The following is a 72,089-nucleotide window of genomic DNA, read 5'->3' as shown; positions in this document are numbered from 1 at the left end:
CGTCAGTTTGTCTGCTATGCTCCTAGTTACTGGCAGATCACTTGAAGTTCTGAAGTGTAAGACATCATCCACAAGATGTCTGTGGGCAATTACTAGGTATTTCTGCACTTGTAGATCTCTACTGCTAAGTGCTTCTGTTTGGAAATTGGAGATTTCTCCGATCTGTTAAGTAGAAGTAACATTTATCGTACTTAAACTAGCATGTAATCATTGCTTCTCATTGACTACTATGACTATGTTAAGCACTACCAAGAAGCATTTGAACAGTACACTTTCCTGATAGAATGCATTATGAAGCACCTGTCTGGTGAGGGCTGAGACTTAGGAGAAAAACTGCACAACAGAACCAAATAAAAAAACCCCTACAACTGAAGGGCTGAAGTATAGTTTTTTATTCTGAAAGAAATATTGGAATAATTATTCTTATCATATAAAAGACTTTTTCATCTCCTGACTTCATATATTTCATATTAAAGGTTCCCTTAATCATCCTGGTTAAAAAAGGAATGTCCAGCATATTTTACGTGATATTTTCTGGAAGTGTTTTACTTTCTTGTGTTTCTTTACAGGCAGTGCTGGAAAACATTTGAGGAAACTAAGATCAGAATACCATGAAGTTGTCTTCTAATTGTGTAATGTCTGTTTTGACAGTAAGTACCATCCATTCTGATGAGAGATACGGTGTCCAGTCTGTCGACAATCTTGGTTTTGTTTGGAGGTTTGTTTGTTGGTTTGTTTAGGGTTTTTTTAAATAACCATTTAATTTTCATGATTGCAATTCTTTGTTTTCAAATAATTATTCCTTTTATATAGATATGTAGCTACACAAGATAATCTAATTCAAGGGTTTATTTCAAAGCTATTGAAGAAAGGATGGCATAAAATGGTGTTTTCAGACATGCAGGCAATTGCTGAATACCAAGCCTAATCTGCAAGCCAAGTTCTTACCTTCAGGGTTGCACAGGTGCAGCCAATCATGTGGTTCCCTGGCTTAACCAGATACCACATAGGGGTGATGTATTTTCATAGAAGCAGGCAATAAGATTTCATATTAGTTGAGCAGGAACTGGAACAGGCTTTCAGGTTTTTGGTTTTTTGTTGTTGAGTTCACTGGATGTTGGATTTCTTTAGATTTGATTGCCTTTTTCAAGCTTACAGGCTGTCATAGCAAAATGCTGAAAAAATCTAGTAACAAGGTAACAAGAACGCTCGTTAGAAAATAGACATCATATTACCTGAAGTTATAATTACATCCAACTATTTTTAATACAACTAAGCTTAAATATTTAATAAAATAATATATATCTGTTTAAAGACAAACTAGATCAAATAATAAATTAGTAAATATTAAATACTAATAATAGTTATTAATTGATCAGAATTAGTATAAATTATGCTGGAGAAAGGATTCTTATGTAAATTATAATAAAAACAAAAAAATAGAAATGAAATGTATATGGCATATTAAATATATCGCTAATACATATACTACATATACAAATATATATACTAAAATCCTAAAAATCCTAAAAAACCTAAAAATATTGTTATTTGAAATAATGTTCTGATCTTACAAAAACTCTCACTGTTAATGAATTCACTTTCTGATGGTTCTCTAGGAATGAACTGAACAATAGTACCACCGTCAACAAAAAACAATTACTTGAAAGCAGCTTTCTCAGTCAGCAAGCTTTTTAAAAGTTACCATAATTTAGACTGATCCAGAGGTTTATGTGGTCAGTCTTAGGCTATTACAACCTCAATTCTTACCAGGTATCGTATATTTAGTATAGAAAATAGAGACTAAAATCTCTCCCTATCAGGTGTGGATCTCCAGAAGCACAAAGCGTATCATGTGGCTATCTCTTCTTGGAGTTAGACTACAAAATTAAACATGAGATCTATTAATTGCATGTCTTCAGTATTTTCTGTTACAAATTAAAAGATGTTAATTCACCATATAACTCCAAGAAGTGAAATAGTTAAGAAAATTGCTGTTTGCTTCTAGGAGATGGAGAAGAACTGTGAACTGTAGATACATAAGCAAATGCTATGCCTAATCCGAAGTTTTTCTGAACCTGAAATCTGTAGCAATTTGGAAAAGTTAATGTTCAGGCAAATCCTACTATAATTCTATATAAGAAATTGTATTAGTTAAGGATTTAAAAATAGCTTAAAATACACATAAATTCTGGCATAAAGAAATGAACCTTCGATCATTTTGAAATAAAACATCCAGTCCTTCAGTAAACATAAAATTATAAAAAAAAAAAATTAAAGTATGCAAATAGGAAGTAGAGTATTTATCTTGAGAAGGGTAAAGTTTTAAAATATAATCAAGCTGAAATATTGTAAAATGAGATTTACTGCAACAATAATTTAAGGTAATAGCAAAGATGTCATTTAAGCAATTTGCAAATCGTGTATTTCCCTGCTGTGTTTGCAAGATTACCTTATGAAACATCAGGAACTATAACTCAAAAAGCTTTTCATTTACATTTTCCTGAGACCTAAAGGCAAGAAAGGACACTGTAGATAAAATGAATAACTTGATGATCTACTGGCTTCAATAAAGAAAATGCCGCCTTTTCCCTACTGGCTCAAGCTAGCACCTGATACATTCTTGCAACCTATTATATAGATATACTGCATGATAAAAGACTGTGCCTGGTTCAGTTGGTAAGAAGTTTTAGTGAGGTTTCTACATTATATTTATGAGTAAACAGATAATCATGGGTCTGAGAGTGCAGGAAAGGAAACTTACAAAAGCTCTGGGGAATAAACAAGGTATTAAAACGATTTTAACAATAAAGTTGTGCTTTACACAATTGCTTTGCCTTACATTTCTGCTATACCACAGGTTTATTTCTGTGGGAGCCCCACATTTCTGCCTCATTCCATTCTGGTTCAGCTCTGTCTACAATTACTGAAACATCTGAGTGCCTTCTTGTAGCATATTCAGTAGTGAGGTTAACATCTGTTCTGTATTTATTTGTTGCATTGTTTTCATTCCCAAAGAGAGAAAAATGAAAAGTGGAGGTTTATTTATTTTCTGTTTTACTATTTTAAAAGGGTTTTTTGTGTCTTTGTGGAGACTTCCAGAATATGGTACTATGGATTTATGTTAGAAGTCAGGATCAGGAAAGGAATGGAACAGATGATAGTGAGGATCTCGTTTGTCCTCAGTTCCCAGGGGAAAAATCTCTATCTGAATAAAACAGGATTTAATCTCAGACAACAAACATACACTGTCCTAAACTAACAGAAATGCTGACATCAGCTTTCACTGTAGGGTAAAAGACTATTTTTTCAGTAAGTTGGATACAGTCCACTGAGTATCATGAAGACAAGGAAAGCCTCTATAAATTTGTCTATCTTCCGTAAGGCAACAATGTAAAAAGGGAAAGCCGCGCTTTCAAATAATCTATGTTGTAGGGAAATCTGATATTATATGTGTACATAAGGTCTGAAAATTTTTTTCAGTTCATGTCACTTTCTTGCACATGTCATAGGAGAAAAGAAGTTTCTTCTAAAAAATAGTGCAAAGTTATTTTATATAAAACCCTGTACATATGAATACAAGCTGTATGAAATGCTTATGCTAGCAAATGTGAATCAACAGTCTTCTGAAAAGAGGATTCTTACTGAGGTTTACAATACTTTTTACCTCTACTTGGACTGGAAATAATACAATGAATCTTGCAACATCTTTGAATTATGTATTCTACCATGTCTGGCTGGTTAGGGCACACATACTTTGATGGCACAGAATGTTTGTACAATCCCTTCTCATTTTCCTACAATTCATTTTTCTCATTTTTAAATTCCCTACAATTCCTACTCCTGCTTGGGTAGGAAACCACAGTTACAACATAAATATAGCTTATGCTTCACTGAAATCTAGCAGTCTCTGATGCTCAGCTAAATCCGGTATGAATCTCATCTGCAGTCTACAAGGGCTTGATATTATTTTCATATGATCTAGTGCTCCTGCAGTAATTGGGTATGACAACAAATCTCTCCACTTTCATATGAAACTCAAAATTCCCTTTCTTGACCCTGCTTCTTGAAACAGTAAAACATTTAAAATTCATGTTATTCTTATAACTGTCAGTCACAGAAGGGAATAATGCAGAAAAAATTCACTTGACAAATGATAGTAATCTTATACAATTTTAAACTTGAAAGCTGCAGAGATATTGCAGCGATGGATTTGGTGCAGGAGCCTTCATGCTCACGTTGGAATGTAAATGGAAACAATTATGAGATACCTACACTTGGAAAGCCTTCTTTCAACCCTTTCCTATTTTTAGATGTCCAGCATCCACTTCCCATAAAGCAAAAGATTTTCTACGCCTGTCCACATAGGAAAGGAAAACCAAGAGATGGATCCCTCCATTTAAATTTAATTAATGTGCTGCAAGATATTTTAATCACCAGAGGACTCCAGTACAGTGATTTTGTACTAAACTGTGCTGTTAAGAGTTTTCTAGTCCTGGCAATAATAGAAAATCTATATCCCTGAACCGAAACCTCGCCAGGAGTTGACTTCCCTGAGTTTAGCTGAATGATACTGAAATAGGCTACATGAAGGGATGAAACCTCCCTTTTTAACTGAGTTTCCTCTTCTTCTTTCTTCATTTTATGAAGGTATTTCAAGCAGGGCATCACAGGCCAATGTCTGAACAGTATCTCGCAAACCTTGAGTCTGCTGAGTGAAGCACAAACCAACAGCAAACATTGTGAATTACTTAGTCTGCTAAAAAAGATATTGACATTTTCCTGAAACACAGGCTTGATGGCACCTTGTAACTTAAGTCTTCATGTGAGATTCAGGAAGTAGGACAGTGAGTGTTCTTGGTAAATTAGTCCTCCACTAGCAACAGATAAAAACATAAACAAAAGCATTTCTAGTGTATTATGCTAATACTGATAGAATAGGGGAATAAACTCAAAGATATTCTGTTGTGATAAATGTTAATAATTTATTTCTCAAAGCTACTGGGCTCCAGTGACTGTAAGATGTTATCAGGTACTGTAGACGGTTTAGAAGCAAAGAGTAATGTTAATTTCGCTTCCTTTCCAAACAATGACTTTAATAAACATGATTGTGCAAGATATTAAAAAGGAAGAAAATTGCCAGGGGAAAAAAGGATTTAAATTTGAGTTTTAAAAAGGTCATTATAATTAAGATTGTTTTTAAACTTTATGGTACATATATTGATCAACATAAATATTTTTGTAGTTACTCACTTTGTGCTTGTTTACTTTCCTTTTTAAAAGCAGCAGCTTAGGTAAAGAAACTACAATAGCTAACTTTCATATTAACTAATAAAGAATTTCACTTGATTTCACATTATTAATATATGTCCTACAAATTTCCAGTGAGGATGCTACTTTTAAAATAAATCCATATTGTAAAATCAACTGGAAATTTTTGCTATTATTCTGAAGATAGTTTATATGTTTTTGTATACAAGTAGAATTAATATCTAAATACTGCTTTGTAGAAGCAATTTACTATCTAACGAGTTAACTTTGACAAATAAAGCCCTCAGACGTTGCCATCATTATGAGGTATACATGAGTTTTAAAATTACAGACCCTATGTTATTGTTATTGGTTAATCAACTCCATATACAAAACCATAGGGAGCACCCCGATCAAGGAATAAAATCGATATTCTGGATTGGAACAGCCCCTCAACACTCTGGATGTAAGGTACAGATTTCTTAGGTTAGTGAGTCCTTTTCCAGAAAGCAATCATCAACATTAAGGGATTAAAAAAAGAATAAGAAGCTCATGTAACCAAATGAAAGAGTTAAACAGGTTTATCTGTTCCTCCATTTACATATTTCCTTTTTTTATGTAGCATAAGGAAAAAAAACCTCAAAGGAATGTCAGGAAAACTTTACTGGATTAGTTTCTAGCCAAAATACCTTTGGGAAATATACATGTATTATCAAGGTTATTTTTGTTTAAGATAAAAAAAAAAAAAAAAGCAGAGTGTCATATTCTTTTTGTTTGGTGGGAGGTAAGATTTCCAAGAAGGTTTAATAAGAACAAAAAGCCCTAATGACATTTTTCTTTTAGGTGAAAATCTCTCTTTCATCCACTTTTGAAAAAGATAAAGTACTGCTATAAAAATCTCCCTTTGCATAGGCAATCTAGCCCTCTTTTATGAAGATCACCTGGAGAGCTCCTATAGCAATACATTGCAAGAAATTCAGGAATTCCTGGACTCCTCAACAGATCATAAGGGCGAAAGTGGTCCGCTTCCCACAAAGAGCCCTTTTTCATGAAGTCAGGCTTCTGACTGGAGGTGGCAGGTAAACAGTACGTGTTTTTACCCTAGAAGTAATACAAAGATAATATTTTACTCTTTATGTCAATGTTTTAATACTGTTGTAACGCATCGGTATCAGAGGCCTATAAGTTTAGGCAATGTAGGTATGAAAGGGCATAGAATGTATCGAAGCTGACAGTAGTAGAAGAACAAACTTGAAATGACAGACTATGAACAACATTCTCATCCAGTAACTGTATGCGAGAAAGGTATTTTAATGAAAGCAAGATAAGAGATTTGTAGGGTCCTATCCACTACGACCCTTTTCTCTCCCAAGTGTTCAAAATATCATACTCATTTTACTGAACCTATTTGTCCTTCCTGTACTTTTCTGAATATTCTGTATTTAACACTTAACATAAGACTAATCTTTCTCTTAAAATTTTCAACTTGATTAAAATCTGTGCAGGACCATTGTTTTCACAGAATTTCCCCTGTGGAAAGGAGAGGTTGAAGGGTCATGACTAGACATTGCCAACTAATTTACATGAATAAAATTGCTGAAAAGGCCGGGAAATTTTTTCATTGAGCCACTGATATAACTGTACAGAATGCGACAAAATTTATCCGGCATTTCTAACCATGTCTGTAATGGTCATTGGTGCCAGTTTTACCCTTTTTGCTATATTTCTGTGGATATTCCAGACAAGATTTCTGTTCTGATAACCTCACTAGTTAGCATTATATATGAAATTTTGTGTGATATTCATCTCTGACAAGGCAGGGCTCTGAGAATCTCCACTGCATTACCAGTGAAATTGAAACAATTGATAGGATGAGGGGCAATATATCTCACAAGGTTTCAATACAAAGAAGTATTTTCATTTTTGGATCCAGAAAACAGTCACCTGTGGGAGAAGGTGTCCTGGGTTTGACCAGGACAGGGTTAATTTTCACTAAAAGCTGGGATGGGACACAACCAGACGGGTTGATCCAAAATGGCCAAACAAAACAGGGTATTTGATACCATGTGATGCCTTACCCAGTTCTGCGGGGGGGAAATGGGCGGGGGGGAGTTAATCGCAGCTCAGGAGCATGTAGGGCATCGGGCAGTGGGAGTTGCTCTGTGCATTTCACTGTTTGTTTTGCATATTCTTCTGATCAGTATTATTGTTATTACTGCTCACTTCATTTGCTGTTCTGTTAAATTGCCTTACCCCATTCTCATCCCCACCTCAGTGGGGGGAGGGGCGACCGAGTGACGGTGTGGCCCTTTATTGCCAGCCGTGGCCAAACCAAGAGAGGAGGAGAAGTTTTCCTCTTCCTCTTCCTCTTCCTCTTCCTCTTCCTCTTCCTCTTCCTCTTCCTCTTCCTCTTCCTCTTCCTCTTCCTCTTCCTCATCCTCTTCCTCCTCCACCTCCTCCTCCTCCTCCTCCTCCTCTTCCTCTTCTTTTCCTCCTCCTCTTCTTCCTTCTCCTTCTTCTTCATCTTCTTTATCTTTCCTTACCGCGTCATGGTTTTCTGGTTTAGAGCTGTGCGGAAGTGCTAATATGGTTCACTGATTGGCAGCTGCTCTGTGTGGGTTATAGTTAATACGATCTCTGTGTACTTTACCTCTCTGTTAGGAAGTCACAAAGCTTGACTAAATTAGGTTTACAAAGTATATGAGATATTGTTTGAGATCCTGGAGATGAAGGCACCCTAGATGTGCCAAAACCTGCATAATTATCACCTTTTGCTCTGGCTGAATTCTTGTGATGACCATGTCCATAAAAGAGAGCATTGGGAATGTATACCTCACTGTTTTGCTAACACTGGTATAATCCAAATTCGATGGCCTTATATTAATAATATTCCCTTGGATACAGGTGTCATGTCATTTAGTCTGGGTTTAGACAACATGTCAGCAAACTCCCAGTAGTCAGAGCAGCTTAGCAGTTTTGTCTGTTGTTGTTTATATCACATGTTATTAAAGGCAAGTTTTGCTGAATTGAACAGTGGCAGGAAACTGATGAAAATCTTATAACCTATGAATTAGATTCACCCACGGGCTATTTCTACTTGGATTATACAGATACTTTCAATCATCCCTGAATTCATCTCTCTTTAGATAATTTGTTTTTCCAAGACCTTTACAAAGGTCTGAGTAATCAGTTTTCAAATGTGCCTGCCCTTACTGGTCAGAAATCAGAAATTAAGATTGTCTTGCTTATATTTCAGTTATGCCCACCTTGTTACCTTGAAGGAGGACAATGCAGCTGAGACATGCTCTGGTGTTTTTTTATCTCATACAACTCTTCATTGGGCTGAAGTCCACTGTGAAAAATTAGCAACAACAACTCTTGAAACTGCTTTGGTGAGCACATATTCTAAGCTGGAAAGAAACAACGTAGTGCTACATTTCTCAAGCAGTGGGGTAAATTTCTCTCAGTAAAGTCAGAATAGATTTAAAATCATAGTTTTTCATGAATCAGCAAGCAGGACCGCTCTGCAGAGTCAGCAGAGCCAAGGGCAAGCCCAGTACAGGGCAGGGCAAGGCAGGCAGTGCCCCTCACAGATACAGTTCCCTCTCAATAGAGCAGGGCAAGCAGGCTGGGTCCCTGATGGTGACCAGGACCAGCCAGGATTCTCGTTGAGATGAAGAGGTCAAGCCAGGGAGTTGAGTCTCTGGGTCACCGTCTGGATCGACACAGTATGTCACCAGGTGCAGGCACAGCTGTCAGGGCTCCTGAACAAGGTGGGGGAGCAGGGGCATTATTCATAGCCTTTTCTCACAGTTGTTACCCAGGCCCAGGCAGCCTCATCATGTCAAAGCTGGCCTTGAGTGCAGGCACTGAAATGCTTATGGTCTTTATGCATGTGAGAGTGTGTGTGTGTACGTACTGAAAAGGGTACAGGGTCCTTACAATAACAGTTACCCTTAACCCTGTCATGAATTAATCACACCATTGTCGTCGTCACTGAGGAAGGTATAAAACCTCTTCTGAGTACAAGACTGACTTCCAAATTTTCTTGAGCATAAAACTGAGGATTTGGTAGTCCCCTGAGACTATACAGAATTTTGTGCTAAATCTACACAGAAAAGATCAATGCAACTCTTGTAGTCATGTTGAAAACTTTAGTCGATACTTCAAAGCAGCATTGAGGTTTTATGAGTGAAAAGTGCCTGCCTGTCCTTACACCATTGTTGTCCATATTTTCTCTCTTTATCCCTTCCTCTCCTGCAGTCCTCTCTGTCCCTGACTTCCTCAAAATTTGTTCCCTGAAGCTAGTCCTAAATTATAACCTTTAAAGGCGTTACTCGTAACACCTTTCTTCTTTCACCTTTGCAATAGTTAGTAGTACTGACATTGAAACATTATCATTGTAATAATATTTCAGGGAAAAGAACAGGAGTGGAGAGCTCACAGTCCTAAATCTGTCATTTGCCGATGGAGATGAACATGCTGGATTTGTTTCATACTTTGTTCACACTCAGAACTTTCTTTGTTGCTCTAAGGACAAAAAAACCCTGAACCCACATTTTTCTTGAACATCTAACCTAATCTTAAGCCCTGATGTCTTGGTTTATACTAGATACCAGATGCCACCAAAGAGCATATCAATTAAAATGTGATTAGCTAAGCTACAATTCAGTTTGGACTTAGGTCACATCTGCAGTACTAACAGTAATAGGTGAGTATACTCAGAACAATTTATACATATCACTACAATGTCAAGGCTACTAGCTCGCTAAATTTTCTTCCTCCACCCAATACTAAAATGAACACAGGGTTGGAGTCGATGGGTAAAAATAAAATGCATTGCCTCGGTCAAGGCAATGCTGTAAGTCTACACTCTTCATAGCAATGAACTTGTTTGCAGGTATGAAAGAATTGTTTGTTTTAAACTCCATTTTCTTTATAAAGCACTTATTTGTAAAGCTCTGCTTCTCTTTACTTCTCATCACAGTGATAAGTCTTGCCCCTAGTAACATAACTCACAATATAGTCACCATCTTATATCCATGCCATCCATTAGGTGAAATCCTGCTGGATAAAAGAAATAAACCTGTTCAAGGAATAGATTTACTGTACACCAGGGCAATGAATTAAGAAGTCTCCAAACTCTCCAGTGTGTTCTGTATTTCCTGGCCATTTAGCACATCTCTTAGAAAACAAGCAAGAAAGATCACTTTCCTCACCCCGACTTGTAAAGGCAAATTGAATCTAAACTAAAAATAGGATGCATACATTTTTTTAAAAATGCTGAAGTAACTTTTGTCTTTTGATTTTTTTCTCTTTTTTCACTGTCTCCTAGCAAGATAATGCATTCCCTGGGTGTAGTTTACGACGGTGTGCTTTCCCTGAATTTCTATTCATGCCAGAAGAAGTACTACGCTAAAGTTCCAGAGATGTAGGTTCAGTTCCAGGCACTTTAATGGTCTTCTTATGTGACTTTGCACAAAGTGACATGGTGATAGATTTGATATAGTAGTCAGAATTCATTACTAAAGTTAGATTATCTTAAGGTTTGGCTTACACTGTTGAGATGCAGAATAAGGAATGAGTCATTTTCCAGATCCTTGGGTGCTGAACTGCTCTGAAAAATAGGCCATACATTTCACAGACTAAGCCATTAAAGCCTGATATCTTGGAGTGTTACCAGTCACAGAGTCCGGGCTTTTGTGATAAGGAGCCACCTATCATCTTTGTGCATCAACTTGCCACTAACCAAATGAGCTTCCATTTCGCTTTCCATCCCCTTTTGTCTTTCTTTTGAAGACTGTGAGAATCTGTTTTTAGCTAAACTCATGGGCTATACCTAGTGCAATTCTTTCAGTTGTTGCTATTAGAAGATCCTTTGGTATCAATAACCAGACATATGGAATCTATGACTCTAAAAGAAATTGTATAGCATATATCAGTAGCTATCAAACACATAACTACACTGCTTTGGTGGATCTTCTTGCATATATGAGTATTTTAAGGCAACGCAAAATAAAAAGTAACACATAAGGCTTCTACAGAAAAGAAGAAGGAAACTATTCCTTTTAGAAATAGGAAATATATGTTGCATTCTTAAAGAAACCTTGAATTTCAAAATTTATTGACTTTTAAGCAGGGCTGGGTGAATTCAGATTTTTTTTTTTTAAGGACAAATTTGCATTTAATATTGTAACATCAAATAAGTATCTACCGCACTAATTTTCGTTAAGTACACTGCCCACAATTACTTCAGTAAGCGAATTGGCAAGGTTGTCCAAATCTTTTTTATGATTCATTTGATTTTACAAAATACTCATGGAAAGTGAATTTTAAAGTAAGAACCATAAGCATTCACATTATAAACCTTCCTTTAGAATCTACTTTTGAAATATTGGGATTTTCCGGAGAAGGAATTGGGTGAGAGACTAACTGCAGATAATCATCTTGCACCAGAACATGACACTGTAGCAGAGTCAGTAAAACCCATGCTCCATGATGACTCTGGTGTTAGATTTTAAAGCTTCTGAAGTCAAATATTTTGCAAAATTGCTTGATCCAGTTTGGTAAATCCCTAGAGTTTCATAATTCTTTTATACACAATATAATTTATTTCCTATTTTACATTGTTCAAATTATGTTTTTTTCAGACCAATATCTTGTGAAAGAAAATAAAGAGAAGACTGAGTCAATGTTCTGCAAGTAGATGTGGATGTATGTGTGGTCTTTTCTGCTAAATAGAAAGTCTTAGAGAAAATAAGTGCCAATTAACTTGCCTGAATTACTTATTTTCAACTTGGTGGGATATAAAAAGTAATTCTTGCTGTCTAAGAAAACACTTGGTTTTCGACAGCGTGTCTAGTGTTCAGAATCACGCAAGTGCAGAGACAGAGACTTGTGAAACTGGGGGAAGAAACAGGAGATTCAATTCCTTCCCCTGAGGAGATTTTAACTTCATCAAAGATCCCCAGTCATTACAGTATATGGGTCTCTGAGGTGGGGTGTTCTCAGTTACTTCTATTCACATTCTGTTTCAGTTTGCATGAATAATTAAACATTTGTGGATCAGGGAATAAAGTCTCACTATCCCAGCTCCCAGATGAGAGTCCAGACCTGAGGCTGGAGAATACTTCCTCCCTTTTCATGCCCACAAATATTCAATTATTTAAGTAAAGTGCGAAAGTGACATAAGGAGAAAGTGGATACATCCAGACTTTGGAATACTTTCCAGGGAGCTAGGGGAATTCTGAGACAGTAACTGGGCTTTTCTTTAGCCTTTCCAAGTTGATGAGATATACACTGAATTGTGATAAAATATCTGTCTCTATCGATCAAAGCCTCCAGTGGAGATTGTACACAATGATATCTTCTCCAGGTTTTGTGTCTTTTCACTGGTTGTTATAAATCATGTAGTAAATAAGAAGGGTTCACATAATAAAAAACTTATAAAATAGCTTGTTGAATGAGAAATTACTCTTCGTATACCATGATATCATTGTCATTGTGTTCCTTCATGAACTCTCTTGTTCTCTTTTGGGTCTGCATAGAGTTGTCTTTCAATTTGCTCAGGGCCCTTAATATTCATGAACCAATATCATTTAAGCTTTTCTTTCTAGTTGGCCTTCTGAGTGCATCTCAATGTCCTAGTCTTAGTAGATAAAGACTTCAATTTTCACTGAGCTGTCATTCATTCACTAATTTATTGACAGATGCATATTTAACATTACCAGTATCAGCAAAAAACAAATTAACCAATCAAAACCTCCTGTCTGCAGACATATTTTATGCCCTCTGATGAGGGGATAAATTTTTCATTTGTAAATGAAACCCAGCAAGGCAAGCTTGAGAAAGGGTATTGCAAACATGTCTGTTGCAGGATAATACAGCTACTTACTTTATGAGGTACCAGTGCTACAAAACAAGTATTTTATTAACAAATGTTATCTATTGATTTTTATTACCACTTTACCGCTAAACAAACATCATCTTCAATTTTGGCTAGAGAAAAACAGTTGTCAGGAAATAAGAAAGTAACTCTTGTATCATGCTATGGTGTCATACTTGTTGGTAAATAAGAAGTGCATACATATTAAACAACACAATGCAGTTTTTGCATTTTTTTTGTTGGGGTCTTCAGATATATCTTTCATGTGAAAGAAATCTATAATTCATAATAATTATTTCATTAGTTCTATGAAATTCAAGCTTGCAATGCATTGTGGGATGGAAAAGATTAGAGGGAGAGAATAGTAATCTTTCCAAAGAGCAAAATAACTACAAACAGCCTGCTCAGGCAGTGGGTCTTTTACCCTTGAAGAAAAGATAGAAATAAGCACCAAACCATGGGGAGTTTTAAATTTTATTCTTTATCTGTGTCAAAAAGATTGTTAACCAAATCATTTTCCAGGTGAATTCTGTGTTCTGTAAGAGAGACACTTCTTTCCACTCAGCTTTGTATTTTCAAAATCCCAGACTAATTCATTCCTTCCAAAGAAATATTCCTTTCAAATGACTGATGAATAGAGGCATCCATCAGCTTCTAAGTAATTGACAACTGGACATTTTAACAGAAGTAACATGTGAAGCACCATTATAGAGGAGCTGACCAATTCAGTAGTTTGTGCCACTAGTGATAATTAGATGTTACAGTTCAGTGATGTACCGCATTATTCAGCTCTAGAAGGTTTTTCACCAATACAATAATCCCAGATGCATAGCTCTCATGTGTCCAAATAATTGTCTGCACTTGACCCTCTAGGAAGGGGCAATGGTAGAAATGAAGTAAGGAAGAGCCAACAGAATAAACACAAGGATTAGGACTCATTTGCATTTCAGGTGAATTACCACAGAAACTACTTTTCTCTAAACCCTGTATTCTTGTCACTTGTAGTGCTCTACTCAAAAGTGTGGGCAGAGTGGTCTTATCTGTTCTTTCAGTAGAAATGCAGCAAGATTTGGCTTGAAATCAGGTATACACTAAAATATAAACTGACTGTACCACTATGCCTATTGGATGAAGTTTCTATGCAGCAGGTGAAGGAGGAATCATTTTGAGTGTGAGCTACCCAGTTATGTCTGTTCAAATACTAGGAGTGGAAATATATTTGGATTACTAGAGCTAACCATGCAGTCTCTATCTAACCGAGGACGAACATATCAGATTATTTCCTGTCAAGTAAGCAAATTAATCTATTGTTTTATTTCAATTTTTTTGACAGTAAGCACTTATGAGTGAAACTGTAATAATGGAAATATTGATTTCTTATAAATGTGATTTCTCTATTTCTCCTGGGAAATATTTTTATGCAGATTTAGACCAATCATTGAAATACTTTACATTGTCATAATCTGTGTGATTTCAGAGGGACTTAAAACACCAAAATCATTTATGTCACTTATAAGATTTGCAGCCAGCACCACATCACATTTGCATCTAAGGCAAGAAACACTAACTTCATAGTATAAAACGGTAATATAAGTTGCTAGGGACCTGGGTGATAACACAGATTTGGTTTTGGACTGAAGAGAAGATTTTGTAAGAAACTAATGAATTTTGTGAAGACTACTCATGGAAGTTACTTCATGATTTATTCTTTATTGTACAACATAAAAATTGGAAGTACAGTTTCTTATGGGGGGTGATACAAGAGTTCATTGTGAACAACAACTTAGCCTTCTATAGAGGTTTTTATTACTTTCTAGAATCATGCACTTTCATGGCCATGAATTTTGTCTCTGATTTGGTGAAGTTGTGCAATACTCATAGTTCAAGAGTCGTTGAATCATAGAATTATTTTGGTTGCAAGAGACCTTTAAAGATCACCTAGTTCAAATTCCCCTTGCCATGGACAGGGACATCTTTCACCAGATTAAGGTGGCTCTAAGCCTCATCCAACCTCACTTTGAACAATTCCTGTGATAGGATATCCACGCTTTCTCTGGGCAACCACTGCTACTGCAAAAAAATTCTTCCTCACATCTGATCTAAATCTACACTTTTCCAGTTTGAAATTATTGTCCTTAGTCCTATCAGTACAGGCCCTGGTAAAATGTTGTTACCCATCTTTCTTGTAAGCTCCCTTTGTATACTGAATGGCCTTATAACCTTCGTATATTGAGAGGTTGAACAACTGCAACTCTCTCAGCCTTTCTTCACAGGAGAGATGTTCTAGCCCTTGGACAGTTTTAGGTGCCCTCCTCTGGACCTTTTCTGACAGTCTCTTGTTTTTCTGGTGCTAAGGGCCCCACAGCTGGATGCAGTACTCCAGGTGCGGTGTCATGAGAGCAAAGCAGAGGGTGAGAATCACCTCCCTTGACCTGCTGGCCATGCTTCGTTTAATGTAGCACAGGATACAATTGGTTTTCTGGGCTGCAGATACAATTTGCTGGCTCTTGTCCAGTTTTTCATTCACCAATATCCCCAAGTTCTTCTCCGCAGGGTTACTCTCAACCCTTTCATCCACCAGCCTGTATTGATACTGGGGATTGTCCCAGTACAAGTGCAGTACCTTGCACTCAGCCTTGTTGAACTGTCGTGTGGTTAATCCAGTTCTCCAGCTTGTCCAGATTGCTCTGGGTGGCATGCCTTCCCTCTAGTGTATCAACTGCACATCATCTTGGTGTCATCCATAAAATGTTGAAGATGCATAATCTCACTGTCCATGTCAGTAATAAAGATATTAATAGTATTGATCCTAGTATGGACCCCTGAGGGACACCATTCATTACTGATCTCCATTTGGACTTTGAGCTGTTGACTACAACTCATTGGATGTGGCCATCCAGCCAAGTCCTTATCCATCTAACAGTCCATCCATCAAACCCATATGTCTCCAATTTAGTGACAAGAGTGTGTATGCAACCACGTCAAAGGCCTTACAGAAGTCCAGATAGATAACATCAGTAGCTCTTTCTTTATCCACCTAATTAGTCACTCCGTTACAGAAGGCCACCAAATTAGTCAGGCACCATTTGCCCTTAGAAACAGCCATGTTGGCTGTTTCTAATCACCCCCCTGTCTTCCACACACCTTGACATGCTTCCAGGAGATTACTGGGCATGTAGGTGAGGCTGACTGATCAGTAGTTCCCAAGGTCCTCCTTTGTACCCTTTCTAAAAATGAGTGCGAAGTTTCCTAATTTCCAGTCAATGGGAAATCACCTAATTGGCATGATTTTTCAAATACAATGGAAAGTTCCCCCTCAGATAAATTTTCTAAATTTCTGATACTCCTCTAGGATGTCAGTATTGAAAATCTAAGGGTACCTATGTGCTCGCCCTTTACAAGGAACCTGTAAGCGTAACTGGAATATACGGTATTCCTCATGGCCAACTTACTGCTATGGCAGTAGGTAGCTGTGTAGTGTTCTACATCTTAAGCCTGTTCTTAATTTCCCTGCAAGGCAGCTCAATACTTGTAAGAACAGGTGGGATGTACAGCTACTTATGCCATTTTTTGTTGAAGTGTGGGTAGACTTAGCCAACAGGACTAAGACAAGCAACTTGTTTAAAATAAGATTTCAATGATTCAGAAAAAGATGTACCCCATCTTTTTTGTTGCCTGAGGTAAGTAAGCAGCAATCTGAATCATGTCTGTTCTATTTTCTAACTTGGGTGACCCACTACCAAATAAATAGGCAAAGAACAGATTTGTTAGTGCGCACTCATCCCTATTTCCTTGCAAATATAAACTCAGCAATGCCAATAAAGGCTAGAAAAGTACGTTAAAAGAAGGTCAGACAAGTTTAAGTTTCTCAGAGTACAAAATATGTTGTGAATACTACTTTTCCATTTTTCAGCGTATTCTTGTCCTTAATAGGTCCCTTTGGAATAACTTAGATCTCCAGGTTAAAAGTTTCATGGAATTATATGACTTTAGTTTAATTTTTTCTAGAACTTCAGTTCAAAGTTCAGTTAGACTCTTGAGGGAAGACTGGCTATTTCATTTCATCCAGGTATGTTTGCTTTTGTGCCATGTTTTATGTTGCAAATAATTTCAGGTGGAACTTGAGAGTTATATGAAATTTTTAACAGAGAAGTTACTTGGAAATCTAGTTTCAAGAGAAATATCACCACTTTCTCCCAATAATTCTTCTATATTTTAAAAATATATGTCTTAAATTAAACAGCAACAAAATAATAAACCTCAAAATTATTTTCAGTTCTTTAATATTGCAATTTTGCATGTATTTGTTTGAATATTTATGTGCTCACGATTCGGAACTGACTCTTCCACACATCTTTATGTAGTGACTAGCTCAGCAGGGGTGAGCACAAGGTGATAGCATATTTCTTACAAATCTTTAAATTACCGTTAGTAATAGATAAGAAATGTGATTGGTGATAATGTTGCATGTCTTTCATTTTTTATTAAACAATATAGGTGTCAGTCTTCTGGCTTTTCAAACCAAGATATTTGCAAAGGATAATTGGGAAGATGGCAGGTGCTTAGAAGCTAAGGGAACTCTCCTCACCTCTGAAATGAAGTTTATGCTTCCAGTCAGGATATTTCTCTTGGATGATTTCCTTAATTTCTGATGTGAGTTACAAAGCAGTAAAATAGTCCTAAACATTTCTTTAGGTGAAATATCCAGAGATGGAACTAAAGGACTGTGTACTTAGTAAACTAATAACTGATTCAGGCTATACCAAATTAATGTGGAAGGCTTTACCACAGATTAAAGAGCAAGTCTGGATCTCAACTTATTATTAAGAACCTAGCTACCAGTTAGATTCTGATGTAGCAAGGAAAAGATCAAGCTAGCCCAGACTACCTTTGTTCAATAACTTTCCTTTACGGTTAAATAGGTAAACTTCTATTGCATGAAATCTGATCAACGTAGCTCACACCATTCCAGGTTCATACTAGCACACAGTGGTTTTACTCTTCTAAAGTGATTAATCTCTAACATTCTGCTACCTGGACAGTTTCTCCAGAACCTGTTACTGGGACAAGGCCTGTGCTAGATCTTTTTGTCTGTATCAGCATATATCTGGCAATGAAGCACAAAATTTGCAAGTGATATCCTTATTTTGAATACACAATTCTAAACTGCACTCAGTTTTTATCATCTTTCTTCCGCCCCCCAAGTGTATTCCACTTATTATGACTGCTCTGGCTAACAAAAAAAGGAGGGTAACTGTCATAGGTGATTCCCTTCTGAGGGGAACAGAGGGCCCGATATGCCAACCAGACCCTCCCACAGGGAATTCTGCTACCTCCTTGAGGTTCGGGTTAGGGATATTGCTAGGAAACTCCCTGGTCTGGTGCAGCCCTCTGATTATTACCCCCTCTTGGTAATGCAGGTTGGTGGTGATGAGATCATGGAGAGAAGTCCCAAGGCCATCAAAATGGATTTCAGGACACTGGGATGATTGGTTGAAGGATCAGCGGCACAGGTGCTGTTTTCCTCAATCCCATCAGGGGCAGGGAAAAGCACTAAAAGGAACAGGTAAACTCAGCTGATTAACAGGTGGCACAGAGACTGGTGCCGTCAGTGGAATTTTGGTTTCTTTGATCATGGAGAGGTTTACATGGCACTGGGACTGCTGGCGACAGATGGAGTCCGACTGTCTCAAAGGGGAAAAAGGATTCTTGCCCATGAGCTGGTGAGGCTCATTGAGAGGGTTTTAAACTAGGTTTGAAGAGGGAAGTGGACATTGCCCAGTTCACTAGAGATGAGCCCAGGCATGGCATGCCAGTGTAGGGGCTGAGGTCGACAAGCGCATCTACACCAATGCATGTAGCTTGGGCAATAAACAGGAGGAGCTGGAAGCCATCGTACAGCAGGACAGCTATGACTTGGTCACCATCACAGAAACGTGGAGGAATGACCTTCGTAAATGGAGTGCTGTGATGGATGGCTATAAACTCTTCAAAAAGGTTAGGTAAGGAAAGAGAGATGGTGGGGTGGCTCTGTGTGTTAGGGACTGCTTCGATTGTATAGAGCTTGATGATTGTAATGACAAGGCTGAATGTTTATGGGTAAAGATGAGGGGGAAAGCCAACAAGGCAGACATCCTGCTGGGGGTCTGTTATGGACTACCCAAGCAGGAAGAAGAGGTAGGTGAGGTTTTCTACAGGAGGCTGGTAGAATTCTCACAATCACTAGCCTTTGTTCTTGTGGGGGATGTTAGCTTATCGGACATCTGCTGGAAATACAACACAGCAGAGAGGAGATAGTCAAGGAGGATTCTGGATTGTGTGGAAGATAACTTCCTGATGCAGCTGGTAAGTGAACCTACCAGGGGAGATGCCTTGCTAGACCAGCTGTTTACTAGAAGGGCAAAGTGGTCCAGGAAGGCTGAACTTTCCTCAGGGAAGCAGTTTTAAAGGCACGGGAGCAGGCTGTCCCCACGTGCCACAAGACAAACCATCAGGCGAGACGACCAGCCTGGCTAAGCGGGGAGTTCTTGCTGGGACTCAGGAAAGAAAGGAGGGTCTACACTAATGGGAGAAAGGGCAGGTGACTCCAGAGGAGTACAGGGCTCTCATTAGATCACGCAGAGAGGAAATTAGAAAGGCAAAATCCCAGCTAGAAAGCAGTCTGGCCATTGTTGTAAGGGATGACAAAAAATGTTTTTACAAATACATGAACAACAAAAAGAGGGCCAAGGAGAGTCTCCATCCTTTATTGAGTGCAAGGGGCAGTATTGCCAACAAGGATGAGCAAAAGACTGAAGTACCTCATACGTTCTTCTCTTCAGTCTTTAATAATCAGACAGGTTATTCCCAGGGCAGTCAGCTCCCAGTGCTGGAAGACAGGGAAGAAGAGCGGAACAAACCTCCCATAATTCAGGAGGAAACAGTTAATGACCTGCTATGCCACCTGGATGTTTACAGGTCTATGGGGCAGGATAAGATCTACCCAAGAGTTCTAAGGAACAGGCAGAGGAGTTGGCCAAGCCACTCTCCATCATCTATCAGCAGTCCTGGCTAACAGGGGAGATTCCAGATGAGTGGAGGATCATCGGTGCAATGGCCATCTACAAGAGGGGCCAGAAGGAGGATCCTGGGAACTACAGGCCTCTCAGCCTGACCTCAGTGCTGGGCAAGATTATAGAGGGATTCATCCCGAGTGCTCTCACCAGGCGTGTGAAGGACAACCAGGGGATCAGGCACAGCCAACATGGGTTCATGAAAGTCAGGTCCTGCTTGACTAACCTGATCTCAATTTATGATCAGGGGACCTGCCTAGTGGATTAAGGAAAGGCTGTGGATGTTGTCTACCTGGAACTTAGTAAGGCCTTTGACACTGTTTCGCACAGCATTGTCGTGGAAAAACTAGCTGCCCATGTTTTGGAGGGGTGTGCTATTTTTTGGATAAAGAACTAGCTGAATGACTGAGCACAGGCAGTGATGGTGAATGGAGTTAAATCCAGCTGGCGGCCGGTCACAAGTGGTGTCCCCCAGGGCTCATTTTTGGATCTGGTCTTGTTTAACGTCTTTATCAAAGATCTGGATGAAGGAATTGAGAGCACCCTTGGTAAGTTTTCAGATGATACCAAGTTGGGTGGGAGCGTCGATCTGTTTGAGGGTAGGAAGACTTTCCAGAGGGATCTCGACAGACTGGATTGATGGGCCGAGGCCAACTGTATGAGTTTCAACAAGGCCAAGTGCTGGATCCTGCACTAGGGTCACAACAACCCCATGCAATGCTACAGGCCTTGGGAAGAGTGTCTGGAAAGCTGCTTAGCGGAAAAGGACCTGGGGGTGTTGGTCAACAGCTGAAGATGAGCCAGCAGTGTGCCCAGGTGGCCAAGAAGGCCAATGGCATCCTGGCTTGTATCAGGTAAGGTATGCCAGCAGGAGTAGGGAGGTGATCGTGCCCCTGTACTTGGCACTGGTGAGGCCGCACCTTGAGTACTGGATTCAGTTTTGGGCCCCTCCTTACAAGAAAGACACTGAGGTGCTGGAGCATGTCCAGAGAAGGGCAGTAAGGCTGGTGCGGGGTCTAGAGAATGAGTCTTATGAGGAGCGGCTGAGGGAGCTGGGACTGTTCAGTCTGGAGAAGAGGATGCTGAGAGGTGACCTTATTTGCTCTACAACTACCTGAAAGGAGGTTGTGGTGAAGCAGATGTTTGTCTCTTCTCCCAACTAACTAGCAACAGCACAAAAGGCAATGGCTTCAAGTTGCGTCAGGGGAGGTTTAAATTGGATATTCGGAAAAATATCTTCACTGAAAGAATGGTCAGACATTGGAACAGGCTGCCCAGGGAAGTGTTGGAATCACCATTCTTGGAGGTGTTCAAAAAACTTGTAGATCTGGCAATTCCGGATATGATTTAGTAGGCATGATCGTGTGGGGTGGATGGTTGGGCTTGATGGTTTTAGATGTCTTTTCCAGCCTATGATTCTATGAGTCAATGATTCTATTCTATTCCATCTCTTAGCTCTAATTGACAGAAGAATGAAAAACAAACATTTAACTTCGAGTAATGGTTTTCCATTACTAAAATTCTGTAGAAGAAAAAAATGCATCACATATTATGCAGTCCCTTTGGCAACTCTCCACAAAAGGTAGCATAAACCCTACCAGGGAAATATGTACTATGTACAGACAGTGCAATTGGTTTCTTGAAGCCTTGCCTCTAGTTTTGTACTTCATCACTTATTCCTTCAATGAAGTAATATTCTGCCTGGTTAGACAAGGTCTTTAAAGCAATTACAAAAGGTTAATTCTGCCACGTTAGCATATCTAATGTGATACTAATGCTACGATATGTGGTGAACAGCAGTAGTTTTATCCATCATATGTATTTAATTGTCATACCCATGTGTCAAAGTATTTCTGAAAAAAATGACCTCCTGAATGTACAGCTGACCAGTCTGTTTTTTTAAATTATTATTTTCTGCTAGTAAATTATGATTGTTTGGTTTCCTTCTACCCAGAAAAGACCCCTATACATATACTGAGATGTGTTTTTCTTTCTATTGTAAAAAGATACAGGTAGTCTGGTCATCACAACTTTGCGTCTCTTAGATAAACATTTTTTAGAAAATGCAGCTAACCTGTCTATTAATTTCAGAAATGGCACTGTTCAGGCTCAGTGAAGCAAATTTTGCAGTTGTTAAGATGGAGCATCTAAGTATCCTTTAACGTGTGCATGCTCTTTGGTGGTTTTGATCCAAATCTGAAAAAATAAATGTCAATTTATTGTAAGATAATATTACTAGGAAATTCCTAAATTTCTCTTTCTGTTATGTTAAGCTAATCCACTGGAGATATCCCCAGTGCCAGCCACAGTTAAAATGGGAAAGTGTGACTTAGAAGTGAGAAGGAAAATGTAGTCAAACTCAAACTAGACTTTAGTTTCACAGAACTGTGTTAGTCATACTGCAATACTAGCTTACATTGGCTTACCACAAAGGTATCTGGCTATGGTTTTCACCCTGTTTAGAAGGATGGTGAAGAAATGTAAAATGTAAAACTATTTTGATCTCTAAAAATTATTAGGAGATGAAAGGGAGGGGACAATGACACTGTGCTTTTCTGTAACTGAAAACATAAGTGTTTTCACTTTGTTTTCACAAATATCATTGGTGGTAGGAGGGAAAAGAGTGCAGATGAAGTGAGGTCAGATCAAGCACAACATAAATGAGAAGCAGAGAGAGAAGACAGGTTTAAAAAAAAAGAAAAATAAAAGAAATAAAGACTATAGATGAGAAGGTGACATTTAAAGTAAGATCAGAAGAGTTACAGAGGAAAGAACAGAGAAGGGAGGAAAATGATAGTAGTATTCTTATAAGTGAATTCTGTTTTAATAGATGCTGAAAAGGAGAAAATAAAGATAGCAAAGAGATGTTTTTCCATACATAACGAATGATGTAAAGAAATCAGAAAAATACTTCCTTAGTTTTTCAGAAGGATGTTTTGTAGCTGCTGGCAGCTGCAGCTGCACGGATAATATATGACTTGTAGTGTCAACATGAATGAACTCTTATAAACTACATTTTAAAATGCTCTCATTTTCACTAGGAAATCCAGGGCTAATAAGTCACCAGCAGCTGTTAATTACAACAGTTGTGATCCAAAGAAGCACTGGACTTTTTCGATATTTCTAATGCCTGACACTGTCCTTAGATGACCAATAGAGGAATCATAAAGATGCCTACATCCTCTTCCACCTATGGCTTTTAGACTGCTGGAAATGCACCAAGACAAAAGCCAGGTCCAAGAAATTACAGGTGCAAACAAGAGTTTCTACAAATGACATTTAATGGTGGGTTTTCAGCTGCGGTAGAGTATGGTTAAGCCCACTTTGTGTCTTCAGTTAAGAGTTTTAACATGTGACTTAGATGTTCTAGATGAAGGCACTTATTGTGACATAGAAGTGTTTTGTTCAACATATTGCCTATGAGAAGTGGTGCATGCCAGGAGAATGAGAAGCAGTGGGCACAAGCTGAAATATGAAGCACTTGTGCTGGACATAAGGAAAAAATATCACTGTGCAGAAAGAAAAATATTGGAGCAGAGGCCCCAACAGGTGTTGCAACCTCTGCCCATAGAGGTTTTCAAGATGACTCTGCTTTGTATAGATGTTTGGATTAAAGAACTCCTAAGGTCACTTCCAGACATAATTATCCTACGGTTCTGTTTTGCTTAACTGCTTAGACATCTTTAACTAACCGAAACTGTGATTATAATGGCATTTTTTTAACCTCATTTTCTGAAAAAATGTTAATACTTATCCTCTGAAGCCATAAATATAATAATAAATACATAATTTACTTATGTTTCTGAAAAAGAAATTTAATGAAATATAAAAGTACCTGTCTGCTTATAAAAGTTTTTTTATAGATACAGATTTTGTAATTATTTGAATTTTATCTTAAATTTATCCTGTTTAATTCTATATTTCAATATGTAAGCATGTTTACACAGTTTCATTTTTGTCATAAAAGAAGTGAATGTGTTTAAATTGAGCTTAAGTACGAGAAATCTTACAACTTTGGAGTTTTTTTTATGTTATAGCCATATTGATGAGATACAGACTTGACAAGTGGACAATAGCGTGAATGGTGGACTATTGGGTGTGTGCAAAGGGTTGTGATTACAGCAGCCTGTCCACGTGGTTGCAAGTTTTTACAATTGTGTTAGCTTCGGCATTGATACTAGGGCTAATGCTTAACATTTTTACTGGTGACCAGGGTGATAAGGCATAATGTGTTTGCCACAAATTTGTTTGATACGAAACTGGAAGAAATGGTCAATATGTAGGAAGACAGGATTGCAGAGGGTCTTGGACAGACTGGAAAAGTAGGCAGACAGGAACCTTATGAGGTTCAGCAATGTTGAATGCAAAGCCTGGCCCCTGGGATGGATGAAGCCTTACAGAAGGACAGGGTGGAGCTGACCAATAAGAAGCAGCTCTTCAGAGAAAGGTCTGAAGCCTCAGGGACACTGGTAGAGATTAGGTTTTTCCTACCGGATCTTCGAATCAACACCAGGTTAGCCATGAGGCAGCAGTGCCCCTGGGAAGCAATGTAGACACTGCTTACTGGGCTGCACAAGCAAGGTTTTAGCCAATAGGTCCAGGAAAGTATCCTACCCTATCTCACTACCTGTGAGATGCACCTGGAGTACAGTGCCCATCCTGGGGCTCCTCCATATGGGTCAGGAACTCATGTACCGATGCAAGTCCCCATGGAGGCCACCAAAGTGGTTGGGGACTGGCACATGTTTTGATGAGAGGCTGTGGGAGCTTGATCTGTTCACCTGGGAACACATTTTCCAGAGGGCCTTATTAATTGGCTGTATCAAGCTATCCAGGAAAGAAGTGTAAAGAACACAGAGCTAGATTCCTCTCAGAGTTGTACAGAGCAATGGACGGACTCTTGCTGTAACGTGGAAAATTCTGGTTGAAGGAAAGTTTTTTTTACTGTGGAGGCAATGAAACACGACAACACTTGGCCAGAGACATCAGGTGCCCTGAGAAGCTGTGGAATCATTGTTATTGGAAATACTCAGAGCTGCATTGAACACAGACCTAATCACCTTCTCTAATTGGACCTGCTTTGAGCAGGGTCTGGGGTTTGTGACCTCTGAAGATCCCTTCCTACCCACGCTGTGACTCTGGTTTAATTTCATTAGCAGCTCTGTATAACTGAGAAAAATCTAGTAGCTTGCATTATGGACCAAATATCGTACTCTCCAAATCAAACTCCATAGCCACATCTTTGGGTTTTTTGATTTACCTCCAGGTAGCTACAGGCAAGTTTTTCCTCTCTGTTCAAGCCATTTAAATTAGCATATTCATATTTTGAGGCTCCTTTTCTTTTTGGTAATCATTTTTTTTTTAATGTAATATGAATGTATAGATACAGAAAAGCATTGCTATTGACTTGTTCATTTCAGAACTTAATTATTACTATATTTACACTATTGCATTAGAGGTTAAAGGTTAGAATGGTTCACCTGGCTGGCCTTCATAGTCAGGGGTATATTAGAAGAGGAAAGAGTAGACTATTTTGGAAAACTGTGAAGCACCTGAGGACGAATTTTGAAAAGGAGGAGAAGTGTACACAGAGAGACATAACTAGCTCTGACAGTGTCAGTGAATAAAGAGTGTAGAAAACAGACTACGTACATCATACATCCTCATTTTCCACAGTTGTGCATATTCCCATTCCTGTCTCACCAGAAAAGTAAATGTGAATCAGACCATCAGTTTGAAGGGGTTCTCCATATCTCCACATCCTCACTATGTTGATATTAATCCAACATCATTAGTCACTTTAAAACAAGTTGACTTTAAAAAATCAAAAAATCCATTATAACTAAATTAGAAATTCTAGGAAAAACACATGTAAACTTCTGTCACTCTTCTCTCATTTTATACTAGGAGATTCACTCCACGTCTTAACTTTCAAAACTAGACCTAATATATGATTTTCAAATTATAACCCCTTATTCCACTTCCCAGCAGAAGTTTTCTGATATGTGCCAGAGAAAAATTGCTCAGTAAATCTTACGGGTCAAGTCTTGGTTTCAATACTTTAGAAGGAGGTCTGATCAATGCAGGAGCACAGCCTTAATGTTGTTTCATAACTGGTACTTTTAATTTGACTGTGTTATCATAACCTTTTTATTTTGTTTCTATTTAATTCTTATGATCTTCCTGATGTTTTGAAATAAGTGTGAGACATCCTTTACAGGTAAAGTCTAGTTCTATCATTATTTCCAATAGGACTGACTCCTAATCTTGCTGAAATGGTCACTATTTTCTTTTCACCACACTCACAAGTGAAGTCACCTCCACTTCCAGAAGAACTGAAAGTAAACCATCTTCATGGAAGTTGGAAGACCTCTATTTTCCAAGGTTAGCAAACTAGTTAGCCAACTGTTAGGCATCAGAGAGGTATAAAGAAGCCAAGGGAATTGCAAATGATTTCAGGACATGTAAGTAATTAACCAGAAGCATCTGTGCCTCCCTGAAGGGCTAACTTCCTACAGTACATCCCTAGCACACGGATATACCTCTTAAACTCTAAAGAGAGTGATCTAGCAGTGTGTCATGTAATTAAGTGTTCTCCAGAGCTCAGTGTGCTGCTACGACATTAAATAGATTGTCTTAACAGAACAGAGACTGTGAGTGAAGATGGGATTTAGGATTTCTGCAAGTACAGAGGGCATCTGGTAGAAGAAAGAAGCAGGACAATATGAGGGGAGACCTGATTGCAGCCTTTCAGTACTTAAAGGGAGCCTACAGGAAAGATGGGGACAATCTTTTTAGTAGAGACAGCAGTGACAGGACGAGGGGTAATGGTTTTAAACTAAAACAGGGTAGGTTTAGGCTGGATATAAGGAAGAAATTCTTTACAATGAGGGTGGTGAAACACTGGAACGGGTTGCCCAGAGAGGCAGTGGAGGCCCCATCCCTGGAAACATTCCAGACCAGGTTGGACAGGGCTCTGAGCAACCTGATCTCGTTAGTGGTGTCCCTGCTCGCTGCAGGGGGTTTGGACTACATGACCTCTAGGGGTCCCTTCCGACCCAAAACTTTCTATGATTCTATGATTCTACGAGTAGCAGGAGACCTTAGGGGAAATATTCTGTGGGAGTAGGTAGAAGACTACAGACTATAGATTACTTCAAAGGTAGCAAAGGTGGAGGAATGAAAGATAATATAGTAGAATGATAAAAAGAAAAATAATGAAAAGAGGCCAGCTCAGTTTCCTGTCCCAGACACTCGACAAAAAGGTAGAGTTCTTCTTTGAGTGCTATGTGAAAGATTGGTTGCATTCCAAGGTCTCATTCAATTTTGAATGTGAAAGTTTCGTAGAGTACCAAATCTTAGACAAAATGTAGCTATTTTACACTAAGGTATTAAATGTACAACTTCATTTAAGTAAGACATATAAAAGGGTGAACCAACAAGGCTTTGTTTGTTCATTTGATTATGATTGTCAGTACAGTTGTAATGGGGTAGATTTCTTTGGTATCTCTTTTTTTCTTTTTTAATTTTTTTTTCTTTTCTTCTTTTTTTTTTTTTTTTTTTTTTGTGGCAAAGAAGATTCCGTAACTGTATATAGTCTGAAATGTGGCAGTAATGCTGTACTTGATATACACAGCTACACGCCTCTCTAAGTGCAATAAGAAGTCAGTGCTAAAGGAAAGCGTGGACTATTGCTAGGATATTGCCTCCAGCATCTAATGCCCCAAGAATCCATTTACAATTGGAATCTACTGCATCACTTATGTTTTAGCATTTATTAGGAACTTGAAGATCAATTTATCAAATCAGGCTGCCGGAAAAAAAAAAAAGAAGACATTGCTCTATGTTCTCTGCTGTATTGTACTGGGATATCAGCACTTAAAAGCCTACAATATAATCAGAGCCTTGTAATTAGTAATCATTCATTACAAGGTGAAAACACCATATAGAGCACTTACAGCCCCAAAGGATTTCATTGTTAACTGCAGCTAGTGTTGTTTTATGATTCCAATAACTAAAATCTATTGACTGTGATTTTATTATGGTTTGCAAAGAAAGGAATTGAATGTCTCTTCTACTTTCCTCTAGCCTCAGGCGTTTGCTGTCTGTCTTATTTTCTGCTACCATTAAAAATGAAAATCTGGAGAGAAGTACATTTCTTTGTGTTAGATCACCGATGGTAATTAGCAATATGCAAGCAATTGATGATATTAAAGTAACACATTTAATCCTGAGTATCAAGCTGTAGTGCCCTGTTCATTAATATACTTAAAACCATACGGTTGCTTTTGTTTTTGGTGTCAGTTTGGTTGGATGGGCAATGCTTTGGCACAACATAAGATACACTTATTGGTTCTTAAAAGGTCTTTATTCACACTTGAGCCAAAGCAGCTGGTAGAGGGCTAAAGAGTACTCAAGTCACCCAAATCTCTGGATATTGCTTTCTGCTGCACCATCTGTATCCAGTTAAATAGTCTCAACTTTTGCCAAGTTTGGCCAATTTATATGTTAAATCGGTTGCTGAAAACAGGATCCAAGATACTTGCGCCGGAAAAAAAAAGTATTAAACTGCAAACTCTTATACATTAATCATTTGTTTTGGAAAAATCCTATTCAAGTTCTGGTGCACAAATAATGCCAATGAGATGTCATATTTCTCAGTCTCCAAGACAAAAATAGGAGGGCAAGTGTGACTTCAGCACATTTTATTCCCAGAGAAGGGCATGATTTTCAGCCTGAGAGGAGGCACCATCCAACTTCTTGTTGGACAAGTCAAAAACTGCCAGTCCTGTGAAGCAGCTGTAGATTCAATTGCTATTGCAAATGTTTTTTCACCCACTATATGCTACAATCGAATGAATCTTAAACTGGCTAGTTACTGACATTTTACTTGTAACCAGCTAAACATTGAAGCAATCCTGAGTACCATACATTTAGTGCTACTATTTGATGAGGATAATCTGTAATCAAATCAGTGTTTTAATTTTTTATTAGATTAATTCTGGATTTTTCCCTGATACATCCTGTCAGTGATGTTCCATCTACTGAATTCATGTCAGTAATCTCCAAGTAGAAGTTTGAATTTGACTATCTCACTAAAACCTACTCAATGGACTAAAAGTGCCTCTTTTTTGGGGAGGGATGGGGTTACTGGTTTTGTCTTTAAAAAAATATGTTAATTGCTGGCAAAAAGAGATTTTTTATAAATGCTTTAAAACACCCTGAGTCTGATTTTGTATGCCTTTGTTCTTCCTTTGTCTAATTCTTCATTTTATACATTTTACTTTCATATTTTATATTCTTCCATTGCAAAGATGTTTACACTTTGACTGCAGGATTTGTGTTTGTATTGCCACCAGTAAGACCTTGCCAAACTTCTGACATGATAGTTTCAGAGTCCTGTTCTCCTTCCCTACAGTAATACCATAAAGCATGATTTTTTTCTGGTTCTCACTCTCGTGTTGAAAGAATGTGAATTCATTTCAATGAGAATGTTTCCCTGCTGAGATCTGATGATATGCCCAAGTAAGTGGCCTAACTTCAAAGTTAAATCAGTTACTTTAAAAATTAACCCTGGGTTAAATAACAATAGAAATAATTTCTAATACAAACATGTCAGAAATAATTGCTTATGAAAATATTTGGTTATGTTGCACAATCTTGCTTCTATGGCTCTCTGTTTGACTGGTGGTAGCTACAAGAAACAGAGTATTCAGGTCTAGAACACAAAGGCTACCATTACTTCACCTTTGAATAAAATTTCAAATTGATTGCCTCAAATTTTTCTTAATTTTTAACTGCATTTTTTTCGTCATGAGAAATACAAAGGCTCTTAAAAGGGGGAGGGGGCTAAGATTGTCTTGTTTCAAGATTTATTGAAAAAGACTTAAAATCACAATATCCTTTTTCCATAGTGAAGGGTCACAAACTCTTCCTAAACCTATAGATCAGTCTGTACTTGATAATGCATGAGCTGAGTGAGTCTGAAATGTAGTGCCTTTGGTAATTTTTTGGCACTTTTGTTTGTTTTGTTTATATATACATATGTGATAAGTGAAAATGTTGTTTTTTAAAATGTATACTTTTCTTGTAAAATATAGACAATAATCTTAGCAAAGGGCCAAACTATTTTTTCCAGCTTCCCTGGTTTCATTGCAGCAAGTGGTACACAGATGTGTTTTGCCTGTTGGATTTCTGCATTACTTTTTACAGGTTTCTTGGTTACAGTTCATCCAGGTAAAAACATAAATCTTGAAAGTTACAAGTAATGACTTCAGAAAATGTAATTAACTTATTGAATGGTAGTTAAAATTTATCAAGACCTACATAAAAACTTTCTGCAACCAAGAAGAGATGATAGCCTTTTCTTTTTAAAACTGTCTTCACACTAGGGGAAAAAAAAATTGAACAACTAGTGTTGAATTACTCATTTCGCTTTCCAGATGACAAGTCAGAGATTTATCAGGTGGTGCCAGTGTTTCATGTCAAGTGTTATATCGGATTTCAATACAATGACACCACTGTTTCATTATTAGATCTGAACTACCTAAATTAAATTGGAGTTATCAGCTCTTCTGTTTGGGTGATGATGGCTAATTTTCAAAAATTGTTCATAACCTATTTGATATTTATTGAAGTATTAGGATGCACTATGAATGCCATCTCTGAAATGAAACCATGCCAGGATTCTTAATCTCATGTACTTCTGTTGCATGAATTTTTACTACTAATATGCATTAATTTTTTAGAAATTATAATAATATTTTGTTAGAAAAGATGAATACAAGAATGATTTAAAGTTGGTCTCTGTTTCATTAACCCTGTGGGACATGGATGGTGCTTAGTGTGAAGAAACTGCTACACCTTACATTCATCTTCCATTCAGTGATCTCACTTAGAGTGGCTGCAAGTAATGTGTCCTGTAGTTTTACTTGACTAGATTTAGATGTTTTGTAAACTAATCTCTTAGATTTACCTTAAAAAAACCAAATACATAAAGAATCATAAAGAGGTCCTAAATTACTGTTGTAAAACAGTCTTTTGGAGCCTGAATCTCTTAAAGGAGATTCCACTGAAAGCAAATAGATTAAGGATGAGGGATGTGGGGTCATAAGTTTTAGCTCAGAAATATTTAGTAAAACTTTTACTTATGAACTACCATAATCCTAAATGGCTTTGGTAATGGTTGGGTGTCTCAGAGCAATCTCACTCTGTGCTGCATACTTTTCTGATTCCACAGCTCAGATGTGGTTTATATACACATTTTGCTTAGTACTTCAGTAACACTCAGAAGAAAAATGGTTATGTAAGAAGATATGACTTAGTGTTTCTCTGTCATCCAGTGGTAACAGAAACCTGGCCATTCCATATTACTATGAGAGGTAAAACGAGACAAATCAAAGACGAGACTTCAGAATCAAACACTGTCAGGTCTGAAAACAGTACAGCAGGAGTTCCTAAACATGTTAGCTTTACTGTGACATCTCTGTCACAGCAACTTATTTTCATGATACCCGGAACCCAGAGTGACGAAGTAATGAATTACTACTGAAGTAACTGTCCATTGCTGAAATGAATCCCCTGTGCAGGACAGAGTGTGTTTCTCAAAACGTAATTTTGTAAGGTCCTGTCTTTTAAACCAGGTTTACAAGCAAGATGCAAATTTACAATTCTTTCTTGCAGAAGTCTTGAGTAAGATATTTCTGTCCTGCCCTGGGATTGCGATTTTCATGTATTCCAGTCTGTACCTCTTCCCTAGGCCTCCAACAAGTTTAAGTGCATCATAATTGTTCTGCATTTCCAAAATTTTAAACTTGCAAAACCCATGCACCAATGATCTCATGAAGGATAAGTGACCTGGAAAGGTATTTTCAGAGCACCTTCATTTAGGTAGCAATAGGCTCATGAAATCTCAGGCTTTCAAGAATGAGAAAAGGAAGAATGTGTTCATGTATACAGTGGTCTTAACTAATTCTTGTTACTAAAAGCTTCTATATTAAGGAGTTGTGCAAACTAGTTGCATTTCTCATAATAAAACTTTAAAAGATTCATATTAGTGTAAAGGACCATAAGAAAATTTTCACTATTATGAAAATATTTATTTTATTCTCACATGCATGCTGTCCTAATTGCACTGAACAACCGCCAGGGGCTGTGCAAATGTAGCAAAAGAATTTTTCTCAGTTGGCCTTATGATTTGAATTGACCCATTGTCATTGCTGTCTGCATGTAGACTCTCAAGTTCTCTTCATTTCAGGCTCCAGTGAATTATCCACATAGCTGAGCTAGTCATATACACTAGCCTGAATACTCAAAGCACTGTAGGAGTAACAACACAGACTGTACAGTGTAATTCATTTGCCTGTTGTCACGGATAGATCTCTTGTAGAAACTATGCTGGCTGACTTGTCTCAGTGTCACACTGCAGCCCACTGTGTAGATACCTAACTGCCTCACAAAGATTATTTACTCAGGTAAAGTGCTTTAATTCCTAGTTTAAGTAACAAAGTTGGAAACCTACTAATTATTCTCCTAAGTACCTCTAATCCATCAGTGACAAATACAAATCCACTCCAAGGCCTGTACCCTTTCATCTCTTTCTAGCTGCACCTGTTCTCATTCTCATTCTTTTTCTCTCTCACATGCTAACTTTTTTTTTTCGTTTTATCCTTTGGATGTAATAGCAGCTGTATTTGTCATTCATTTTCCATGTTGTCACTTTCTTAATATTTTTGTCCAGCCCTCTGTGATTTAATGAGATGACAATGAGGGAAGACTATGAACTGGCACTCGTTCCAACTTCTTCCTGATAATTTTCAAGCGTGATAAGATTCAGGGAGGGAAGAAGAATAGCTTCAATAAAATGATATCCTGCTTTCCTATGTTTATTTCCATCACTGACTTCCATATCAAATTCACTCATTCGTAAACTAAAATCAGATTTTCCTGTCAGAAATACATGCTTGTCTTTTCTCTGAAAACCAAACTGAGTGCTTCTTGTCTCCTACCTCATCACCCACAATAAAGATTCTAGAATTAAAACTTAACAGGAAGCTTGTGGTAGTGCATGGAAAAGAATAATGTATTGTCATTGTAGTGCTGACAGGACTAAATTTTTTCTAAGAGATTAACATCTGTCTTTTCTGAGACACTGTGATGTGTTGACCCTGGCTGGATGCCAGGTGCCCAACCAGCCACCCTGTCACTCCTCAGCAGGATGGGGTGGGGGAGAAAAAACGTGGAAAAAACCTCATGGGACAAGATAAAAGCAGTTTAATAAAGCAAAAGTTAAAGCCATGTGCAGAAACAAAGGCAAATAAAACATGTATTCTCTACTTCCCATCAGCAAGCAATGTCCAGCCACTTTCTGAGAAGTAAGGCTGCAGTATGCGTAGTGGTTGCTGTGGAAGACAACTTCATAATAACAAATACCCTCCCATCTGCTCCTTTCTCTTAGCTTTTATTGCTGAGCAGATGTAGTATGGTATGGAATATCCCTGTAGTCGGTTTGGGTCAGCTCTCCTGGCTATGTCTCCTCCCAAGATCTTGCGCACTCCCAGCATAGTATTAAGGCGGAGAATATTGGAGAGACAGCCGTGATGCTGTGCAAGCACTTCTAAGCAGTAGCCAAAACACTGGGGTGTTATCAACACCTTTTCCAGCTACCAATACAAAGAACAGCACTATGAGGGCTGCTGTGGGGAAAATCAGCTCCATCTCAGGCAGATGGTATTATGTATGACAACAAAACAAAATATTTTTGTGTTACTGTCTTTTTACTCCAACTGAGAGACAGTTCAATAAACATACCTTGTGCCTTAAAGAAGTTTTTCTCAGAAAATATTAACCCACTCCTTTAGTGTCATGATTGACTGCCAGTGTGAAAATTGAGATATGGCATTGATGAAAATTATGATGATGATGCTAATAATAATAACAATAGTAACTATAATGACAGTGCTACCAGTAATAATAGTTTGTCCACTGGCTGGAGATTTTCCTTAATTACTTTAATTCTCAGAGTTTCACAGAAAGTGTTTTTGAGTGTGTATAAGAGTTACAAACTAAGCAGCATCTTGAGCTACTGCGAAAAAAATGAAGGAAAGAGCAACAGCTTCTTTGGGAGCTGTTTTTTTGATAACTTTAGTGAGATCCTTAAGCATATTATTCAATCCCAAGTAAGTGAAATAAGATCCAGTTAAGAAGCTTAAACTGTAGAATAAACCCTCAGGAAGAAAATAATTTCTTTAAAATTAAAGGGGAATCTAGTACTAAAGATGTCAGTAACTTCTATGTGATAAAACAGTTGAAAAGAAAGAAGTGAAGTTAAAGTGAAGGACATGCATATGAATGTTCAGTGAGATAGTAGGTCAGAGAAGATGAAGGACTTACTCATTCTTTTTATGTGGAACTGAAGGTCTACAAACCCCAACCAGTCAATTTATTTAAATGGTACTAATAAGGTCTCTGGCTCTCAGACTTCGTATTAATTGGTGCAATCCAAATGTAATAAAAATATATATAGCAAATAAACCTGAAATTAAGCAAATAAGAAACACTAGAGACATCATAATGTAAACTCTTTTACAAAGCCACCACTGCCATCCTGCTCTTTTACAAGAAAATTTTCCAGGAATTTCTAAGATTTCCTGGTTATATCAGTAGGGGAATTACCTTCAAACTGAGACGCATAAATAGGATTTAGGGGGACTATTTCCTTCCATTTTAAGAAACAGTTAATACTTCTTTCCATTAGTCATATCCAAGGCTAAAACAGGTACACCCTCTATTTGATGGCATGTGGAGATCCACAGGATATTTCAAGCTGAAAGCAAATATGTGGGGGGAGGAAAGGGGAGAGGAGTCTTTCTTCTCCTGGCATACGTTGTGCAGAGTGTGCTGGTGAGTCTGCCCCTAAAGTTTTCTCAGTAACATTTTGGATAGAAAAGAAATGTTAAGGAACAAGAAAACAAGATTGCAGAGTATGAAAGGGAGGGGGACAGGCCATGATGCTTGAAAGTACTTAAATAATATTTGTAAAGGGAAAATAAAACACAGCATCAGGAAGAAGGTGATGGATGACGGGATACAAAGTAGGGAAAGAAAGATCGTTGAATAAAATTTCTGTTTAATTAGTCCAAGTGGAATATATGTCATCAAGCTGTGGTACCGTATCTGTCACTACTATTCTTTCTTTCTAGTTGTACTGGTTTGGGCTCATATGGTGCTGTGTTTTCGAATTTTGATAAAAATATTGTTGATAACATAGTCATGTTTTAGTTACTGCTGAACAGCGAATCAATGACATAGAATCAAGACTGCTTCAGATTCTCACACTGCCCTGCTAGCAAGGAGTCTGGGGATGCACAAGAGCTTGGGATGGGACATGACTCGGACAGCTGACCCCAGCTGACCAAAGGGATATTCTGTACCATATGACATTGTGCTCAGTAACAAAAGGTGAGTGAAGAAGGAGGAAGGGGGGATATTCAGACCTATGGTGTTTGTCTTCCAGAGTAACCTTTATGTGTAATGAAGGTCTGCTTTCCTGGAGATAGCTAAACACCTGCCTGCTGATGGGAACTAGTGAATTAATTCCTTACTTTGCTTTGCAGCTTTCACTTTTCCTGTTAACCCATTTTACCTCAACCCACAAGTTTTCTCACTTTTACATTTTCACAGAATCACAGAATCACAGAATAGTAGGGGTTGGAAGGGACCTCTGTGGGTCATCTAGTCCAACCCCCCTGCCGAAGCAGGGTCACCTACAGTAGGCTGCACAGGATCTTGTCCAGGCGGGTCTTGAATATCTCCAGAGAAGGAGACTCCACAACCTCCCTGGGCAGCCTGTTCCAGTGCTCCGTCACCCTCAGAGGGAAGAAGTTCTTCCTCATGTTCAGACGGAACTTCCTATGCTTCAGTTTGTGCCCATTGCCCCTTGTCCTGTCACTGGGCACCACTGAAAAGAGCTTGGCCCCATCCTCCTGACACCCACCCTTCAGATATTTGTAGGCATTTATAAGGTCCCCTCGCAGCCTTCTCTTCTTCAGGCTGAACAAGCCCAGTTCCCTCAACCTCTCCTCGTAGGGGAGATGCTCCAGTCCCCTCACCATCCTTGTAGCCCTCCGCTGGACTCTCTCCAGTAGCTCTTCATCTTTCTTGAACTGGGGAGCCCAGAACTGGACACAGTACTCCAGATGGGGCCTCACCAGGGCAGTGTAGAGGGGAAGGAGAACCTCCCTCGTCCTGCTGGCCACACTCTTCTTGATGCACCCCAGCATCCCATTGGCTTTCTTGGCAGCCAGGGCACACTGCTGGCTCATGGTCAACCTGTCGTCCACCAGGACACCCAGGTCCCTCTCCGCAGAGCTGCTCTCCAGCAGGTCCACCCCAAGCCTGTACTGGTGCATGAGGTTGTTCCTCCCCAGGTGCAGGACCCTGCACTTGCCCTTGTTGAACCTCATCAGGTTCCTCTCTGCCCAGCTTTCCAGCCTATCCAGGTCACGCTGAATGGCAGCACAGCCTTCTGGTGTATCTACCACACCTCCCAGTTTGGTGTCGTCAGCAAACTTGCTGAAGGTACATTCTAACTCTTCATCCAGGTCGTTGATGAATAAGTTAAACAAGATTGGGCCCAGTACTGACCCCTGAGGGACACCACTTGTCACCAGCCTCCAACTAGACTCAGCGCAATATCCCCTTCCCCTTTCGAACCTAGTTTAAAGCCCTCTCAATGAGCCCCGCCAGCTCGTGGCCAAAAATTCTTTTTCCCCTTTGTGATAGCTGAGTTCCACTTGTTGCCAGCAGGCCCGGTGCTGTGTACACCTCCCCATGATCAAAGAAGACAAAATTTGACCAATGGCACCAGTCCCTGAGCCACCTGTTAACCAGGTGAGTTTTCCTGCCCCTTTCAGTGCTGTCCCCTGCCACTGATGGGATGGAGGAAAACACCACCTGCGCCCCTGATCCCTCAACCAGTCGCCCCAGTGCCCTGAAGTCCCTTTTGATGGCCTTGGGACTTCTTTCTGCTACCTCGTCCCCGCCAACCTGCATTACCAAGAGGGGGTAGTAATCAGAAGGCCGCACCAGACCAGGGAGTTTCTTCGCAACATCCCTAACCTGGGCCCCAGGGAGGCAGCAGACTTCCCTGTGGGATGGGTCCGGTCGGCAGATCGGGCCCTCTGTTCCCCTCAGAAAGGAATCGCCTATGACAATGACCCTCCTTTTTTTCTTAGTTGAGGCAGTCGTAATTCTTGGGGCTGTCTGACTCGTTCTAGGCAACCCCCTGGATGGAGCCTCACCTTCACCCACATCCTCTGTGGCCAGTCCCTCACATTCCAAAGCCCCATATCTGTTGCTTAAGGGCAACTAGGCAGGTGAGGGAGGCCGGGGGGAGATTCGCTTGCCACGCCGAGCAGGGACCCGTTTCCATTCGCCCCCATCTCTTAGGTCCCCTCTTTCTGCTCGGTGGCAAGAGGGTTGGGGGTTCTCTACTTTCTGTGGAGCCGCCTCCTGCTGCCTCTGCCTCAGGGAGGGCAGGGTGCGGCTCCACCAGTCGATCTCCCTCTCACACTCCCGGATGCTCCTCAGCCTCTCCACTTCCTCCTTCAGCTCTGCCACCAGGGTGAGCAGGTCATTCACCTGCTCGCACCGAACACAGCCGTTGTCTCTGCTGTCCTCCGGTACGAGCGCCAGGCTCAGGCACTCCCTGCAGCCAGAGACCTGGACACCCGCGTTCTTGCGTGGGGCCTCCGTCTGGGTCCCCACACTCCTTCGAGCAACAGCTTTACCACGGGTGGTAACCATGGCTAGAATATCTCCTGGAAGAGCGATGCCCACTACTTGAGTTGCCAGGAGGGGCGGCTGCACCCTGCCAGTCGCCTTCCCCACTCGCCCTGCCCGCGCGAAGTGCTGCGCAAACTGCTGCGCCGCTCCCGGGCTGCTGCGCCGGTTGTCTGTCCCATCCTGCTAAGGGGTAGTGAGTGAGCATCTGAGTGGGACTTAGGTGTCAACTGGGCTTTAACCACTGCAGTCCTATTTTACAGCCCAGTGTGGGTAGGGTTAGGGGTAACGACAAATTTAATCGGAATCTGCTAGGCCAGATTAGCTACTAATTGGTAGGTTCTTGGCTTGACAAGGGGCTTACTTGCCTGACTGTATACTCAAGTCTAGTGCTTGTTATTGGCTGCTTTTTGCTTTTGCTGTTTGCTGTACTTATCATCTTGTGCCTGGAGATGTTTTAATAATAGCAATAGCCATGCGCCAGGGCTGGCAGATGGCCAAGGCACTGCTGCTTTTCCCCTGCTGCTGTACAGACCAGGCTAGAACTCCAGTATGAACTCAAGTCAAAGGGACTGTGACCTCTGGATAAGACCACTCTGAAGCCTCTGTGGCCATGGCTATATGCACATCACAGCAGGTACACCCCTCAGGTGATCATGGCCCAAGGATAAGTCCATGCCGTAGCCAGTATACCTCAAAGTATCTGTGTCTGTGGATAAGTTCATGCTGGAACACCTTAAAGCTTCTGTAGCTTTGGAAAAGTCCATGCCGCAGTAGGTATGCCCCTGAAAGGAAGGTGGCCCATGGGAGTTCTACCAGATGAGGTGACAAACTTCATAAATATTTTATTATAGCATGCACAAACTGATGAGGAATAAGGAACATTTTTCCAGTGGACATTTGTGTCTAAGTTCCTGGGTCTGTACTCATTCTCTAACTACTAAAAGACAGGCACAGTTACAGAGGGTCCCAGGGAACATGTTAATTGTTTTCTATAAATTCATATACAGTGAACTATTTGTGTTTCCATGGAAGATGAGGCAATTATTTTAGCAAACAAATGTGCCTGCAGATGTAGCTGATACCACATTTCAGTATGGTAGATCACTTTCAGAAAAGTGGTCTTTTTCCACTTGAGGATTCCTGAAGATAAAATTGAAGCCTACATAATGCTTTCATCTTTATACTTTATTTAAAAGCAACTTTGATTGTTTTAAACATCTTTGAATGCATTTGATGACTTCATGCACTATGTAATTGCTACATAGAGCAGCAAATTTACCATCATTAAGAAGTTTGTACCTTACCTGAAAATTTCATTTTTCATACTGCTTTTATTAATTGATGTTAAGACTTTTGCATCCTATGTGCCTAAAGTTCTGTAGTTGCTTTTCTTGCTTTTTGTAACATCTATCACATTGACCAAAGATGTTTCTGGTATAGAAATACATCTGTCAAGTTTTTTTGATGGTCAACTATATTTTGCTCTAGAACTAGCTATTCTACATTTGTCTCTGAATCTTATTTAATTTTTTACGGGTTAGAACATTTCATATGATTGACGCAGCTGACATATATTAGATAAAATGTTAGAACATTTTTATAGAAAAGCTATTGTCCCTTATGAAAAAAGAACCATCCATTATTATTTTAAGATTAAAATACTTTACTTTCCCCCCAACCAGGAAACCAAATGCTTGGATGATGTAATTCAGCATAGCTCCACTGACTTCAGTGAAGCTCTACCAATTTTACATCAATTGTGAAACTGCTTTCTGCATTCCTATTGAGTGCATTTAATGGGGATTATTGTCAGTTTCCATTGTAAATGCTGAAATAGTGCTTATTGTCCTTTTTAGCTGAATATTATTGAGCACTTCTGTTGCATCTTCTCCGTTTTTGTCATTAGTGCTGCTAAAGAAAATCTGGTGTGAAAAAAATTTGTAACCAGTGTCTAAGAGAATGACAAAGCATTTATTTTGAGAAGAAAGAGCTCTCAATCATTATGAGGAATAGACTTCAAAAGGATCACCGAGCTTCAGCACATACAGGCTAGCTATTTTAAAAGGGTCTGAGGGTTGCCACTCAGAAGCAGACTATTTAATTGTAGTACGGAGGAAAAGCTGCATTAAGAGAGTTATGATTTTTAATGGAAATTATGAGTTTCAGAAACCATGTCAGGAGTCAAGAGTTACTGAAACAACCTTTTAACTCTCATTGTAAGTTTAAACAGCCACAGACAAATGAAAAGTCCAGTATAACTTTCCATAAAGATGCATGTGCAATCATTCATTTTAAGTGTTAATAACAATGAGTGAAAAATATCACTTTTTAGAAAAAAATATACACAATAATAAGCATTCTTAGTCCTGGGTTCCAAACTGTGAAGAATAATGTAATGAAAGAAATTAGTCTCCTACAAATATAAAACAATCATATAAGTCCAAAGCAAAAGGCATTTACATTGACTTCGCTTGAAGAACACATAGTATTCCATGGCAGACGTGGTTTTTTATTGATTTATTTTTAAATAAAAGTCTCTAATATGCAAAGATGAAAAGCAGGAAGGAAATTTTTGAAACAAAAATACGTGCCAGCACATAGCAAAGTGTTCTGTGATAGACTATATATTATGACTTAGTATTTTGGACTGCTCCCAATAAAACAACATGAATAATGAAATAATAAGATCCCAATTAGACATGATTATTTTATGTGATTCAAAACGAATAGTGATTTATGAGTTTCCTTCTACGACTTAATAACATCAGGTGAGTGGGTTTTTTGATTCTTTCCCTTTGGCATGATTCTAATCAAAGCAAATACATTTCCGTTCCCTCCATAATCAACCACACATTGGCAAAGGATAAAATTATTATTTCTGTATCAAATGAAGATACATTTCCTCATTAATGTCTCTGAAGGAAAAAGCTGTGGCATTTAATGATCACTAAACTCAGTGAATACTGAGGTTTATAAATATCTGCATGTTTTTTGGGTGTAACTCTCCATAAATATGCAGTGGGAGTTGGTCATTCAGCTGCTTTTTCTGGATCTGCGTCTCAGGGCTTACACGATTTGCAGGAGACGGAGTTTATTCTGTGTTAGTCTCCAAGGACTTGCTCCTCTTACCAGATCTTCACACTACTCCAAAATGATCACATCTAAGAACAACCACAGAACTCCTCAGGCCAATCATTCATTCATTTGCATTACAGGCAATGTTATTTCTGCTGTCTCAAGAGCTGCTAATGTTTTTTTGCCAGACAGTGAGGAAACCAGGAAAACAGGTTGAAAGGAAGGTAATAGTAGAATCTCTTGTTCACAAATTATATTTGAAAAATCAGCAAAACACACTTTTTTTCCTATGTAGTTTTTAAGATAAAGATACACTTAATGTGGATTAATAATAAAAGGGTTCCAAAAGATACTCATGAGAATGTCACCATTTGTCCTGGTAAATTTCAGCACGTCTCCATTTATGCTTGAGCTTATTTGCAGCAACTGAAGATATGGTTAATAACATTCAAAATGTCTTTTTACCACCAAATATATGAGGTTGTAATATATTTAGGGGTAAAGAGAGGAAATCAAATTACAACAGCATAAGGCAATAAAAAAGCTGCATTAAAATATAGCAGAGCAAGAGATTATCTACCTTTCTATTGACTTGCCATAATCTTTGTATTCTTGACCATGCTTGTTTACTAAGGCTAGTTTGTAGAACTTGTTGGCAGACACATGATCCTTTCCTTTCTTATATGGCTCATTCAGGTGACAACAAAAACTCTCTTTTTGCATCAAGAGTAGGTTAAGGTCTGTTTATTTCCATACATATTGCTTCAAAGGAACAGGAGGAAAGGCTCCAGTTAAAGAATGACTTGAGAAACAAGGTCTTTTTGTGTATGGGAAAGTTCAGTGAGGGAATGCACCTGAAATGTATTGTTGGGTACCTGGTTTTTAGCAAATGTGCTGCACGAAATCCCACTACATTAGTGCTATGCTAATTATTTCTTCTAAGGTCATTGAATTTAGTACATTTACTCAGGTCATATTACCAGTGCTACAGCTGCTGAACTACAAAATCAAACTAAATTATTAATATAATTTATAATTTTAAAAACTTTAGGAAACAAAAATTAAAATTATATAATCCTGATCAAGTTTCTGTATCTTTACTGTGTTTAAACATATGCCTTGCCTTTCTAAATGATTAGCGTGTGACAATACTTATGAATTATCCTTTTTATTTAATAAAATTCTGCAGCATCCTGCACTGAATATTTGCCAGATATCTCCTGGCTAAGAACATACTGTATTTAAAGGAAAGAAGTAGATTTTGCCTTTTCAGCTGCATTTGCATGGAACAGATTAGTTCCATTTTCAAAGACTCTATATGGATTTGCAGTCTTTTCTTCAGAAGAGTTTACCCTTTTTCTTTTAGCCTCGCCTTTGCCTCTCCCCACAGAATAATCCTGCAGACATTTTATAGTTTGCAGACATTTTATAGTTTGCAAAATTTGTAGGGAGGTTGTTGGCTATTTAGTACATAAGTGACTGATTTTAAAGATGTTACCTATAAATGACATTGACTGCACTGATATTTCCCAATTATAGTGTACGAATTATGTACTCTGACAACATTTGGCTAGATATGCTTTTCTGCCGTACTGGGCAATACACTCCAGATTATTAGCTGTTTCTGCAGTTAGCTCAAATGCTGATAATTCTGGGCTGCATGGCTGTGGTTGATAGACTCTCTTCTTGCACGGTTCCTGATGCTGTCTATCCAATGTCTGGGAAGCCTTCCTGGGCCATTTTCCCAACATATGGTCCACAGCAGCCTTTCTGTGCCCATATGGCTCAGGTGTTGAGGCCATTTCTGCTGGTTTCCTGCCAAATTTTACTGAGCTGTACAGTCAGAGTAGTCAAAGTCACTGTTGGAATTCTTCTTCCTTTTTTTCCATTAGCATAAGCATATGATTGGATATAAAATGAAAATTGATTGGATATAAAATGAAAATAAATTAACACTATACAAATCTCAGTAGAGATTCTCTTATTTTATCTAATCTTGTTTATGGCATGTACTTCAATATATTTAACCTACAGCCACTTCTTAAAATCCAAATATGCAAAAAACAAAGTTCCACTTCATAGAAGTTCGTAAGAGATTGGGCTTTGATTTAAGTCAGCAAGAGAACAAAACCTACAGAGGTGAATTCTTTAAAAATACAGATTCCAGAAACTGTACCTGTAGAATATGTTGTACATGTAACGCATAGAGCATATTAATGTACTAGAAATTATTGAAGTTATTTTCCTTACAGTTCCATACCGGATGTTCCAGTCTCGCTTTGGCCTATTGCATTGCAAAGTAACTAGTGCCAGGTAACTTCTTCCTGCACACAGGCCAGAGCAAGTACTGTCTTTAACACAGTTGACTGCTGTTCTGGCACGTGGTCGTTCTTTGATTTTTTCCATGTCTGGCTTTCTGCTTGCTCTATCTCTCTACTCACTGGCTTAACACACTTTCAGAATATATTTGTATGCTTTATGTGTGTTATTCAATGGATTCTGCCTTTCACGTATCCCTGTACCTTCGTAGCACAAATTTTCCGGCACAGAATTAGCTTCTGGTTTTACCTTTGACCAAGATTTGGGGTGGTTTTGGTGGTTTTGTTTAAGGTTGTTATTTTTTTTCCTGTAGCAGGCATGAAATGTCATTTACTTTAATAAAGTCCTGTAAGACTTCAAAATACTTATTCTTCCACTTCAAAACAAAACCAAAAAAACCCCAAAAATACTTTGCAAGATTTTAAAGAAGAAATATACACTCAGCTGTGGTTCCAGTATATCACATAGAGTAATGGATAAAGCTTCTCCCCTTCAAGACAATAATCTTAAAGCTAAAACCAACTCAGATCTGAAGAATTTTACTGCTGAAGGATTTGTTGAAGCAAACATTTCTGTAAAACTTATCAGTTTCACTGCAAAGTTTTGATCTGCCACACTGTTTTCATACCCTATAATTGTTATGATTTTGGAGATCTAGTTTTCAAGGTCTATCTGTTGTATTAATGGTATTTCTACTGACTCAAAAAATTGCTGCTGATTATTTCAATATTATTAATCCCCTGCTTCTTTATTTTTTGTGTTTTCTTTATGGAAAAGCACATACTTTTCCAATATCAATCTCCTGCTAAATTTAGAATGTATTAAATTCAGGGGGGTGCTAAAACAGGATGCCTAGAACTAGACAGAATATCTTCTTTTTCTGTGAAAATAGTTTATTTAATAAATATTTGTTGTGTACTCATGCCACTGGATTTCCCATTGAAAGTGCTGTCAATTAGAGATGAATTAATGTATATTATTAGTAAATTAAAATATCTTTTCTTTAATCTAATAGAAATATATAGCTGTCTTACAATCACTGAACTTCCTTACCAAGAAAGGACCGACTTGATGCGGTAAAGAATAGAAGATTTACCTTTCTTCTGTGGAATATTTAATATGTATTATTCAGTTCCTGTAATCAGTACCAAATATTTTTTACTACTTTCTGAATTCTATTCTGCAGATAGATAGGTGAAATGCCAGCTGTACTGTTAAACTTTACTAAACCTTGAGTAATGATGTTTGCTTCTGATCCTGACTGGCTGGCAAAGTATACACTTGTAGTTCCAGTACCTCATTTTTATTTGTTATTTGAAAAGTACATATTATACTTCCAGAATTATTATTATTATTAATCTGTTAGATTTTAGTGGAAAATAGTAAGAAACAAGGGATTTCTTTTCAAAAAGGAAATTCATAGAATCATAGAATCATAGGTTGGAAAAGACCTCTAAGACCATCAAGTCTAACCGTCAACCCAACGCCACCATGTTTACCAAACCATATCCCAAAGTACCACATGTACACATTTTTAGAACATCTCCAGGGATGGTGACTTAACCACCTCCCTGGGCAGCCTGGTCCAATGTCTGACCACTCTTTCAGTAAAGATTTTTTTCCTAATATCTATTCTAAATCTCCCCTGATGCAATTTGAGGCCATTGCCTCTTGTCCTATCGCTAGCTACTTGGGAGATGAGACCAACACCTGCCTCACTACAACCTCCTTTCAGGTAGTTGTAGAGGGCAATAAGGTCCGCTCTCAGCCTCCTCTTCTCCAGATTGAACAGTCCGAGCTCCCTCAGCTGCTCAGCCTCACTGCCCTTCTATGGACACGCTCCAGCACCTCAATGTCTTTCTTGTAGCGAGGGTCCCAAAACTGAACACTGTACTCGAGGTGCAAGATCGACCCAAAAATGAGCTCTGGGGAACACCACTTGTGACTGGCCTGCAGCTGAATTTAACTCCATTCACCACCACTCTCTGCGCTCGGCCACTCAGCCAGTTCATTATCCTGTGAAGAGGACACCCATCCAAACCATGGGCAGCTAGTTTCTCCAGGAGAATACTGTGAGGAACAGTGTCAAAGGCCTTACTAAGTTCCAGGTAAACATCCACAGCCTTTCCTTAATCCACTAGGCAGGTCCGCTGATCATAGAAGAAGATCACGTTGGTCAAGCAGGACCGGCCCTTCATGAACCCTTGCTGGCTTTCCTGATCCCCTGGTTGTCCTTCACATGTCCTGGGAGCGCACTTGGGATGAATCGCTCCCTAATCTTGCCCAGTACCAAGGTCAGGCTGAGAGGTCTGTAGTTCTTCTAGATGGCCATTGCATTGATGATCCTCCACTCATCTGGGACCTCCCCTGTTAGCCAGGACTGCTGATAGATCATGGTGAGTGGCTTGGCCAGCTCCTCTGCCAGTTCCTTCAGCACACTTGGGTAGACCTTATCCTGCCCCAGAGACTTGTAAGCATCCAGGTGGCATAGCAGGTCATTAACTGTTTCCTCCTAGATTATGGGAGGTTTATTCTGCTCTCCTTCCCTATCTTCAAGTACTGGGGGCTGAGTATCCTGGAATAACCAGTCTGACTATTAAAGACTGAGACGAAGAAGGTATTAAAGACCTCAGACTTTTCCTTATTTTTGCTGGTAATATTCTCCTCCATATCCAATAAGGGATGGAGAAATTGCCTGAGAATCCAGGGATCAGGTTAGGAAAGCTAAAGCCCTGACAGAAATAAATCTGGCCAGGGACATCAAAGGCAACAAGAAGAGCTGCTATAGGTACATCAGTGATAAAAAGAAACTAGGGAAAATATAGGCCCTCTCCAGAAGGACACAGGAGACATGGTTACCTGGGATATGGAGAAAGCTGAGGTACTCAATGACTTTTTTGCCTCAGTCTTCACTGGTAGGTGCTCCAGCCACATTGCCCAAGTTGCAGATGGCAAAGGCAGGGATAGGGAGAATGAACATTCACCCACTATAGGAGAAGATCAGGTTGAGACCATGTAAGGAACCTGAAGTTGCACACGTCCATGGGACCTGATGAGGTGCATTCACAGGTCCTGATAGAACTGGTAGAAAAAGTTGTTAAGCTGCTATCCATCATATATGAGAAGCTGTGGCAGTCTGGTGAAGGTCCCACTGACAGGAAAAGAGGAAACATAATCCCACTTTTTAAAAGGGTAAAAAAGAATACCTGAGGAACTGCAAGCCAGTCAGTCTCACCTCTGTGCTCAGCAAGATCATGGAGCAGATCCTCCTGGAAACTGTGCTAAGGCACGTGGAAAATAAAGAGGTGATTGGTGACAGCCAACATGGCTTCACTAAGGGCAAATTGTGCCTGACAAATTTTGTGGCCTTCTATAATGGGGTTACTGCATTGGAGGATAAAGGAAGACCAAATGACATCATCTAGCTGGACTTGTACAAAGCATTTGACACAGTCCTGCATGACATCCTTATCTGTAAATTGGAATGATGTGGATTGGATGGCAGGATCACTCAGTGGATAAGGAATTGAATTAATGATTGCACTCAAAGACTTGCAGTCAAACCTTGATGTTGAAGTGGAGAAGGGGGAGGAGTGGCATTCCTCAGGGGTCAATACTGGGACTGGTGCTGTGCAACATCTTCATTGGCAACATGGACAGAGGGATTGAGCGCACCCTCAGCAAGTCTGCTGTCCTGGGTTCAGACAGGACAGGGTTAATTTTCACCGGAATCCAGGAAGCGGCACAGCCGGGTGGGCTTACCCAACCTGGCCAAAGAGAGCCGGGTATTCCATACTATGTGCCGTCCTGCTGGGTTCCGGTGGGAGGGGAGCTGGGCAGCAGACACTCACTCGCAGCTCAGGAGCGCGCGGAACCAGTCCGGTCCAGAAGAGCGGCTCTCTGGATTGTGTGGTTTATGTTGTGTTTTCTTCTTATCTATATCGTCTTTGTTGCTGTTCCCTTTGTTTGCTGTTCTGTTAAACTGTCCTTATCCTGACTCACCAGTTTCTGCCTGTTTCTTTCCATTCTCCTCCGCACCCCAGTGGGGGGAGGGGCGGTCGCATGGCACTTTTGTTGCCGGCCGCAGCCAAACCATAACAACTGCCAACAACACCAAGCAGTGTGGTGTGACCAACACACTGGAAGTAAGGGATGACATCCAGAGGGACCTTGACAGGCTTGAGAGGTGGGCCTGTGTGAACCTTATGAAGTTCAACAAGCCCAAGTGCAGGCTCCTGAACATTGGTTGGGGCAATGTCAAGCACAAATACTGGCTGGATGGAGAATGGATTGAGAGCAGCCCTGCCAAGAAGGACTTGAGGGTGTTGGTTGACGAGAAGCTCAACATGACCCAACAATGTGTGCTTGCAGTCCAGAAGGTTAACCATAGCCTGGGCTACATCAAAAGCAGTGTGGTCAGCAGGTTGAAGGAGGTGATTCTGCCACTCTGCTCTGCTCTGGTGAGACCCCACCTGTAGTCTTGCATCCAGCTCTGGATGCCTCAGCACAGAAAAGACATGGACCTGAGGAAGTAGGTCCAAAGGAGGGCCACAAAAATGTTCTGAGGGATGGAAGACCTCTGGTATGAGGATAGGCTGAGAGAGTTGGAGCTGTTCAGCATGGAGGAAAGAAGGGTCTGGGAAGACCTTAGAGCAGCCTTCCAGTAGCTGAAGGGAGCCTACAAGAAAGCTGCAGAGGGACTACTCACAAGAGAGTGTAGAGATAGGACAAATGGTAATGGCTTTAGACTGAAAGAGGGTTGATTTAGATTAGTTACAAGAAATAAATTCTTTTCTGTGAAGGTGGTGAGGCACTGGAACAGGTTGCCCAGATAAGCTGTGGATGCCCCCTCCCTGGAAGTGTTCAAGGCCAGGTTGGATGGGGCTTTGAGCAACCTGGTCTAGTGGAAGGCGCCCCTTCCCATGCCAGTGGGGTTGGAAATAGTTGATCTACAGAGTCCCTTCCAACCCAAACCATCCTAAAATTCTATGATTCTATGATTCTGAGGAGTTAATGAGCTATGGTGACTGAGGGCAATCTGCAGATCCAAGAAAACAGTAAAATTACACAGCCACAAATAGTGCTGAAGTAAGAAAACCTCTCTCTGCAGAGGTGTTAGATTGACTCAGCCAGCTGCTGAAACCTAACCTTAAATATGAAGAACTCATTTTTAAAAGGAAGTGGACAGTGTATAAGTAAAAGGCCATGAATACAAAACTGCAGTGGCAAATTGATAAGATAGAAGGAGAGTTCATAATTTCATATACAATTCATAAGATATGATTCCAAATCGTATTTAAAGGAAAATTCACCCATGTATCCGGAGAAAATGAAGTACTTCTGCTTAACTTCTTTGTGTGACCTGCCTTCTGCTAGCTGTTGTGGTTTAACCTGGCAGCCAGCAACTAGGGCCACATAGCCACTCACTCACTTTTTCTGGACTGGACAAGAAGTAAAACCTGTGGGTTGAGATAAAGACAGTTTAATAAAACAATAAAGGAAGGAATAACAACAACAACAACAGTAACAGTAGTAAACACACAAACCAAGCAATACATAATTAATACATTTTTTCTGACCTCCTGATGACCAGTTGCACAACCAGTCCCTGAAGAACAATCGTAGACCTCACAGATTTCGCAGAACTCATGGATTTTGCCAAACTCGCCAAACCCACAGAACTTGACAAACTCACAGAAAAGTTAGTTCCCTATCCCTCTGGCCAACCCCCATTCATAAAATGAGTATGATGTCTATGATATGCAATATTTCCATTGGCCAACTTGGGTTAGGTGTCTGGCTATTCTCCGTCCCAGCTCTTCTGCAATTGCTCATTAGCTGAACACAGTAAACTGAAACAAAGTCCTTGATTTCTTAGCAACAACTGAAAACATCAATGTATTATCAATATTATTCTCTTACTACATCCAAAACACAGCAGCTGCTCGGAAGAAAATTAACTCTACCCCAGGTGAAACCAGGACACTAACCAATCACCTGAAAATTTTTGAAAGTCGTTAAATACCTATGGTAAAATAAAGAAGTCTGCCACTGACCGGTCTGCAGTGGTGAGTAGTTTTTGTGGCATGTACACGTTACTCTGCACCATAGCCAAAAACGGCTGTCATATATTCTTTACATCTTTCCTTGTCTGAACGTACAGTGAATCTTTTCTTTTTATATGCCCCTTTGAGCATCTCTGGTAGTGATGGTACTTACTGTCTATGCATTACAATACATATTGCAATCTTCTGTCACACTAGTTTTAGGCACAGGCAGTGTTTTAATCTGCTGGCACCTCAGATATATCAACTTTGGGGATTCTTATCCCCAAACAATACAGGAGATACTGGTCAACTTCAAGAAATCTGCTCTTTTTTTTCATTAAAAGATTTTATGTTTGTTTTTCATACCTAGTCTTAAAAAAAAGAGAATTTTTTGTTTTGCAAAACTTCAGTGTAAACAATAATCAACATAACAACAAAATATAAAAGACACAAAGTTGGCTCTGCATTTAAAAGAGGCTGAGGTGTTTATTGAATTCAGAAGAAAGAACTTGTTATGTTCCAGTTTACACATAGACATCTCAATTATCACCTTCTTTATATCCAAGTTTTGATTCTTAATTGACAAAACACAACAAATATGTATTTGTTCATCTGCCTCATTTCAGGAGTGTGAAAAAGAGGAAGGGGGAAGCATGGGACCCATGGTAACTCGCCGAAATAAAAGAGAATAAGAAAACTTAAAACTAGACTTTACTTCTACAAAAGGCAAATCTTCTTACAATGCAAATAAAAGTGTAAATGCAGCTCATAGATCCCCTTCAGTTCATCATTCCTGACACAGAACTTTTTTTTAACACATCATCTGGAAAAGATGCTGATATAAAGGCATTTTACGACTTTCTTTGTCACGTTCTTTCATGCCTTATATCAGTCAATTGGATACTTTCAAGTGACAGTAAAACTAAAACACTGAGATAAGCAGAGGCAAGGAATGAAGAAAGCAAAAATACTGAATAATTTTGCAATATTGCACATGCGTTTGTTGGAAGAACTGATTTTCTTTTCAAAACTTGAAAACTGGAAAAAAATGTTGCTTTAGAATTACTAAGCATGGAATGCAGCTTTTATCTTCCCCTCTAATACATTAGATAAAACTGACAACACTTTCTGTAAACAGATTGTACCAATCTGAACTAATGGTTAGGAGAAAAAAAATGGGGTTTTATTTTGGCTGGGTTTTAGGCAACATGTAAGTAAATAATGACTACAGGCACAAAACAATAAGCTGGTCTTAAAATACAGTGTGTGGAACAGCGAAGTCTTCTCATGGGCAGAAATTTCTTATTTTATTGGTAAACGGTACTTGTAAGTCAGTGTCAAGATAAATGCATGTCCCTTAAAACAGTGGGAAGAAACTAACAAAAGGTGGTCTTCCCTCAGAAGGCTTTGGCAGGGAGAGTGTTGTTATTGCCAGAACTATGCTTGGACTGTAATTAACCTGTAATGACTGTCAAAGATGGGGAAGGCTGCCATGTCTCAATACAGTAAAATGAAAACTGGTAAGGCTAAACTTACAGAAATATATTCTCTGCTGCTTCTCTCCACACCAAGAATAAAAAAATATCTACAAATCAAAATCTGTGAACGCAAAGTACACATCTCTATCCCCTGAGGATTTTTTTTGTATCACATAACTTCAATTCTATGATGTCCATAGTGTAATAAATATGTCTTTTTAAAAAATGCTGGTGAATAACCTGTTGAATAAGCTGAGTATTTAGTACTCGGCCTATTCCTCATGGAAGATAAGCCAGACCCCTCAGATGCAGAACAAAAGAACAGATGATCCTACTCTGTTTTCCTGTCAACGAGTTGATCAGACTGTATTGTCAAAATATAAATTAAGATATAATGATACCGAAATATTGCTCAGGTGTTCATATATTAAAAGTAAATATATTCTTACAAAGAATATATTTTTAAGGAAAATGTTTTTGAAATTAAATTTGGAGTCCTTACTTCAAGTGTAAAAGTAACATGGAATAAAACATAAAGAATTAATAGACCCTACTTATAATTTCTTATAAAAAATTGTTTCTTTTCATTTATTTAAAGTATATTATAAAAGACATTTTAAAAAATATGCATGTATTATTGAGTGTCATTGATGGTATTCTTAAGACTTGGTAGATTATCAGATTTCCTCTAAAAATTATATGGGATAGAGAAGGAAATCGCAAGTACACCTTGAATGTATTCCCAACATGTACAAACCTGGATGTTGTAGGGAGGTATAAATTGCACTTTGCCCTAATATGCATTTCTAACCTGCTTTGATTTTGCTTTTCTCGAATTCCATGTCACAGTTCATCTAAAACTTCAGGTTTGAGATATATTTCTTGTTCTCTTTTGAGAAACTGATGTGAAGATTTTTTCTGTTCATAAGCATAAGAAAATATGAAACAAATGCTTATAGTCTGGGCATTCGTAGAACTGTACAAGCTTTCTGTTTTAATACTGAATTTTGTGGCAAATTAAACATTCACTGAGCAACAGCACTAACACTGTCTTCAAGAGAAAATTCCTTTGTATTTGTCTGAGTTATGAATATTTAAAAACCACATATGGCAGGATTTTTCCTAAGCGCTTGTCATTGGCTTAGCTGTTACAGTGGAATTAATGATAAGATGCCCGTTAAATTCAGTGCAAGCAAATCTAAAGCCAAGATTTTTAGTGTTGTTCTCCACAGACTTGTGCAGAAGATACAAGTAGATTTTAAAGTGCTGTTGCAAAATAGTGGATTCTCATTTGGAATGAGTTGGATTCGATTCCGTCAGAGTTGATAACGTAACAGCTGTCTTTCTGTCAGTGTAAACTAGCAGAAGCCATTTAATGTCTTTGTGTAATGAGACAGCTGAAACTATAATAGCCATGAGTGAAAACACAAGCTCATGTGTTTAAGTAGAAGCTGAAATATTCATTACAAGATGCTTTTGTAAGAATCAGCACAGCAATGCCTGAGATGAAGTCACTGATTATACTAGAAAGAGCTGACAATCTGATACAGAAGGTACCAAACTGGGACGAGCGGGTGATAATAGCAGCTGTTTGTACAGCCATTCAGAAAGATCTGGCAAGGCTGGAGAAACAGGGACTACAGCGACCTCATGAAATTCAAAAAAAGACAGTGACACACCCTGAAGCTGAGAAGGAATAATCCCACATATCAATACATGCTGAAGGCCCATCTGCTGGTGTGCAGCTTTGCAAGAAAGAGCTTGTAGTCATGGAGGACAAAAAGCTGGCCATGGCAATATACTCTTGCAGCAAAGGAGGTCAGCAGCATCCTGCTGCATTAGTTAGACAGTTGCAAGCAGATGAAAGGAGGCAGTCCTTCTGTACTCAGCTCAAATAAGACACATTTGAGTGCTGAGTCCAGTGCCAGGTTGCCTTGTACGAGAGACACATGGATATACTGGAGTGAGTCTCCTGAGGAACCATGAAGATGATGAAATGACTGGAACATCTGTCACATGGGAAGAGGCAGAGAGCTGTGAGCACTCATCCTGGAGAAAAGAAGGCTCAGGGGGATCTTCTTCAGGTGTATAAATACTTGGGGGAATGCATTCAGGAGAAGAAGCCATACTTCCCAGTGGTGTCCAGCAACAAGACAAGACACAATTGACACATACTGAAATATAAGAAAATATTGCTAAACAGAATAAAACCAGGTTTTATTATGAGAGTTGGCAAACAATGGAACAGGTTGCCCAAAGGCGCTGTGATGTCCCAGTCTTCGGAGATCTTGAAACCTGCCTGGACACAGCCCTGGGTAATGTGCTCCTCTGCATGTCTGGGGGAGTCTACACAACCTTCAGAACTGCTGGCCAGCCTCAGTCACTCTGTGATTCTGTGATAGGTATGTTAGGAAAACCACTGCCAAAATAGAACTAGGAGCAGAGAGAGAGATATCAAAGAACTGGGCTGGAGTATCAATAATACTAAATATTTTTACCACTTCTTGATCTGAGAAATTACTTCAGGTTTGTGGGTTTTCTGTTTCTAATAAAAAGATATGCTGATATTGGAATATGTGTGTCTCTAGATAAAGTGGACAACAATTAAGTGAGAACAAAGACTTCCTGCTCTATCAGCACATAAAATACCAAGCAATGGGTGGTATTCACTTTACTAGTGGCTTCAGCTATCTTTGCCGGTCAGCCTCACCTCCATCCCAGGAAAGGTGATGGAGCAGCTTATCCTGGAGGCCATCATCAAGGAAATGAAAGAAAATAAAGTTATCAGGAGTAGTCAGCATGGATTCACCAAGGGGAAATCATGCCTGACCAATTTAATAGCTTTCTATGATGACATGACTGGCTGGGTAGATGAAGGTAGAGCCGTGGATGTTGTCTACCTAGACTTCAGCAAGGCTTTCGACACAGTGTCCCATAATATCCTCCTAGGGAAGCTCAGGAAGTATGGGCTAGATGAGTGGTTGGTGAAGTGGATTGAGAACTGGCTGAATGGCAGAACTCAGAGGATTGTCACCAGTGCTGCTGAGTCTAGTTGGAGGCTGGTAACTAGTGGTGTCCCTCAGGGGTCAGTACTCGGCCCAGCCTTGTTTAACTTCTTCATCAATGACCTGGATGAAGAGTTAGAATGTACCCTCAGCAAGTTTGCTGACGACACCAAACTGGGAGGAGTGGTGCATACACCGGAAGGCTGTGCTGCCATTCAACGTGACCTGGACAGGCTGGAAAGTTGGGCAGAGAGGAACCTAATGAGGTTCAACAAGGGCAAGTGCAGGGTCCTGCACCTGGGGAGGAACAACCCCATGCATCAGTACAGGCTTGGGGTGGACCTGCTGGAGAGAAGCTCTGCGGAAAGGGACCTGAGAGTGCTGGTGGACAACAGGTTAACCATGAGCCAGCAGTGTGCCTTGGCTGCCAATAAAGCCAATGGGATGCTGGGGTGCATCAAGAAGACTGTGGCCAGTAGCTTGAGGGAGGTTCTCCTTCCCCTCTACACTGCCCTGATGAGGTCCCGTCTGGAGTACCCTGTCCAGTTTGGGCTCCCCACTTCAAGAAAGATGAAGAGCCACTGGAGAGGGTCCAGTGGAGGGCTACGAGGATGGTGAGGGGACTGGAACATCTCTCCTATGAGGAGAGGCTGAGGGAGCTGGGCTTGTTCAGCCTGAAGAAAAGAAGGCTGCGAGGGGACTTAATATATACTTACAAATATCTGAAGGGTGGGTGTCAGGAAGATGGGGCCAAGCTCTTTTCAGTGGTGCCCAGCGACAGGACAAGGAGCAACAGGCACAAACTGAAGCACAGGAAGGTCTGTCTGAACATGAGGAAGAACTTCTTCCCTCTGAGGGTGTCGGAGCACTGGAACAGGCTGCCCAGGGAGGCTGTGGAGTCTCCTTCTCTGGAGATATTCAAGACCTGCCTGGACAAGTTCCTGTGCAGCCTGCTGTAGGTGACCCTGCTTCGGCAGGGGGGTTGGACTAGATGACCCACAGAGGTCCCTTCCAACCCCTATCATTCTGTGATTCTGTGATTCTGTAATGGTGCTGAATGGAGTTAAATCCAGTTGGTGACCAGTCATGAGTGGCGTTCCCCTGGGCTCAGTTTTGGGTCCGGTCTTGTTTAACATCTTTATCAATAATCTGGACAAGGAAACTGAATGCTCCTTCAGTAAATTTGCAGACGACACCAAGTTGGGTGGGATTGTCAGTGTGCTTAGGATAGGAAGGTTCTGCAGAGGGATCTGGATAGGCTGGATCGATTGGCAGAGGCCAACTGTATGAGATTCAAGAAGGTCAAGAGCCAGGTCCTGCAGTTCGGTCAGAGCAAACCTATGCAACACAGCAGGCTTGGGGAAGAGTATCTGGAAAGCTGCCCAGGGGAAAAGGACCTGGGGGTGTCGGTCAACAGCTGGCTGTACATGAGCCAGCATTTTGGCCAAGTGGCAAAGAAGACTAACGGCATGCTGGCTTGTGTCAGGAATAGTGTGGCCAGCAGGAGTAGGGAGGTGATCGTGCCGCTGTAGTCAGCACTGACAGGGTCGCACCTTGAGTACTGAGTTCAGTTTTGGGCCCCTCCCTACCTGAAGGACATTGAGGTGCTGGAGCATGTCCAGAGAAGAGCAACAAAGCTGGTGAAGGGTCTGGAGAGCAAGTCTTACGAGGATTGGCTGAGGGAAATGGGGTTATTTAGTCTGGAGAAGAGGAGGCTGAGGGGAGACGTTATTGCCCTCTACAACTACCTGAAAGGAGGTTGTAGTGAGGCAGGTGTTGGTCTCATCTCCCAAGTAGCTAGGGATGGAACAAGAAGCAATGGCCTCAGTTGCGTCAGGGGAGGTTTAGATTGGATATTAGGAAAAAAATCTTTACTGAAAGAGTGGTCAGACATTGGACCAGGCTGCCCAGGGAAGTGGTGGAGTCATCATCCCTGGAGGTGTTCTAAAAATGTGTACATGTGGTACTTTGGGATATGGTTTAGTAGGCATGGTGGTGTTGGGTTGATGGTTAGACTTGGTGGTCTTAGAGGTCTTTTCCAACCTTAATGATTCTGTGATTCTGTGAAGTCACAGAACCATGGTTTCATGATTCTGACAAAAATGACTTTCAAGCTTCTAGCTTTATAAGATAACTGAAGCCACTAGTGAAGTGAATACCACCCATTGCTTGGTATTTTATATGCTGATAGAGCAGGAAGTCTTTGTTCTCACTTAATTGTTGTCCACTTTATCTAGAGACACACATATTCCAATATCAGCATATCTTTTTATTAGAAACAGAAAACCCACAAACCTGAAGTAATTTCTCAGATCAAGAAGTGATAAAAATATTTAGTGTTAGAAAATATCAAAGTATTGAACAAAATAGAGTTTGAGCAAACCAAAATATGTTTGATCTACCTTCATCTGCCCAGTTGACAGTCAGACCATTGCAGCCTTGCATGCTGTGTTAGAGCTACAATAACCTTTCTTAGAAATCTGTAAATCTATATATTTTTCTTTTTTTTTCCTATTTCAATGTTCTCATGTTCTGCTTTCCTGTTTCTTGCATTCTATATACATCAGCAATACAGAAGAGGGAAGAAAGCAAAATGGAGTACATTACAGATGAGAAGATACTCTCTAAGCAACTGTTACAAAAGCATAGGATATATAGAATTTCACACTATGCTGACAAGCTGGATGAAGTGTTTTGCATTAGAAATCTGGAGAACTGAAAATCTGTATTTAAGATAAGATACAGCTGTAATTTCGCTATGTAAAGCTTATCAGAAGCTTACTTTTGGTAAAATTCTGAAAAATAATTTCAATGATTGGATTGGAACAGACCCTGCTTTGTTTACCTTTAGCAAATACTATATTGACATGTAGCTTCAATAGATATTAAGCAGTAATTTGTTGTGAAATTTGTGATGGCATCTATCATCATATAGTTCTTTCTGACCAAAGTGACATGCAAATTTCTTCCTCAGTTCAAAAAGACTATACCAATTTTTAAAACATACGTCATAGCTTGATTTACACTAACAGGTGCTTCAGTAAGTTCATATGATAAGTGCAACCTATTCCTATCCTATATTCACCAAGCAGTAGATTGGTAGTTAGGAAATGTCTAAGCACAATAGAATAATCTTTTGGCTTGTTGTGGCATTGATTCCTTTTTAATCCTTTGTTTATGTTAAATGTTTACCTTTATACCTTATATATCAAAATAAAGACTATCATCAGAGACACTGGATGGTATTTAAAACAGTACAAAGTTCATGCAGGAAGATGGTTTTTTGCAGACCACCAGCCACTGGTGCCATCTGCAGGTAGTAGGAACTTCTTTTTTTCAGTTTTCATGAGATAAAATATTTGTTACAGTAATTTATAGATAAAAAATTACAGTATTATTTACATTTGTATCAGTTGATGAAGGTATAGATTGTAAATATAATAGAAACACAGGGAATATTTTAAACTTTCGTGGTGCTTTGGAGGGAAAAGCTAGTGTTTGATTTCTGATGCTAAGAAGGTATCCTTGATAGATTTCTTTTCCTCTGTCCTGTAATCTTTTCACCTCACCTAGGAAAGAAATTCTATTGGTTTTCTATAAATGTAGATAAAAAATATCCAGTGGCTCTAAATGGTTATGTATTTTTCCCTTTATAGATATGGTATATTATGTCCATAAAATGTTTTTCCTATGAGCAGTTTGAATTTTTAAATTATTCTATAAGCCCACAGACAGTGATGCAGCCTTTAATAAAAATTATAACGAATATGGATTCCCTTTGTGACACAAAATAATCACCACTACAGGTCTTCTAAAAGATGTCAGCAGCTTCAACTCACAAGAGGTATGTCCTTTGCTGTAAAGTAGGAACAATCCTACTCCAAAGCTTTGAAGGAAGCTCTGCATATGGAAAAGGAAATGCTAGAAAATGTTGCTAAACTGTTGTGCAAATCCACCAGGGAAAATAGACTGCTGCCACAAACAATTTTCAGCAGACACCTTTCAAAGCTTTTCTTCCGTTTCATAGGCTGGTGATCAGTAAGGAGAGAAGACACCTGAACACAAAGTGATTTAAGTCTTGAGTTTGACACCATGTATTTTTCATTCAACAAAATAAGTAATGAAATACCCTGAAGCAAACTTTTCTATACCACATTTTGATATATGGAGACAATAATGATTTGTTTCTTTCATTTCATTAAGCTGCTTCCAGAGAGATGCAGCACTAGAGAACACAAGCAAATTGCCCAGTCTTTCAACTTCCAGCAGCAAAATACAGCAGCCAACTTATGTTTCCCCTGCCACAGAAGCAAAAGGTCCATTTGCTCATTAAAAGTGAAAACTTGCAGAGTGAGTTAAATCATTAATTACTTTGACTCTGTTTCTTTCAGTGGTATCTTAAATTTGATTAATCATAGCATACAGAGCTTGATAGTGCCCAACTCTTTCCCCAAAATAAACTTAGTGGAAGCAAAAAAACACAATGGAGAGTTGATAAAATACATAAACAAGCTACAGGTTGTGGAGAGGGGTTTCGTTCCCCCCCAACCCCATGCATCCATTTGTCTTTCACATTCCTTGTTTGCCTTACATCCTTTAATCCTTTAAGGCCTCATATCCCTATCAAATACTGACGGTTTCAAGTTCATCTGTTTTATGATACTTCAAAAGCTCCTTGACATGATTTGGTCTGATTAATGACTGGCAGTATTCTGAAAGTATGTAGCAAAGGGACTGCCCAAAGGCAATCACAGGAATTGAGAGTCTGTGTGATCCTATTTCAGTTTAGCTGTCAATACAAAAATCACCAATGAGTGGAGTGTTTAATTATAACTTGGGGAATTATTTTTATGCTGTACAGTGATTTTGACATCTTAGTCTAGATAGGATTTTTCATGGCTCTCGCCTTGCAAAATGGACGATTCCCTCAGACTGGAAGTTTTATCTGTGGTTTGGTTGCTTTTTAAATTAATTTTTAGGATTTTTTATAAGAAAATAAACTGATAGAATTCCTTAATCCTTTAGAAAGCTAGAGTCAGGATAAGATGCAAAAAATCTTAAACCTGCAGCATGGTACAGAGTTCTTGTCTGCCTCATTCTTGTCAGGAAACTAGATATTGAAATATAAATGTATTTTGCTCTCTTTCTAAAGGCAATAATCTTGTCTATTTCATTATGCATTCACATGATTAGAAAATATCCTGGTTGTTTAGGGTGTCACTAATCTTGTAACCATCAGGCAGAAGTGCCTCAGAAAGTAGGTCATGGAATAAATCTCATAACATTGAAAATGTGATCTAAACTAGACAAACTGCAACTCCAAAAAGAGTTCTTTACTTATTCTTGAATCCTGTATCATCACTGACTTTAGTCCCAGATGGAGATGTGTACAGTACAAGTAGTTTTTGAAAGATAATTAAAAGAAATTTGTGCGTAAGGCTTGGTGACCTATTATTTGAACAAAATTATTGTGTCATTGTCACAGAATCACAGAATGTTAGGAGTTGGAAGGGACCTCTGTGGGTCATCTAGTCCAACCCTCCTGCTGAAGCAGGGTCACCTACAGCAGGCTGCACAGGGCCTTGTCCAGGTGGGTCTTGAATATCTCCAGAGAAGGACACTCCACAACCTCCCTGGGTTCCACCCTGTTCCAGTGCTCCACCACCCTCAGAGGGAAGTTCTTTCGCATGTTCAGATGGAACTTCCTAAGCTTCAGTTTGTGCCTGTTGCCCCTTGTCCTGTTGCTGGGCACCACTGAAAAGAGCTTGGCCCCATCCTCCTGACACCCACGCTGAAGATATTTATAAACATTTATAAGGTCCCCTCGCAGCCTTCTCTTCTTCAGGCTGAACAAGCCCAGCTCCCTCAGCCTTTCCTCATAGGACAGATGCTCCAGTCCCCTCATCATCCTCACAGCCTTTCACTGGACTCTCTCCAGTAGCTCTTCATCTTTCTTGAATTGGGGAGCCCAGAACTGGACACAGTACTCCAGATGGGGCCTCACAACGGTGGAGTAGATGGGGAGAAGCACCTCCCTCTACCTGCTGGCCACACTCCTCTTAATGCACCCCAGGATCCCATTGGCCTTCTTGGCAATAAGGGCACACTGCTGGCTCATGGTTAAGCTGCTGTCCACCAGCACTCCCAGGTCTCTCTCCGCAGAGCTTCTCTCCAACAGGTCCACCCCAAGCCTGTACAGATGCATGGGGTTGTTCGTCCCCAGGTGCAGGACCCTGCACTTGCCCTTGTTGAATTTCATCAGATTCCTCTCTGCCCAACTCTCCAGCCTCTCCAGGTCTCGCTGAATGGCAGCACAGCCTTCTGGTATATCCACACAGGTTGTTCAGAGCTTTGTTCTGTTGGCCTTTGAATACAATTGAGGATGGAGATTATACTGCCTTTCTGGATAACTTGTTCAACTCTCTGACTACTGATACCATGCAATAAATGTCTCTTGCTACTTAGGTAAGAATTCCCTTCTGTATGTTCTCTCCCCACTTTTCACTGTACAGCTCCATGTCCTGGGTTCAGCTGGGACAGAGTTAATTTTCAGAAAAAGCTTGTGGGCTGACCCCAACAGCCAATCAAATGGGATATTCTATACCATGTGATGTCATGATCAGTATTTAAGTGGGGAGCTGGGTGAAGGTGGGGGATTTGCTACTCAGGAGCAAGCTGAGCATGAGGTGGTGAGAACACTGCATGTTGTATATTCTTTTTATCAGTATCATTGTTGTTATTCTCTTCTTCCTTTGCCATTCTGTTAAACTGTTCTCATCCCAACCCATGAGTTTAACCTTTTCCTTCCGATTCTCCTCCCCATTCCGTGGAATGAGCGAGAGAGCAACTGCACGGTTCTTTGTTGCCAGTTGAGGCTAAACCACAACACTCCATCTTGCCTATAATCTCCCATTAGATAGCTGAAAACAGCAACCATGTTTCTGCTCAGCTTTCCTTTTCTTAAAGGGTGAACTCACCCAGGTCCTACAGCCTCTCCTTGGATGGTCAGTGCTCTGGGTCTGATTGTCTCAGTGGCCTCCATGTGACTTGCACCGGTGTGTCAGTGTCTGTGCCATGCAGGGGAGCCAGACTGCTGGGAAAGGTCCCTCCCCGGACCTGCTGGCTGCACCCTCACTTGTGCAGCCCCAGAGAAGGAGGCTAAATTGCGGCACAGAGACACTGCCGATCTGGTGTCCTCGGAACCTCTACTGCAGAGGTTCTCCCAGACAGCTGGCCCCAGCCTGTTATGCTGTAGGGCTTTGTCCATCCCAGGGGCCGGGATTTGCATTTGCCTTTGAAGATTTTCATGGAGTTCTGTCCACTTGTTCTTCCAGGCTTTCTGGGCCCCTCTATATATTTACCCTGTCCTCCAGTGTACCAACCACTTATCCAGACTAGAGAACATCCACGGATTTGCTGAGGGTGCACCTCATCCTGTCATCTAGGTGATGAAATAGATTATTAAATATAGCTGAAATAGTATTATCGCAGACCAGTTCTCTGACAGACTCTGATTGTAACTAGCCTCCAGCTGGACTTTGCCACTGTTCATACATCTTTGATCCTGATAGTCTTGCGAATTTTCCATTTACATTATAGTCTATCTACCCCATTGTGCTTTTACTCAGAATTTACTGGGTGATACTATATTGAATATCATAGAATGCTACATTTGCTAAGCTTCTCATTTCCTGAGAGACTCTGAGAAAACAGTCATTATTTAAGCTAAAAATACAAAATAACTGAGACATAGACAGAGTTTTCACAAAATATGTGTAAAAATATGATTTTCTAAGTATCTTTCCTGTCTTTCCTGTGAAGGACCTTCTATATCAATGTCACAGGAAATAAAGAAGCTTGCACTTTGTTCTGCATGTTTTTTTCTTTTTGACTGCTGAGGTGATTCCTTGTTCTTCATATACTGGGAACACATCTCTAATTCTCTGAATTCGTCATCTGTGTGTGTCACGACTGACTTTGTTGTTTCAGGAAGATATTTTCTCAAGGATAGACACCAAAAAGGTAAACTTTGTAATGTTAAAATAACATTACAATGCTGAAAACCACTGAGGATGTCTCTCTTTGTGACCTTAATCTTCCATTTGCCTCAGTTTTCTGTGTATAAGGTTTGGATAATAATATCCTTCATCAGAAGGTAGTGAGAATGTAGATGTAAATACTTAGGAAGAGAATCTGTAGATGGTAATACAAGGAAATCCAGTAATTTCAAGATTCCATTGGCATAACAAGTTTTTTCATAGAAATTGTAAAGGGACAGATTTTAAAGCCTCCAAAAAAGCATTGTATCTAATTTATGGAATGACCTGAAAGTTATGTTTAAGAGAAATTAAGGTGAAGTTTAAGATGAAGTTAAGAGAGGTGAGTTGTTTCAGTTCTGGGGAAAGATTTCTTGCAAATTCTTGCCCAATACAAATTAAGGTGGCTAGTTACCAAAGCACGTCCTTCCTTCAGTTTTCAGTGAGGTCAAAATCCTCTGCTATGTCTAGCTGATGAGGACGTGTTATGTTGCATAGGGCTGGGACAAGTAGTTTTCTAGCTTCATTTTTAACATTGGTCAAAGTTCGTGTTACACACTGTGTGTCCTTTTTACTTTGAAATATAGTTCTCCTAAAAAGAACTAATTTTTCATTCTTTTCCCTTTTACTAGAGAAGTAGTAATAGATACAGCAAATTAAGCAATATTCCTCTTGTATATGCAGTGTCGGCTGTTTATCTTGCTAGTCACCTATTCCTAATTCCTGTTATTGACTTTTCACTGGAGATTGTCACACTCATAACATGGCTACAAAATTAAATGAATGAGTGTTGTTATTGCACTCTGTCTCTGAATCAGACAACAGAAGCTGACTTTGCAATGAATAGAATAGGATGCTCAATGTATGTTTATTCAGGGTAGGTCTTTGAAGAGGCTAAGCAGTACTAGTTAGATGGCTAGTGTAGGTCCGTGTCAGAATGATTGCATATCCTAATTTTCCTTCTATTTTAAAACTTTTTAAAACTTTTGCTCTTCAGCATGTTGAATATTTTTCTTCTATAATTAATGTTAACTTTTGAGTGGTGATTAATCTGAGAAGTACACTTAGTTTACTGTGGTGTTTAAGGAACCGTGACATATAGAAAGTTAGAACCTGTATCAAAATAACATTCCTAATCTATCTCTTGAATGTGAGGAACAGATATTTCATCAGACAGCATGTAAAGGGACCACAGTTAACTCCATCTTCAGTAAACAGGGAATGACTTGTTCCAGCAAGTAGTCTTCATTGTTCTTTTCTGATACCTGAAAAATAAGGATTTCATTGTTTCTATTGTCTTAATAGGTTCAGCCTTGTTTACATGGGAGCAAAAACTAGGTGATAGTGACTATAAAGTCTTAACTATCTTCTCTGGGTGACTGCAGTTTGTATATTTCTCTCAGTGTATGTCTGCAAAGTATGAAAAACTTTTAAAGATGTGGAATCGCTTTCAGAAATCTGTACCAATTTCCCTCTCCCTCCGCCTTTGTTTCTACTATCACTAACTCATTATTAGTTTTTAATTAACATTCATGTGAAAACCCAAGATGTTCTGAGCCACACGTACAGAGAAGAAAGGAAAACATACAAAGAGAGGATCTCTGAATAGTGAAATACTTGGCCAGCAGTATACAGTCTGCATAATATACCATTATAATAACCCACATAACCTATTGTTCCTGAAAGATAGTGGATTTAGAGCTTTAGACTTCACAGAGAAGTTCAACAGAACAGTTATGTACAGTATATTGTTGCTTAATAGCTATTCCAATCAATGTATTCATTTTAAATTCTTGTTCGAGTAGATTAAAAGCTGTCTCTTAATATCTTAAATTGCAAGGTTATTTCTGTAAATTGATTAAATATATTGAAGGCATTCATGAGTAAGCAATTCTTTTTGTTTTGGTCTCTCAAGGCAAGCAGTAAATTTCTGCATGAAAGCGTTACAGATGAAGAATACACAAATGCAAACTAATGTAGGATCATATAGGCCTATGGAGAAAATTCACCTTTTGTTTCTATTATTTGTCTTACGCTGGTTCAGAATGGTAGTGTGCATTCACTGGTTTAAGCCATTTTACCCTTTCTGTCTTGGTCTGAACTTAAAGATTCTCTTCCTATGTAGCTGGACCACCAGGGCTAAACGAGCTTTTTGGCTTTGGTCAGGCTAAATGACCTTTTTGGCTCTGATCAAGATTTTCTATGATTTTGTTGTCCAACACGAACTGTTGTTGGCTCCGTAGCACCTTCCCCTCCACTGTTCCGCTTGGCATGGGATTTGCCTGCTGATCTGCGAGGGGAATCGCCTGCCCTTCACCTGACTGGATCTGCTGTTACTTATCTGGTCGGTCAGCCTACTCATCAGCCTATAGCCCTGTGGAAAGTAACAACAGTATACATTATACAATGTCTATATTAGAGAAAAAAGTTGAAAAGGAAACAATAAAATACAGACTCTCCACCTGCTGCGTGTACCATATAGTTTGTATACAGTGTTCAAAGTGAACTGAAAGCTTTCTTCTGCCCTTGTGTGTCCATTACTTCAGAGTCATGCTATCTTTTCTTTCACAAATTTTGGCACACCACAGAACACAACCATGCACTCATTTGCAAGTCCTGATTTGTTCTGTCATTTCAGAGACTTGAATCTACTGAACTTATTGCTCAGCAACAGTAATAATGTACATGCATTGTCTTAAAAATATTTTCTTAAGTTCATAGCCATGAAGCACAACACATTTACTTCATGGGAAGGCTTATTTCTGTCTGTCAGCAAGTGCAATCATTAAATCCATTTTCCATAAGTAACTGTTTTATTTGTGTGTATTCACAAATGTTGAATTATAATTGCACATACTGTGCAATTCCCTGTTTTTTTTAGGAGGCCTTTTTTATTTCCCTAGTGTACCTTTTCAGTGTGATATTAGTTTAAAATGGTTTACTATGCACTATTCAAGGGTCCAGTAGGGAATAAAAATACTTTAGTTAAAAACAGAATAACAAAAAAAAAATCATTCCTTTTTCAGATATACATTCTTTGGAGGAGTCTCACAATACTGAAATTTTATGTATTAACATAGAGGAAATACAGCCAGGCTCAGAGCTGTTGACAATTCCTCACCTGTTGGTACAAAACAATTTTTGTTTCCTGTGCTTTGTTCATGTAATTGTGGAAATAAACTATAACATCAACAGATGTTCTTCCTGTTGTTTTAATCATGATTAAAATACATTGTGTTGGTTATCAAAACAAGAAAAGCAAAACCCCTCTGTGCCTACGTCATTAGAGGAATAAAGTGTGTGGGGAAAAAAAACAAAATCTTCGTTTTGGTTAGGTATTTTTTAAGTGAAAAGTGTGGCTGTTTATAAGACTTTATAATATTAAATTCAAAAGACTGACTAGAACCATGCTTCTGAGTAGAAAGTCTTGCTACCATTTCTGGCTTCAAATGCATTTGAGCTCTGGAACTGGCAGTTCTGCTAGTTATACAAAAGTTCTGAAACTGTATCATCTGGATTATGAAGAAACTTTGCGAGAATGTGCATTGCTTGTATATAGTACCAAAAGTTATGAGTAAGCTGAAAATCAGGGTCCTAGTCTTAGTCTATTAAAATTAACATCAGTATTCACATTCACTTGGTTGGGAGGAAGAGACAGCACTCTCATCTAAATAATAAATATTCACGTCCAAACTGTGACATAAACCTGGTTAAAAAAAATAAATCTGGATGGTTGATAACTTCTGAGCAGGTTATTCCAACAACAGCAGCTGTTTCCACAGCAGAAAAAGATTAAGCTTTCTCAACTGCTTCTACCTGGGCTAGTGGACTGGTCTTGTTCAGGATACCTAACAATTCTTTGTGGTAAAATAAATAATCTTGTTTCATACATTGATTTAACAGCATTAGTGTATCCTTGAGGGAGGGCTGTGGCACTTAATGCTCTTTTATTTTGCTGTTTACTGTCTGATTTGTCCATTAATGTAGCTGGGTTGCACCTTTTGCAAGCAACAGCATAGAGTGCACCTGATTACTGACAAATTTAATAAATTAAAAAGAAATGTACACCTGTGGGTAATTAAATTAGAATAGAGGGAAGTTGTAGAGATTAATGCATGCAATCAAACTATGTGCTTTAATCACTTCCACTGTCAGATGTAATTTATGGCAGAGCTGCTTTACAACAATTTACTTTATCTAAACTTTAAAGGCATGTATATGCAGAAAAGAATGGCATTGCATTTTGGGTTGGCATCTGGTGCATTTTGACAGATAACAGTTCCACAACAACAATAAAAGCCCGGAACAATTTATTTTACCACTGCAGAACAACACTGAAATTTGGTGGTTAAGCACTAATTACCTGAATGTACACACACAAATTTGACAAGGGTCCTGAATTAATATGGCAACTAGGGAGATGGAACAAAAGATGTCTGCTAGAAAACCTTTTAGAAATCAGTAATTCAATTCACAACACTTTCTGAGCAATAGTATTTATTTATTGACTTTTCTTTTAGAAATTTTTTGTTCAACCTTTAAAAGTGTCATACACATGTTTGCTGTGTAGGTAATGGTGCCAGAAAAAAAATCGATGGGTGGCATAGACATGACAGAACAGAAAGTTTCGACATTCTAGAGTGTAAAACACCTTCATTTTTAAAAGACTTTCATTGAGAAGCCATTCTAGACAGCAGTAATTAATGTAATTAGTTTGTTGAAGTATGCATGTAGATTTCTATCACTTCTGCTAACATATTTGTACAGGTAAATACCTATATAATCACTTCTTTGCTACAACAGCTGTTGAAAGAGGTAAAATAATCTATGGCCATTGTTGAATATACACATTAATGAGAATAAAGTAAATGTTGATCTGTGGCATTTTGACACTGACAGACTGGAGAGAAAAAGATGTATTTTCACAGTTCTTTGACAAAGATATTTATCACTTCAAACAGCATCATGTAGAATAAAAATTGTATACTAATATGTTTTAAAATAAAGTCTTGGACACACAAAGTTTTTGAGGGAACTAAAATCCCTGTAGTGGCCAAGTCCTTTATTTCAAAAAATGTGACAAAGACATATAGATCAAAGAAGCAGATTTAGATTGCAATTTCTGTTTTCATGTGGATGCTTACTGCAGGGGATCCTTTAAATCAGGATAGAAACTGCATTTTAAGCACACATGTGTCTCTCTGAAGATTAGACATCCTTCACTGAATGCACTGGCTTTCTTGATGGGCATGGCTTTTTCTCATTAACTATACAGGAAACCTATGGACATATCTGTGAACTCTGCTCCCTTCTCTTAGTATTTCAGATGTTGAGCTATCACATCCTTTCTGTACCAACAGGCACAACCGCTTCTCTGATTCTGAACCAAGGTTTGTACTAAACTTTAACTAGGAATGTAATGTTTCATGTTTCAGAATTTTTGCTTAACACATTGCCGTGCATTGACCTTGCCTGGATGGCAGGCGCTCACCAAGAATGCTGTGACAAAATACAGCAGAAAGCTCATGGGTCGAGATAAGGACAAGGAGCTCACTCAGCAAGTACCATCACAGGCAAAAGAGAATCAGATTGGGGAAAAATTAATGAAGTTCATTACCAATCAAATCAGAGTACGGTAAAGAGAAACAAAACCAAATCTTCAAACCACCTTTCCCCGACCCCTCCCTTCTTCCTGGGCTTAACTCCACTCCTGAATTCTCTACCTCCTCCCCGCTAGCGGTGCAGGGGGACAGCAATTTGGGGTTGCGTTCAGTTCATCACATGTTCTCTCTCACTCCTTCCTCCTTGCTCTCTTCCCCTGCTCCAGCGTGGGGTCCCGTCTACGGGAAACAGTCCTCCAAGAACTTCTCCAAAGTGGCTCTTTCCCACAGGCTGCAGTTCTTCACAAACTGCTCCAGTGTGAGTCCCTTCCATGAGGTACAGTCCTTCAGGAACAGACTGCTACAGCATGGGTTCCTCATGGAGTCACAAGTCCTGCCAGCAAACCTGCTCCAGCATGGGCTCCTCTCTCTCTGGGGCCACAGGTCCTGCCAGGAGCCTGCTCCAGCGTGGGCTCTCCATAGGGTCACAGCCTCTTTTGGGCGTCCACCTGCTAAGGCGTGCGGTTATTCATGGGCTGCGGGTGGATATCTGCTCCACCATGGACCTCCATGGGCTGCAGGGGGACCGTCTGCCTCACCATGGTCTTCAGCATGGGCTGCAGGGGAATCTCTGCTCCGGTGCCTGGAGCACCTCCTCCCTCTCCTTCTTCACTGAACTTGGTGTCTGCAAAGTTGTTTCTCTCACTGATCACCTTGGTCTCGGCCAGCAGCAGGTCCATCTTGGACATGGCTGACACTGGCTCTGTTGGACATGGGGGAAGCTTCTGGCACCTTTTCTTAAAAGCACCCTTGTAGCCTCCCCACTACCAAGATCTTGGCACTTAAACCGAACAGTGACATCAATGATGTCTGAAAGCAATGAGGATTGATGTTCGGCAAAAAGCTTAAAAACATATATTTCTTCCTGAGCCTAAATATTAGTTCTCTGAATAGGGATATAGACTCCAACAAAGACCCAAATAATTAGACTTGCTAGAAAGACCTCAGTATAACTTCAGCTCATTTTTAAAAAATGTTAAGCCATTGATGCAGAGTATAGTATGATTTGACAGTTTGTGTTACTGAGGATGTGCCTCCGGGAAACCTGAACAAGACCTACTTAGTATTAATGGAACAGATGTTATTTAGTATAAGTAGTTGAGGGGAAAGCTGAGATTGAAATGTTGAATTGCTGGAGTAACATTAACTGTAACCGATCCCTTACTCACATTCATTTCAACTCAGTCAAACATAATTCTGCCCTTTGGGAATTCAGACATATTGAAAATTTGACCCCCTGTCTGTTTTTTGTTTGTTTGTTTGTTTGTTTGTTTGTTTGTTTGTCTGTTTTTATTGATGTGGCATAGGAATTTTACAATGTCGTCTTAGCAGTATGTCCTTTTTAAAGACATGTGATTTTTCTTTTATTTTCTTGAAAACATTGGAAAGATATGTTATGCTATAAAAATTATCTTTACATGACTATGAGATGTGAGGTATACACAAAATTAATGTGTAGTTCAAAATAGCATATTCAAATATTACAGATCTTCAGGATTCCAGATAATAAGTCTTTATTTCACAGTGTTGCTCTTAGAATTCTTCTGGAGGCTGTAAAATCAAATAAGATCAATTTTCATACTACAAGCCTCTGCTTTTGAATGTCAATTTTTTTAACCACAAAAACAAGGGAAACTTTTATGTCTTTGTGTATATGTCTTATAAAGTTCATGCCCATTCACAATATCACAATTACCCTAGAAGGTTTTGGGGGTTATATTGTTCTCTTAATGAAAAAATAATCTGATTAATCACAGCATTACAAATTTTATTCGGCAAACCCACTTTGACATAAATATGCAGTTGTGCACATTGTGCTGAGCATGGCTGCTCTTATCACTACTGGGACCATCTAGTATCTCAGAGCTGTCATAGCACAGAGGTTACTTGAGATAAATCACTTAACAGCAGCTGCAGGCCCTTCCAAAGTAGCAGATTAGATAGAGTATATGCAGGGTAATGCAGAGTGAAACAGACTGACTGAATATTCTGGAATCTAAATCAGTAGCATCCTCCTCCCAGGGTAAAGCCCAGACCTGGCAAAGTGTCACAGAAACTGTGAAGATCATTCTTCAGTAAGGTCAGTGCAGTCTGGAATAAGCTTATATTGAGCCAGCATAGCAAATACATTGTCATCATGGACATTTTTTACTGCTGTTTTCCTTTTCTGACAGGTTAATTTTTTATTCTGCTTTTATTGTTACACCAATATGGCTGAAGATCCTTTCCTGTGCATGGTGTTTCTCTCTAGGAGGGAGTAATTGCCACAGGATAGGCCAAAACCAAATTATGAATAAACTTTGATAGCTGAAGTCTGGAATAAAATTAGATGCAGTTCATAATGATTTCATCACTAGTTTGAGGTCAGTGAAAGAAAACTAACTCTATTCAAATGAGATTTGCAGATATTAAAGCCAAGCTTCGGCTAAGAGTTTACCAAGAAAGAGTAAATCATAGTACATACGGTTTTGTTTAGAAGTAGATGGTACTGACTAACAACACAGCACCTTCATCTCTTCCTTCTTGTCAACAAAATCAAGAGAATTTGTCAGTACACCTTGCTAGCAACTCCTCTGCTGTATTGTAAGCTATAGAATGTGTTCAGAGCAGAATACAACACATAACTTTTCATTTACTGCCAGGCATGGTTAGAAGAAGATAGGGAATTTTGTCATCAGGCTTTTCATTTGACACCTATAGGACTGCTATCCTTTTTCCTCAACAAGTAATCTCAAGTTTGCTTAAAATCACTCAGCTTCCCACAAATTCATGAGTTCTGAGGCTATTTAAAGTTGAATCATCTTGTCAAAAGTATATGTATTCAATGAACATGTATGAAAATGTGTCTTCTAAAACTAACCTTCTACACCCAAAATGTCTGTCAAAATAAGAATAATTGTGGCAAGAATTAGAGTTTACAGAGAATTTTTGCTCTAAAAATGGAGAGAAAGCAAAAGGACATGCAGAAAATGAGACCTTTAAACTACAACAGGAGGAAATTAAACTTAGGGGGAGAACATGGTGACTGTTGTAGGGAGAAAATGAAGAGGAGTAGGAAACCAAGGAGGGAGATTTAGCATAATATCATTAGTAGGCATAATGATGTTTCTGCTATGCTGTAAGAGCATATGAGAGCTTGTGTACTATGAGAAGATATTCCTTTTTGAATGTCAAAATGCTTGCCGTCAGACATCATCCAGAGATTTGGATAGATAAGAAGATATAAATATATTTCTATGAAATACGTAGCTAAGTTGCTAGATGTAAATAAATTCTCTGAAACAGTAGGAAAATATCAAATTACTCTGCTTTGGTCATCAGTCAACACCAAACACCATCAAATATTTTTGACTTAACTTCAGTAACGCTTATCTTTAATTTGCACTGAAAGAATAAATAAAATAAGTTTGAAACATTTTTATATAACCCAATTTCAAAACAGAGATTTGTGTTTATTGCCATTTATTCTTTATTAATCTTATCCTAAACAAAGGAGATCGATCAGCTATACAATTAGTAGTTTGTATTCACATTGTTTTGGCCTTATTTTCCCTCATGAATCCTTGCTTGATGTATTCTGTTTGCGTGGCAAGGTGTTGGTAGTGGGGGGGCATCTACAGGGGTGACTTCTGCCAGCAGATGCCAGAAGCTTCCCCCATGTCCGACAGAGCCAGTGTCAGCCATGTCCAAGATAGACCTGCTGCTGGACAAGGCCAGGCTGATCAGCAATGGTGTTAATGCCTCTGTGATAACATATTTAAGGGGGATAAAATTGCTGTGATGAAAAAAGAGCACTGGAGAGATGAGTGAGAATAAGTGAGAGAAACAACTTTGCAGACACCAAGTTCAGTGAAGAAGGAGAGGGAGGAGGTGCTCCAGGCACCGGAGCAGAGATTCCCCTGCAGCCCATGCTGAAGACCATGGTGAGGCAGGCTGTCCCCCTGCAGCCCATGGAGGTCCATGGTGGAGCAGATATCCACCCGCAGCCCATGAATAACCGCACGCCTTAGCAGGTGGACGCCCAAAAGAGGCTGTGACCCTATGGAGAGCCCACGCTGGAGCAGGCTCCTGGCAGGACCTGTGGCCCCAGAGAGAGAGGACCCCACGCTGGAGCAGTCTGTTCCTGAAGGACTGCACCCCATGGAAGTTCGTGGAGGACTGTTTCTTCTAGGAACGCTGTAGCAGGGGAAGAGAGCAAGGAGGAAGAAGTGACAGAGAGAACATGTGATGAACCGAGCCCCAAATTGCTGTCCCCCTGCACCGCTAGCGGGGAGGAGGTAGAGAATTCAGGAGTGGAGTTAAGCCCAGGAAGAAGGGAGGGGTCGGGGAAAGGTGGTCTGCAGATCTGGTTTTGTTTCGCTTTATCCCTATTCTGATTTGATTGGTAATGAACTTCATTAATTTTTCCCCAATCTGATTCTGTTTTGCCTGTGATGGTAATTTGTTAGTAATCTCCTTATCTTGAGCTATGAGCCTTTTGTTATATGTTCTGTCCCCT

The sequence above is a fragment of the Opisthocomus hoazin genome, chromosome Z, assembly GCF_030867145.1.
Source record: "Opisthocomus hoazin isolate bOpiHoa1 chromosome Z, bOpiHoa1.hap1, whole genome shotgun sequence".
NCBI lineage: Eukaryota > Metazoa > Chordata > Aves > Opisthocomiformes > Opisthocomidae > Opisthocomus > Opisthocomus hoazin.
This window is presented reverse-complemented; position numbering follows the sequence as displayed.